This window comes from Ipomoea triloba, chromosome 4 (genome assembly GCF_003576645.1).
Source record: "Ipomoea triloba cultivar NCNSP0323 chromosome 4, ASM357664v1".
Lineage (NCBI taxonomy): Eukaryota > Viridiplantae > Streptophyta > Magnoliopsida > Solanales > Convolvulaceae > Ipomoea > Ipomoea triloba.
Window position 1 is genome coordinate 20,757,383 of NC_044919.1, and position 72,089 is coordinate 20,829,471.

The 72,089-nt window shown below is 36.5% G+C and overlaps 4 protein-coding genes and 1 long non-coding RNA gene across 16 annotated transcripts; 2 read left to right on the forward strand and 3 right to left on the reverse strand.

Moving 5' to 3' along the window:
- Nucleotides 1–8,052: 8,052 nt before the first annotated feature.
- Nucleotides 8,053–10,403, reverse strand: LOC116015963. The gene is made up of 3 exons (XM_031256130.1): nt 9,927–10,403; nt 9,501–9,695; nt 8,053–9,159 (listed from the first exon to the last, which is right to left on the reverse strand). The coding sequence occupies exons 1-3, from the start codon at nt 10,401–10,403 to the stop codon at nt 8,053–8,055; spliced, it is 1,779 nt and encodes a 592-aa protein (XP_031111990.1).
- Nucleotides 10,404–11,221: 818 nt separating this feature from the next.
- LOC116015000 lies at nt 11,222–14,002 on the forward strand. The gene is made up of 3 exons (XM_031254986.1): nt 11,222–11,457; nt 11,573–11,691; nt 13,556–14,002. Exons 1-3 carry the CDS (start codon nt 11,309–11,311, stop codon nt 13,561–13,563), a joined length of 276 nt encoding a protein of 91 aa, XP_031110846.1. The 5' UTR covers nt 11,222–11,308; the 3' UTR covers nt 13,564–14,002.
- An 11,324-nt stretch (nt 14,003–25,326) lies between these two features.
- On the reverse strand, nt 25,327–36,690 carry LOC116015047. 8 transcript variants are annotated; one of them, XM_031255042.1, is made up of 15 exons: nt 36,312–36,690; nt 34,835–34,934; nt 34,712–34,731; nt 33,398–33,493; nt 33,196–33,282; nt 32,123–32,169; nt 30,278–30,335; nt 29,921–30,034; nt 29,394–29,513; nt 28,287–28,398; nt 27,499–27,596; nt 27,190–27,279; nt 26,788–26,999; nt 25,580–25,686; nt 25,327–25,469 (listed from the first exon to the last, which is right to left on the reverse strand). In XM_031255042.1, exons 4-14 carry the CDS (start codon nt 33,477–33,479, stop codon nt 25,675–25,677), a joined length of 1,032 nt encoding a protein of 343 aa, XP_031110902.1. In that variant the 5' UTR covers nt 33,480–33,493; nt 34,712–34,731; nt 34,835–34,934; nt 36,312–36,690; the 3' UTR covers nt 25,327–25,469; nt 25,580–25,674. The 8 variants fall into 8 exon arrangements, with proteins under 8 accessions (XP_031110902.1, XP_031110896.1, XP_031110898.1 ...); XM_031255036.1 differs by having other exon boundaries at nt 33,196–33,324; XM_031255038.1 differs by having other exon boundaries at nt 33,196–33,324; nt 34,829–34,934.
- Nucleotides 36,691–39,535: 2,845 nt separating this feature from the next.
- Nucleotides 39,536–41,598, reverse strand: LOC116017797. 2 transcript variants are annotated; one of them, XR_004097967.1, is made up of 5 exons: nt 41,459–41,598; nt 41,310–41,363; nt 41,075–41,183; nt 39,956–40,005; nt 39,536–39,620 (listed from the first exon to the last, which is right to left on the reverse strand). It is a non-coding gene; the product is annotated as an uncharacterized LOC116017797 (long non-coding RNA). The 2 variants fall into 2 exon arrangements; XR_004097966.1 differs by having other exon boundaries at nt 41,075–41,598.
- A 5,974-nt stretch (nt 41,599–47,572) lies between these two features.
- Nucleotides 47,573–53,578, forward strand: LOC116015386. Of its 4 annotated transcripts, none has more exons than XM_031255433.1 (4): nt 47,573–47,794; nt 47,940–48,023; nt 48,965–49,030; nt 50,327–53,578. In XM_031255433.1, the coding sequence occupies exon 4, from the start codon at nt 52,495–52,497 to the stop codon at nt 53,422–53,424; it is 930 nt and encodes a 309-aa protein (XP_031111293.1). In that variant the 5' UTR covers nt 47,573–47,794; nt 47,940–48,023; nt 48,965–49,030; nt 50,327–52,494; the 3' UTR covers nt 53,425–53,578. The 4 variants fall into 4 exon arrangements, with proteins under 4 accessions (XP_031111293.1, XP_031111294.1, XP_031111290.1 ...); XM_031255434.1 differs by having other exon boundaries at nt 50,632–53,578; XM_031255430.1 differs by lacking the exon at nt 47,940–48,023.
- Nucleotides 53,579–72,089: the final 18,511 nt, after the last annotated feature.

Below are 72,089 nucleotides of genomic sequence, written 5' to 3' on the forward strand. Positions count from 1 at the left end.
GGGGCGCATCCATTATACTGGGAACAAATGGAGCGGTCATCCTCACCTCAGGTTCTGGTGAATGTTCTCTTGCTTCTACCCTTCTCTCTAGCTCTTCTATATGTTTTGAAGTTTTTCCACCACTTCCTTCTGCATGTTTGGGGTTTGCTTGAGTGCCGTGGACTGACACGAAGTTGGCCCCCGATACTCACCCATCCTTTCCATTTGGTGCGACTACTCACCTTGGTGTGGACCCTTGGTCCTTTTGGTCTTCGATTGTGCCCACAACCTTGGCTGGATAGCAACCCTTTCACCCCACAGTCCCATGGCAGGCATAGAAATGGTCGACTGACGAGTTACACCATGATATAGACGCTTGGTCCTCTGTTCTGCGCGGATGCCTGGGGCAGTTGAGCTTGAGATTGCACCTCCACCTCTGGAGGAGGCGGTGGCGGTGGTGGAGCCTGGCCTTGCATCCCTGCTACTAGTTGGGCCATCGTCGCTGCCGCTTGTTGAATGACCTGCGCCGCCGCTTGGAAGTCCGTGGCTTGGATAGGAGCAGCATTCACTAGGAAGGGAGCGCGGCCCCCATCGTGGTTGTTGTTGAGTTGGCTACGAAGATCACCCTCGCGGCGATCTCCCACACGATTACTGTTGAGCTGCTCACGAAGATCACCCGAGGCGTGACCATTGTTCACTTGATGAGAACTATGAGAGCTGTTGGATCCAGATCGCGCCATTGATAGCAATGAGATGAGCTAGGTGTTTGTGATGTGTGAAGTTTGCCTGAGATCTGATCTCAGCTCTCAATGAAAGCACCAATGACAGTAAATATGTTACCGGTCTATATTTGAGTATTATTGAAGTATGATAGTACAATGAGTAGTCAATACAGTAGACAAGTGAGCAACAACGGTTTTGGTACCGCAACGTAGATCTGTGTATTAGTGAGAGTGAGTGAGTACAGTATGTTAGTGTCGTGTATCATCAACGAAGTGTCCCCCCATTCTCTAACGAGGCTCCTCTTTTATATCCTCAAGTGCCAACGACTCTTTGCCAGTAAGTAACGGATGTGTAATGCTATACTAAGTGCTGCTAATGATGATAAGGAGTAACTCATCTTCAATTTCCTCTTCAATGTGTCATCTTTGCGTAACGGGTGACCGCTTGTTGCCTTCGGGTCAGTGCTGATGATTCGGGTCGGGTGCTGCATGCCCAATTATCCTGTCATATGAAAATAATGGAATGTAAATGAAGTAGAGGAGGATTACCAAACTTGAATCTCCGAGCGGAGTACGAGCTGACGTACTCTTGTACACACCCTCGTACGTCCGCAACTTTCGCGACGAATTCCCCTCCACGAGCGTGGATTGGGTTGTGAGACTTTCTTATTTCTGTCAACGACTTGTCCACGTTCGTGGGCAGCTTCGTGGATGGGTATCTCCACTACACTTCGCCCGGGATGCTCCGTTTTAAGTCCATATGTCATCCTTTAAGCTCCAAACCTGCATAGACACTCAAATGTGCCTCTTTTGAGGGTTTTGCAACACATTAGCACATTTCTAAGCATTTCCAACATTAATCAACCACAAAGGATCACAATTAAGCACAATACAACCCCTTAATGACCCATAAAAGGATTTATCTTTAGCAGTTATCATTGGCCTAGCCGAAGAAGTCAGGCGAGAAATAGTGAAAGTCTTGTAGAAACATCGAGTAGTCTTTGCATGGGGACCCGAAGATATGCCAGGAGTAGACCAAGCCATTATTTCGCATAGGTTGGCAGTTGATCCGGACCACAAGCCGGTAGTACAGAAGAAGAGGATATCTCTACTGATCGAAGGGAATTCGTTAAGACTGAGGTGGAAACATTGTTGGCAGCTGGGCATATACGTGAGGTAAAATATCCCATGTAGTTGGCTAACGTAGTCCTAGTCCCAAAACCGCCCGCTTGGCTTATGTGTGTAGATTCTACAAACCTGAATAAGGCCTATCCAAAGGATCCATTCCCACTGCCACGAATTGATCAACTCATGGACGAGACTGGCGATTGTGCTTTGTTGAGTTTTATGGATGCCTTTCGGGGTTACCACCAGATATTCATGCATCACTCGAACGAAGAGAAAATTGTGTTCATTACTTCAAACGAGGTATATTGCTATCGAGTCATGACCTTTGGCTTGAAGAATGCGGGGGCCACTTATACTCGGATAGTCGCTCGGTTATTTTGAGACCTATTGGGAAAATCAATGGCGACTTATGTCGATTATATGCTTGTTAGAAGTAAAGAAGACGAAGATCATGCAGCAGACCTGTCGACGACGTTCCGAGTAATGGAAAAGGTATAATTTAAGGTTGAATCCTAAAAACTGCGCTTTCGTTGTGCAAGGAGGAAAATTCCTAAGGTATATGGTGACGTGAAAAGGGATTGAGTCGAACCCTGAAAAGGTGAAAGCCATCGTAGACATGCAGCCACCCGAAACATTGAAATAATTACAGTGATTAACAGGACGACTTGCCACACTCAGTTGGTTCTTATCTAAATCCGTAGATAGAGCATTGCCCTTCTTTGAGGCCGTGAAAAAAAGGGAGGGGTTCTAATGGATCGAAGAGTGCCCGCATGCGTTTGAGGAGTTGAAGAAATATTTTCTCACCCCACCCCTACTTTCAACACCAAAGGATGGAGAAGGCCTTTACCTATACTTGGCCGCCTCGCAAAAGGCAGTCAGCTCTGTGTTGATAAGGGAAGACAACCGAATCCAGCACTCAGTTTATTATGTAAGCCGCGCGCTGAAAGCTTCTGAGGTTCGCTACACACCCTTGGAAAAGGTTGTGTATACTCTACTGATTACGGCTCGAAAATTTGTTCCCTATTTCCAGGTTCACCCCATTAAGGTTCTAACTGATCAACCCTTGTCGGCTGTGTTGTGAAACCCGAATACCTCCGACCGATTGGTCAAGTGGGTCGTGGAGCTTACGCAATACGGAATTGAATATCACCCTTGCCCGTATATCAAAGGATAGGAAACTTCATTGTAGAATACACAGCTTAAAGTGCCGAAAGACCCCAAGTACTCTTGAAGAAGGGGATTGGTGGGAAATACATGCAGAATGTGTGATAAGTCAACAGCATTGTGGTGTTCAATCATGCATGGTCATGTTGACAACGCTTGAAGGTTTTCGATTATATTACGCCCAGGAATATGGGTTCAAGGCCTCAAATAATGAAGCTGAGTATGAGGCTGTGCTAGGGGGACTTCGCTTGGCCAAAGCGTTGCAAGTCTGCAGAGTCCGCATCAAGACTGATTCTCGGCTGGTGGTAAGACAGGTCACGGGGATATGTGAAGCTAAAAATGAAAGGTTCCATCAGTATAAGGAAGTTACTAAGGGACTCTTGAGAGAATTGGAGGCGTATATGTTGGAGTATGTGCCGAGGGCTGATTATTTGAAGTTTAGTGTGAGATGAAAAGTGTAAACGGAGATGGAATCTCCAAGTGTCGTTCTCTAAGGATGACAAATTGGAGTCAATCGAATACAATACTTTCTGAGGGACAATTCAACAAGAGATAGCTAGGTGCAAGGAGGTAAATGAAAGCATTTGAAATCAAGAAAGAATGAAAGTAAATAAAGGTATGTACAAAGCAATTAAAAGGATGGAGTTGGATACAATCGCTAGGTCTTATGCATGACTTGGGCTAAGGTAGATGGAATAGGGTGCAAACAATGTCTAACTTAAAGAAGTTCAAGGCACAAACACCAAACTACGTCATCGAACATGTTGTCTACTACTTCTTCCGAGCCTAGTCCTTTCGAACTTAGGGCAGGAATGTGGATGGGCAAGACTACATGAAGGCACGATTTCTCGCTACAACCACTCTCTCAACCTCCTTACTTATTTACCGGTCAGTAAGCAAGGATCTCTTCATCAACATCATCCACACATAAGCATTGAAACACAATTTGCAAGCAATTCCTCTATTTGTCAATTTCAAGTTCAATCATGCATAGTCACTAGTTAATGGAGTCCAACTTCTAGAGGAAATTAGCCATTACTTATAGCAAAATTGAAATACACAAAGCAAGGTAAACGAATTTGCAAAAGGAGAATTGAAACTAGAAATTGCAATGAAGAGTAAATTGTTACCAAATATTGAAATCAACTTGAAGTATTCCACTAAACAATCGTGGATCTTGCCTCTCCTCCTTAAGAGAAAACCTAGCTAATCTTCTTGAAAGTTGGGAATTGATTGAATCCCGCCACTGCCCCTCTTTTATAAGTGCACTGAGGTTTGAACCCATAACCTCCCATTTAGGAGAGGTCACTTCATGCCGCTTGACCACAAGATCTTTGGCATGTTGATCACTTAATTTATGCATAATTTAGTAATGATAACATTGGTCTTATTTAAGACATAAGGAATAAGGTTCTTTCGGATTCTACCTTATTATTAGGAAAGTATTACTTTTACTCCCTCTCACAAAATGTTGATGTTGATATTTTCATTGGAACCCACATGATGAAGATAACTAATCATTAATTGCCACATTAGGGAGTAAAACTGTAAAAGTGAAGGAGTAGAAATATGAAGTACATGTAGTAGAACTCTTATTATTATTGTCTGAATTCTTATTAACTATGATGCATAGAAGGGAGTGGACGATATGTCAGGCCTGTAACCGCCATGATTCAGTTAGTAAAGTTTGATGAGGTTGTGACTTCTACATTTTCATATTAAGTGAGCTCAAATTAAGGATTGAAAAATGTAAAGTCATGCTTATATGAATCAAGTGAGAGATTGTTAGAAATAATTTATTCCTAACGTTGATTCATATAATAAAGGTGTTACGCTTATATGAATCAAGTGGGAGATTGTTATAAATAATTTCTTCTAATATTGATTCATATGATAAAGACTGTAATTCCATAAAGTACTCACGATGATGATTAGTGATGTATAAAGGCGTAATTACTTCTGAAATTTCCTCCCTCTTATTATGTTAAAATATAAGGGTTAAAAGATGTATGTTAGAAAATGTTATGGGTAACCCAATGCGGTGACTCAAGTAAGTTTAATCTTTATTTTGTTTTAATTAAAAATCCATGATCATGAACATTGTTTAATTGATTGATTTGATTTACATGTGATAGAATGTTAATTGTGGTTCTGCATTCAAACAAAGGGTGTGATTAACATTTTGATTTTTTGAGTGCATTAGTAATCTGTTATTTGTGCATGTCTCACTCATTTGATTTTTTTTTTTTTGATAAAGAGAAGAGGGGGATACCCAGAAGAAAACGCGAAAATTACGAGATGTCACCCGCCCTACTGACGGGGATTCTCCTAAGGAAACTAGCACCACACTGATCTTCCTGCAAAATATCTCTCAACTCCGAGGGAGCTTCCACCATCTCCAAAAGAGTTCTCTGTTTGGTGAGCGCTTGACGTGCTAAAGCATCGGCGACTCTATTTTGCTCTCTGTAAACGTGACAGAACTCCACCGTCGTGAAAGTTTTTCTCATCTCAATACAGCGTCGCAAAATGTTATTGGAAATACCCAAGCAAGTCCTCTTTCCTTGCAGCTGCTCAATCGTAGTCAAGGAATCACACTCGACAATGAGATTATGAACCCTCATGCAAGCAGCCAGACAAAGCCCTTGGAACACACCCCAGGCCTCTGCCTCTCCAATGGAGCAGCAGCCAATATTATTCATGAAGCCGCCTTTCCATGTTCCCGTAGTATCACGTAGGACCCCGCCACAGCTCGCGCTACCATCTACCGTGGAGACGCTCCCGTCCACGTTAATTTTCATCCAATCCGAATCCGGCTTCTTCCAAGCGATGATAGTTTCCACTGAACTTTGCGCAAAACCACCAGGGCTACCCGTCGCTGCAAACGCGTTGATTATCTCCACCTCCTACCACCGAATCCATTGAATCTTCTAGTCAATAGTGATGATGCGACCGTTAAAGACGTTGTCATTTCGCCACTTCCAAATCTACCAAAGCCTTATAGCGAACCTAGCAGGCCAATTGACACCGAAGCCCGATCTCTGGTCCCCTTCTAGATTAGTCAGCAACCAATCGTTCCAATCCAAGGTATGGAGTTTGGAGCGGACCCGGCTGCTACAAGCTGCATCCCAGATGCCTTTGGACTCGCTACAGGAACGAAATAAATGATCGCAATCCTCCTGAACCCCTGCATAGCAAACACACCAATCGTTAGTTGTGAGATGACGTCTACGACGTTCAACATTAGTTAAGATTTTCCCATGCAAAAGCAACCAAATAAAAATACAAATCCTGTTGGGGACTTTAAAATCCCAGATCCTTTTCCACTTGGACTGGGTGACATCCTGGTCTGAATCCGAAATAGCGGCATAGGCCGAACGCACTGAAAATCTGCCATTATCTTCCAGCGCCCAGGCGCAGATGTCGGATTCACGTTCCTCATCAGCAAGCATGATACTGACCATCTTCTTCAGTACGTCCATTGGAAGAAGATCCTGCACACGCTCCCACATCCATCCGCGTCCCTCTTCCCAGTACTCAGCGACATTTGCATAAAGCTCAGGCAAGCTTAAAGGGACTTTGATGAACTGATAAAGCGGTTTGCGACCAATCCACTTATCCAACCAAAACCGCGTACTCCTTCCATTCCTAACCAGTCTGACCCTACCATCTTCGATAATGGGGAAAGCTTCCATAATGCCTTTCCATGCATGTGACACATTCCTAGGAACGTGACACTCCGCCAACCTTTCACTACAAGTCTTATACTTTGTCAGCAAAGTTCGGGCCCACAAACTATCCTTCTCCTGGATGAGACGCCACCCAAGCTTGGCCATGCATGCCCGGTTCATAACTTGCAACCGTCGAATACCCATACCCCCTGCAGCCTTATCCCTCGTAACCGTATCCCAGTTGACAAGATTAATCTTTCTAGTAGTGTTTGGGCCCTGATTACCCCAAATAAACTGTATGGTTTTCTTCTCTATTGCCATACACACACCTTTTGGTAAGACTGCCGTTTGCATGGTATAGGTAGGAATAGCATTTAAGACCGCTTTGGCAAGAGTAACCCTACCCGCCATTGACAACATTTTCGTTCTCCATCCCTCGAGCCTCCCAGTGACCCGGTCTAGGAGAGCATTGAAGCTTTGGCATGTAACCCGACCATGAATGGACGGAACACCAAGATACCTGCCTAAGTTATTAGTTCTTGTAACTTCAAGACGCTCCGCGATGTCCGCAGCAACGCGAGGATCCGTATTTTTGGAGAAAAAAACCTGGGACTTATCATAGCTGATCTTCTGCCCGGAGGCCGCACAAAAACGCTCCAGACAGAGACGAATATGTTCCACTTGGTCGGCCGTAGCTTCAGTAAAAAGGACCATATCATCCGCAAAACAAAGATGGGATATAATGGGACCGTTGGAGTCCATTCGAACACCTTTCCAATCGCCAGAACTCACTTTATGAGAAATCATTTGACTAAGTTTATCCATGCAGAGGACAAAAATTGCAGGAGATATCGCATCCCCTTGCCTTATTCCTCTCTGCGGTCTGAAAGACTGTAACCGCTCTCCATTCCAAATAATGGACATGCAGGGAGTTCGAATGCAATGCATAATCAACCGGATCCATTGGTCGCTAAACCAGCATCCCTAAAGACCATTTCGATAAAGTCCCAAGACAGCCTGTCGTACGCTTTTTCCAAATCAAGCTTGATTGCCATGTAACTTGTTTTACCTTTTTTTGTGTGCATGGTGTGCATAATTTCTTGATAAACAAGAATATTGTCGGAAATCTGCCTTACTGGCACAAAAGAACTCTAAAAAGGCCCCACCAGTTTGGGAAGCACTGCTTTTAGTCTATTAGTAATAGTCTTGGTAATAAGTTTATAACTTACATTGTAGAGACTAATAGGCCTGAATTGCTTAATAGTCTCCGGCGAATTAACCTTTGGAATGAGAACCAAGAGGTTGTCGTTCACACCATCTGGGAGAACACCCGTGTTTAGAGCATCTTTGAGAAGATTGTAGAGGCTGTGACCGACAACCCCCCACATGCGCTAATAGAACGCCGCATGGAAGCCATCGGGCCCAGGGGCCTTAAACGGTGCCATGCTCGTAAGAGCATTGTGAACTTCTGCCATAGAAACATCTTTGTTAAAATCACTCCACTCCTCCGGTATAAGACGTGGGTAGGCGCCATCTAAACGGTGATATGGATAAACACTCGCCTCCGCAGCGAACAAAGTCATATAGAAGTTGCGGACATGGTCCTTAAGATTATTCCCATCCATAATCCAGTCCCCTGTTCCATCGCGCAAGCTCGCGATCGAATTTTGGGAATTCTGGATAGTAGTCACAGCATGATAATAAGCAGTGTTCCGGTCTCCGGAAACAATCCACTCCTCCCGGGATCGTTGGAACCAAAGGAGTTCCTCCTGGTAGAGGACCTCATGATATTTCTCCGCCAACTTTTTCTCCAGTTCCGAAAGACCAGCGTGAAAACCAGAGGCAATACGACGTTGCACCCCATGCAAACGTGCTAGCAAGGACCTTTTCCGACGAAGAATGTTGCCGAAAATGTCTCTGTTCCAGCGATCTAAAGTAGCCGTCATCCTGGTGATGTTGTAATGGAGAGAGCAATTTCTCCGCCACGTGTTCTCCACCACTTCAGAAAAACCTTTGTCGGTAAACCATGTCGCTTGAAACTTAAAGGAAGGTCTGACCCGGTTAGAAATCACGTCCTCCCTCCGAATCAAAATAGGAGCATGGTCGGACGAAATTCTCGGGAGATGAACGACACTAGCATTGGGAAAACGTTGGCGCCATTCAATATTACACAGAGCCCTATCCAAACGGGCACCCTTAGCAGTCACAGAAGAATTCCCTTTAATCCAAGTCAGCCTCGGTCCACTAAACCCCAAATCAATAAGACCTTCATCATGAATCCAGCTCACAAAATCCGAGCTTCGTTGCACAGTCAACGAGCTATAATTCGAAGTTTCCTCTTGGCAAACAACCGCATTGAAATCAACCGCCAACATCCAAGGCCCTGCGAAACCCAACTTAGAAAGAGAAAGCTCCGCCCAAAGCCTCCTACGTAAATGGTGCGAAGGACTACCATAAACAACCGAGTAGAACCACGGCTCCTGTCCCTCCTCCGTAACCTATAGCAAAACAAATTGAGGGTGAGTAAACTCCACCGAGACATGAACAGAATTATTCCAAAAGACCCATATGCCGCCACTAAAGCCAACGGCCTCTACCCGGACCTAGTCCGAGAAACCCAGTTTCGTGCAGATGACGTTGGCTTGAGAACTCGAAACTTTCAGTTCCACGAGACCCAGTAAGACAGGCTTATGGGTTTGAATAAGATTCTTAAGGACATGGATGAATTCACGACAACCCGCGCCTTGACAATTCCAGGTAATGTAATTCATAAACAAACACAAACAAAGGAGACCAAGCACAAAACACGGGAAAACAAAAAAAAAAATCAAACGCCAACGGGAGGGCCACCCAGCCCTGCCTCCGCCAACGAAGTCGCCTGCTGCTCCTCAATTTCCATCACCACATCCCCCTCGTCATCATGCCGCACTGGAGGGTCACCATGGTGCTCCGGGATTAGCGTCATAGAATCTACAGGAATTTCCTTTGGAGTTCTCTCGGTGGAAACTCTGGTCGAACTAACAACCTTCCCTCCCTATTCACCCCGAATGACAACGTGTTCATCTTCTTCAGCCGCACGACGGGCCATCGAACTCGATGGTGTGCTATCTGGAGTACTCTCCTTCACGGCTGGTTGCGCTAAATCCCCACTCGAGTTATCGTTTGCTATTTGCTTCTCACTAACTATGACATTAGCCCTCCTTGGCCTTCCTCTGTTTTCAGCCTATGGTGAGATTTGGCTGCCCGAGTGCTCTTCATTACCTACAGCAGCATCAGCTCGTAGCTCCTCCTCAGCATGATCAGCGGAACCATTGTCATTCCCCAGGGGAGCAAACCGTGAACCACCAGCACGCAAACCTCCGTCAGTACTCCCGAGTTGTCTTGTTGACCCTCCCGCCGCAACTTGTCGACCTTGCCCCGCCGGTTTCCCATTCTGTCGCCTCTCCCTTCTTTGGGCTATCATCCAAGGGCCATAGGGTCTAGCAGTAATACCCCCGGTCCCCATTGTAGTCGGAGCACGCGCTGACTGTTGACCCATCAAATCCCGCCCCTGTTCGTTTCCCTCATGATCAGCCTCTTCTGGATCCTTTTGTGGCACCGTAGGACAACAGTCTTGCCTATGCCCGTAAAGTCCGCATGAGAAACAGACCAAGTGCATCCCCTCATAAGCAACAAGCCAAACCTTCTCTTCTAGGGTGAATCGAGATATGAGCGGTTGTGTGATATCCACTTCCACACACATCCTCGCAAATTTTCACTCATTTGATATTTGGAGACTTACTATTAATTTCCTTCCGCACTTTTGACTTTGTATTGTGTTTAGACTTTAAACATTAAAGTGATGAAGTTTTTTTAATTGTTTTTTATGTTAGTAGAATTTTAGTTCAATTTGAACTTGTGGTTTTGTGGATTGTTATATTTAGACTTTTCAAGTGTATTTCTTTATTTATGTTTTATTTGGAATTTTGTAAATTTTAGAATAGTGTGTTTTTGTTATGTTTTTCAGTAATCGATATAATCGACTAAAATCGATGGTTGATTTTTTTGTTGGTTATATCATTTACTTTAATTAGTTATGAAAATAAAAAAGTTTGGTAAGTTATTCAGTTGTCCTGGTTAGGACCAAATACCCAAATATTGAGAGCCTTGTGTGGTCACCTTGACTAGGGTCAACCTTGCTTGTGTCCTTATCAAAGGACAAAGATGCCACCAATGATTTAGTAGTTTTTTTTTTTTCTTTACCCTTTAATTTTGACAATGATGCGAAAAAAAAGTTAATTTTAAATCTAAATTTACAACAAAAAATAAATGAAATTAAAATACACATAAATTGACACATAGTGATGACATGAAGTTAATTTATTTTGTTGAATTCATATATTACTCTAAAATTTCTTTAGATTTAAAAAAATAAAGTTACAAGTTATTTCTGATGAATTTTGGCGAACTAGAGCCTAGTGGGAGATCAAAAATCAAAATTGAGCAGTTTTCAAAAAAAAAAAATGAGCAAGGCTTCACAAACGACCCCTGCTCTTGCGCTACACCAGATGACCTTAAGCCCAAGTCTAAAGGCTAAAACCCTCGCCTCTCAGTCAGAATACCGTGTTGAAGGAATCAAGACAGGATAGAGTTGATTTCGCAACAGCTATGGCTTGGCGTGGCTCGCTTTCCAGATCACTGCTCTCCACTGTCCGGACCTCCACCTCCCGCTCTTCTCCACCACTCGCTCGCCTCCGTCCGCCACCAATTACCGCCTCGCGTGCTCAATCCCGCCGCTTTTCCTTCACTGACCCCAGGTCCACTCACTCTTCTAATCTCTTATATTGAAGTAGAGCAGAATCTAACTTTTACATTTCGCGATTCATTTCTATGTTTTTTTATTTTTTATTTTTTTTTACCTTTGATTATCAGGACATTGGGAGGACTAGCGGCCGCGCAGTCATTGATGCCGCTGCATAGCATGGCGGCGGGATCTCGGTTGACGTCGCATTTGAAGGTTGACGTGCGTGCTTGTTGCGAGCTGTCTCACGGTACCTTTCGCCGTACTTGTCAGGATCGCTAGTAGTTTCTTTGTGAGTCTTATTCTGTTTTTAGGATAGGCAATGGATTCTATGTCAATATGCTGATTTTTTAAAATGGATACGGCTTTCTAACTATTGAAAAAATAATTCTGATTAACACTGCATAAATGGAACTATGGACTCTTTTCCTTCTGGGGTGGGGGTTGTGTAGTTGGATGTTTGGAGCTTTTGTATTTTGGTTGATAAGAAGGAATTGGGATCATTGGGATTGATAGGGTGGAGTGGAGAGGATGGGTGATGACAGCAGCGCTTTCAAACATCCAAAGGCGGACTGTGATGCTGCATTATAGGTTTCTGCTTTTGTTCTCTCTCTTGCTGGCATAATATACATGTGTTCTTTGCTATCAATGTCTAACCAATGGAATGGAAGATTACTTTTACAAATTTTTACTTTTTGCATGATCTATACAGCTGCCTCACATTTATTATATACCCATGCCAATTGCCATGGATCTCTATAAATTACGTATCTGTTTCAAGTCAATTAAGTACATGATTATTTTTACTAGCTTGATGAAATTCAAATAGGATCAAGTCCTCTGCATCTTGGCACATGGCAGGTCATGTGTTGAGATCTTGGATATTTTAGTAGCTCATTTCTATTTGCAAATTGCAAGCTGAGCACTCTGCATCTTACCCATTTAACTTTCACAAAAAGTGGGTGCACAGGTTGAGATGTTGTATATTTTTTTTTTTTTGCTCTGTCTGGGTAACAGCACTTAAGATAACAAATTAGAGGGACAATCTTATTGTTGTTGGAGTATGATAAAAGAAGCTTGAATGCCAAAACAATTCATTTTAACTCTCTCAAAGGTTCAAAATTTGCATATATGGTTAATTCTGTCTCAATTTTTATCTGACAGTTGCAATAGCTTACAACTTCCTTAGACAAGTATATTAGATGTGTGCTAGTTGAGAATGATAACAATCCTGCTAGCTTTGAACTTTTAAATAACTGTCTTTTGCAGTTGGGAGTAGTATCTAGTGTGATCGGACTGCTTAAGTCTCAGAATAAAAGTAGAGTGAAACGCACTTTGTTGACTGTGATCCATCTTTAAATGGATTTGAAGATCAGATTTTATTGTTAAAGATCCTAAAATAAAATTTTTCATACAAATTACTGATTAGAGGGGTAAAAAGGGAAAAATTGTGCATATTAACTACTGACCATGATGCTGAATTTCTTAGTTATTTTTAGTGTGACCTATTCTTACTGATAGAGAGTGAGGGTGTGTTTGGTTCGCACATGGGAATCGGAATGGGAATCAAATACTTGGTAATGGTAATGGATTTTGGTGAAAGTATTTTGCATGTTTGGTAGTAGGGTGGAATTGGAATGATTACCAATATTGCTTTTTGGTTATGTATGATCTTATAATGGAAATAAAGGTTTTAAAAATACAAGAACAAAAAATCAAGACAATTTATTCTAATATAAAGACATCCAAAGCACCAATATGAACAAAAATAAATAAAAACAAAAATCTAAAAGCACTAATCCAAACTTAAAAATCAAATTACCAATTAAGAGGGGGAATAATGGAATGAAATCCTTATTTTATTAGGGAATGGGTTTTCTAATTAAGGGGTAATCAAATCTCATAGTAGTGTTCTAGAAACCTGTCAACCAAACAATAACAATGACTTTGATTCTCATTCCCTAAACCTATGAACCAAACACACCCTGAGTATTTTCTCTATGGACTCGTGTGATCAATGAATTCTATATCTTCAAACTTGGACTTGCAATATGAAGAGTTGCCTGTATATGCTTTCTTGCAGTTACATTCAACATGCATTTGTATCCTTGCAGGTACTTGAGCAACTTTTCTTGTGGGGAAATGAGGTGCTAGAGCTTTGGGCTTGCCTTGCCCGTTGCTTACTACATCTTATTGGACTATGCTTTTGGATGCAGAAAATAATAGTACTACAACATATACTATGTTTCCAAGTAGAGACTAACATTCTTTCTCAGATCGTTGTCATTTTATGGATGAAGTTTGAGCTATGATTGTGGACAAATGCTTTTAGATCTATGGACATTCCTTCTTGACTTATAATCTGGAGTTATGCCCATAATGTTCCCAATTTGGATTTTACCCATTCAGCAGTTCTGGTGTCACATGTTGATGTTGAACATTAAGGGTTCATTTGATTTATGTCTTTATGTTGCTCCAAATTGTGGAGTTGCTTTCAACAGGACCCTGGAGTGCAATAAGTAATAGGCTTATTGAGTTCATGGAAATCTGGTTGAATCTCATACTGATATGCCTGTCTTTTACCTATTATGCGCTTGAATTGAAACATACCAAACTTATGCCCCATTTCTCTCATAAGTAGCAATTAAGAAGGTACATCCATCTACTTATTAATTAGCTGTTAGGAAAAAGACATGGTGCTGAACAGAAAAATTAAATTACACAAAATTATGACTTCTTGTTTTTTTTTTTTTTGTGACAAGGGAAATCTATATCTATTATTTGATGTTGTGTATTAAATAAATTATATTCGCAAATCACATTAAAAAAAAACTAAACTAATCTAAGAAAATCTTGTACGGTGAACTCGATAAAAAAGGGTCTGATTCAAATAAGAATTATGTTTCACCCATACATCTAGACAAGATTATGCTCTACCCACTCAGCAACTCCAAAACACTTTATAAGATTAAGATTTTATGTAATTGTAAAAAGTAGAATCTTTATAAAGGAGAACCAAGTGCCCAAACTATTGAAAGTTAAATAATAAATCAATGATATTGCATGGAGTAAGAATAGATAGATATAAGAGGGGAATAAGGTGATGGAAGTGTTCCTTCCTCTGGGACAAATGATTTAGTAGCCACTTGCAAGCTGTCCAATGTCCATATTGTGTGGATAGTCATATGTAAAGCCATCCCATGAAATGAAAGGTCCAATGAACACAAACCACTTGGCTTTTTTCTTTTGATGCCCCTTTCACCTGTCCCATGATTTATACCTCCTTTTGTTATTAAGTTTTGTAGTTTGATGCAGGCAAACAACATCACTATGGAATAATTTGTGTAGTATGACAGTATCGATCTGCAGCTTAATTAATATTCACAGCTTCAAAACCTTGTCGAACAAATATCAGAAACATGAACATGGAGGTCAAAGACTTAGAATGAGTACAAAGGCTGCTGATGCACTTATGCTGTTCAAATACACTGCCACCCAGCCACCACAAGGCAAGAATATAATGCAGTGAAGCCCCAGGCCCAACCACATAGATAGTCATGTTATTTTCATCACCCCACCACTTGAATTCAGAAGAAACTGCCTGCCTGCCTGCCCAGTCGTTATACCGTGGACCATGGATCATGGCTGATACTGCAGTTGTGTTGAACAGATACTCCAGTTGTGTTGAAAGGGAACTGCAGTTGCGCGGAACATAGGCCATGTCATCCGTTTGGAACTGCAGTTGTGTTGAACGGATGAACGGTCTCTGTTCCGCGCAACTGCAATTTCCTTTCAACACAACTGCAGTATCAGCCATGATCATGGTCCACAATATAATTTGCGCTCCCTGCCACCACGCATTCCAACATATACATTCTTCACTGAAGCTTATCAATCACTCATTCTTTCAAAAAGGAAACTAACAAATCTTTCTTATTTTATTATACTTCATTCATTGTTCATACCTACTTGATATGAAAGGTTATGAACTTCACAGTTCAAACCAACCATGGGGAAAATATGATAGAGTACACAGGAAAAATGATTTGCCAATCTCAGTAGAGTAATTAAAAAGAGGTGGAGTTGTTGAGTCAGCACACAAGACTGTGTTACCTTTGTTCTTCTGAGAGAGGTGGCTATTCCCGGCCCTTGCCTGCTAAATTTCAAATCATATAAAGATGAACTTCACCGTACCCCAAAAAAAAAAAAAAAAAACAGTCAATATTCATCCATTCAAATGCCATAAACTTGTAATGGGCCAAACTCTAATCATGAAGATGCACTGTACAAAGAGATGCAACTATGTCTATGAAAGGAAATATATACAAACTGTTGCATGCATTATGATTAAAGTATAGAGTAGAATCATACTAATATTTCAACCTGTCTATTCTTTTCACTCCAAATTAAAAGTGAATAGAAAATGCTACTATAAGTGGGGAATCCAAGTATGAGAGTGAAAAATGACATAAGCATTGTCCCCTCAAACACCAAGCACAGTCAGTCATTAGGTGATGAGAGAGAGAGAGATATATTTAAGTCAACATTTCAATTCCTCCAACTAGATATCATTCTTATTCTTTTGCTCTCTTATCTTGAGCAAAGTTAAAGGCCTAGGGATTATCATATCCCAAGCTAAGGTCCTCTCATCTCCCTCCTCCCTCTATTGAAAATTAAGGAGGAAAATTAAAGGAAATTTCCAGCAGAATGAGAAGTGATGAGGGGTCAGTAGGAGAATGGTTGAGTTTAGGCCTGGGAGAAGGTGAAGGTGAAGGTGAAGGTGTGCCCCCGCCTTCTTCTTCTTCTTCTTCAAGTCCTAATTAATAAGGTATTTTCATGTAATTTCTGTATGTGAAAGTTTTACAGCTCACAAGCATTAGGTGGGCACCAGAATGCTCACAAGAGGGAAAGAGGTGCATTGTTCAAGTCTGGGAGGATGATGACAATGCCATTCCATAATCCTCCTATGTTCAGATCTTTGGGTGTTATGCCTCATTCAGTTCAGCATAAACCAAGCAAGCTTAAGGGTACAAGTATAACAACCGCAAGGCTAATACTACAAGCTTCTCTATGTCAGCGCTGCCGCCTGATCCAATGGACAGACTCAATGTGGCCGGCCAGGAAGTTTTTGGTTCAATCCACAACACCACTCATCAAATCCATATAAGCTTCACCTAAATCTGAAGCTGTAAGCCTGCATGTATGTAACTATTACATACTATTCTCTTCATCCATCTCATCTACTTACCTTCTACTGCAGTCCACGGAACTTCAACCTGAAATTCCACTTACTTTTAAGAGAAGCAAAAAAAATCTTAGAATGCCAAGGACAACTTTAAATGTTTTAAGCTAGCTTTTGTACTAGGTAGTAAAGCCTAAATGCAGTGTCTATTTTGTATTGCTGATAACCTAAAACACTTATCAAGCATCCTAATCCTCTGCCAAGCCTGGGCACAACCTCATTCAATTGCAATTTTTGTGATCAAATTGCAACTACTATTTCAAACTTCAAACCCTCAAACCCCTTTTCTCTTTGTGCGGTGGTGGTTCACATCACTCATGAAATCAGTGCTTCATCAATTTTAGCAGATTCCACATACAAGCCCACTAAAGACCAAACTTCTTTGGCATTTCACACGTTCCTGCATACTTCTACCCATCTACTTAATTACTAAATTCTCTTTTAAAATATGTGAGGAAATGCAGAGTGCTATCAAGTTCAAAAGCTGACTATTAACGTTTAACAGTAGCTAATGCGTTAAGACTTTAGTTATATATCACAAATGTAAATTGTGCATTTCATATGTAAAGCATATATGTGCCCAATTGCCCATACTGACTCTTTCATCATTCATTCTGTTAAGCGTTTCAAAGATGGCTGCTGTAAAACTTTTTTTTTTCTCTTTTTTGCAAATGGCATCCTGGTTTTTAGACTTCTAGCAAGTATTCTTCCCATAAAATATAAAGGTTTAATAGCACATAATACTCTAAAAACAAATAATACTCCAACCATAACACATACAACCAAAACAAACAAAATTAAATAATAATAATAATGGCCGCCTAGTTAGCCAACCGCATAGAAGGCCAATTTCCCATTTTTCCCATCATCCTATGGACACCTAGCGCCTAGGCCGATTTTTACAACATTGGTCCACACATTGAGATCGCATTATCAAAGGAAGAAATTTGTCAATGAAATTTATGGATGCACTCAACTAAGCTTTTATCCGCATGGGCCAACCCAGAAAGAAAAGCTTGGACGCCACCAATACCGTACCATGTTAGAAACTAAAATTGGGCAAAACCACTCAATTGGGTTATTATCTACATGGGCCAAACTGTAAAGAATAAAGTCACATGTGAAAATTAGCTAAGGTATGGAGCCAAGGTTTTAGCTAAGGGCTAAGGCTTAAGCTAAGGAATTAAAGAATTGTGTCAGGAAGTAGATTTGCATTAAATGTTTGCAGGAATTGTAAATCTCAATGCACACAATTCTAGGTACAAATCTAATGCTAATATTCACTTGGGTTTGCTATAAATAGGCAACCCATCTTCATTGTAAATCATCCCATCTCAGATAGAAATTTGTAGCATAGCAAAGTATCTTTAGAGAGAGATAGAGAGTTATATTTGTAACTCCTGTTGTAATATCCTTTTGCCAATACAGAAAATGCTTCTTCAAATTGCCTTATTGTGTGTATGATTTATTCTAAATATTACACTAGAAATATTCTCATTATTTCCAACCCAAGTTGCTATTGTAATTAGGTGTTGTGAACCCATATCGATCCTAACAAGTGGTATCAAAGCCCCAGGTTGGTTCATAGATATATTGTTCATGATTTGATTCAAGAACACCACTTACAATGGCATCAAAGTATGAGATTGAAAAGTTCAATGGGAACAATTTCTCATTATGGAAAATGAGAATGAAAGCAGTTCTCATGAAAGATAACTGCATAGAAGTAATTGGAGAAAGACCAGGCGATTTCACTGACGATGCCAAGTGGACAGAAATGGATGGCAATGCTATTGCCAATCTTCGATCACTTAGCACTTGCTGATGAAGTACTGTCAAGTGTGGCAGAAAAAGGTACATACAGCAAAAGAGATATGGGATACTCTCATAAAGTTGTATGAGGCCAAATCACTACACAACAAGATCTTCTTGAAGAGGAAGCTATACACTCTCAGGATGATGGAGACATTCTCAGTAACTGAGCACATCAACACTCTCAACACTCTATTTTCACAACTCTCAACGTTGAGTTATAAAATAGAAGTGAATGAACGTACTGAAATTTTACTCCGAAGTCTACCGGATTTATATGATCAAGCCGGCGCAAAAAAGAAGAAGATAAAGTTGGCTTATTGTGTGTATGATTTATTCTGCTATTTGTAATTAGGTGTTGTGAACCCATATCGATCCTAACACAAACCACACTAAAAGATTTATTCCAACCAATTAGCTAGTCTAACTCATGACCTTATAAACTTAAATGTTCTCTCTTATATTTTCAATGTGGGCTCTTAACAGAGATGAACATATAAAATCAGAAAGGACATTACATTATGCGCAGGCACTGAATAGACAATAACAGGATAAGAAAATTATATCACTTGTGTGAATTCCTTAGATTGTTCATTGCACAACCACTTAGACTACATATCATAGCTTACATGGTATCTGAAATATTGATTTCTTCAGTTCTCTGCAGAATAACCGGAAGCCTTTCACTGATGATGATTGGATGACTATATGCAGCAGAATCAATAGGTAATCCTTTCTGCAGAAATTAATTAGACCAACAAGAGATAAATGTTAGAAGCAAACTTCAAAGTTAAGCAAGTACAAACTCTCAACTGAAAAATGGAATGGAGACATAAATGCAATTAAAAGTTTAAAACCAAAACTAAAACAAAAGCAAAGTTCATTCATCGCACTCTGTTATACAAATTTTAACTGAATAAATCCTTACAGCCTAATTATTATGGCTGAAATGCAAACAAACACACCCTACAGTACAATGGAAAGTGTTGAATGAATAAGTGGGTGCCTTAGATTGTTAGAGAACATTAGGGCCACCCAGAGGGAGAGAAATAAGTTACAGAATAAGGTTTCTCTACAGCAGCTTTCACGAAGAATAAGTGATTTTCCATGCTCCACAAAAGCACAATGCATACGGGTACGTACCCCATCAACTCTAAGCTGTTAGATACCCAATTAGTCAGTCAATAGGAATAGACGCGGCAAAATTTCAATCAATCAATTCTTAATTGTGAACTTGTTTGGACAGACTAACTCACCCAAAAACGCAGCAGAAGGAAACCAACCACTAGGCATGACTCACTGGACAATTACAGGGTGTATTACTTTCATGAACTTTTAAATACTTTTAAAGTGATGGATTTTAATTTACTTTTATAGAGTTTTTGTAAACTTTCCTAGAATCTTTTAAATTTTTATAAACTTTGTAAGAGTTTATAAATATCCATAGTATAAACATTTATAGACTTTTAAAAACTTTTTTCATATTAAAAAGTTTACAAAAGTCATTAAAACTCTAAATTGAATACACCCTCACAAACATTCCATAACTTCTATTAATATATTATCTATAAATTAGTGCATTGTAAAAAAAATAAATAAATAAATACTGATGTCACAACAATAGAGTATATTATTCATAACGAAAATATAATCAATTTTTATAAATATAACTAATAAAAATATCTCTTGAACTAATGAAACAAGTAATGCTGAGTAATATAATTATCAAAATGTTTAGAATGAAAAAGTACAAATTTTGCTTCAAAAAAAAAGTACGGATTAAAATATTCATCATGTTAGTACAATTATCTTTGATTGGCATTGATTTCCTCTTCTCCACAGTTAACTTGCTTAAACCTCCACTACTATCACGCCATCCATTTTTTATGGCATCAACCATGAGTTGTAATAACTCGTTACTCTCCTGAGGTGCCATAATGCATAATTTCCATTAACTTTATTTTTACTTTTACTCTTTTCTTGATGAGTATCTCCCATTTATAATTACTATAAAATAAATAAAGAATCTCTTAAAAAAATTCAACTTAATACAAATAATATATATATATATATATATAAATTAATAATTAATAAACATACAATTATATAAAATTATAAACATATTAATTAAATAAAATTTAAAAATTATAAATTAAAAAATTTGCAACAAAAAATTTGATTGAACATAAAAAAAAATATTTATGAAAGATTTGAAACATACCTTAAAATTGATGAAAAATTTGCCTAGTTTAGATAGAGGAAAAAAAGTCGGTAGAGAATGTTGAAAAGTTTGGGGTTGGAGGGTTGGATTTCATCTATTTATATTAATGAAGAGAAAATCTATAGAAATCCTATTCTGACAGAGTTTGTGAAAGTCAGTAACTTTTTGAATACCAGTAGACTTTTAATAACTCTATAAAAGTCTGAATCGAATACCTATATACTTTTAAAGAGTTTTGAAAAGTTTGAATTGAATACAAGTAGACTTTTAAAGAGTTTATAAAAGTCTAAATTGAATACCACCAAACTTTTAAAGTTAATAAAAGTATTTAAAAGTTCATGAAAGTCGTGATTGAATACACCCCCATAAAGATCAGTCCATCATTGACACTAAGGTAGAAAATCAAAGTCAATGTTTAAGTGCTATTCCACTATCAGCTAATTCATCTTCATATAAGACATGCAATCTGTTAAAAGTTGGAACAAACATTACTTGTGCTGTCCACAAGGTATTGAATCATCGGATGATAGAGTTGCTACCTCATAAAAGGAGAATAGGTTCCCTTAATGCAAATTTTGTCCTCCCACAGCTGCTTTTGTTCAAAGTTCCTCTTTCATGCTGTTCACAGCAACAGCTAGCAAATATAAATCAAACTCAAGGAAAAACTAAAAACTAATGAGCTCATCAAAATCTCTATAAGGCAATAATGGAAGAGGTTACTCGATCTGAGAACAACCTTAAATATGGAATAATTAATCTTATAAATAAATCCACAATATAACATAACAGGATAACGGATCATTAATCAATTACTAAATTCTTATATATGCAATAAAGGGGCTGTACATACCTGAGAATTTATTTCACTTCCACAGTATGGTGTTGTGAAGGTTTACTGCAGGAATCAAGGAAAAGAATGATCGAATTGTTGATTTGAGCTAAATTCATGTCAACTTTCAAACAGCCAGAAGTCAACAGTGAATTTGCTGGAAGTCTGAAAGTATGTATCTAATAGCAATATCCTATGTTTTTCTACTTAAGCATTATACTCCAATGAGGCCTTTGGATGTAATGACGGTATAAGCTTGGAATTGCATGAGATTATAAGATTAGATAAAAGATGGAAGTGAATGGGACACGGTTATTAGGTTGAGAGAAATAGTGGGATTATGCACTAAATTTCAAAATAATAAAACATAACAAAGCTAGGTTGGGGAGTGAGGAGGTGAATATGTTAAGAGGTAGTATGTAGGGAGGGATTGAATCTCCCACAAGATGCCAGGCATTTAAGCAAAAAAGGGACTTGGTGGGATTGGACTCTAAATGGTGAATTTGTGAAAATATAATGAACTGTGCTGATTTAACACAAGAGGATGAGACTCTTTCACTGAAAATGCTAATGCTACGTACTTCTTAGTGACTTGGATGGAGTGTTAGAATGGAATTTCATTTTCAATCTCGATTCGATCATTTAGAAAGAAGTGAAAGAGAAACTGAATTTCCATTTTGCAGCTGCTGGAACTAACTTCATCCACATGTTTAAGAAGCAGTGCAGATCACAGAATTCTCCCCAACTGGGATAGATGTTTCAAGTCTTTCTTCCCATCTCTGCTATTAGTCTCAGGAAAAAATCCTATGTTTCATCCGTTATAAAACAGAGGCTCTCCCTTCCTTTAAAGTTTAAACCAGAGCTCAACAAATTAAGAATTGAAAGACTTTGCAGTGTGTTTTCTAAAAGCTGCAGTTTGCCACCAATTTAGGGGCATTACTTTGCTTCAGCTGTGCATTCTTTTCAAAAGTTTCCTTTGCTTCTTTCACTTGAGCATTTGGAATTGTTATAGGGCCGTAAGAAATCCTTTTCCTTCTTCGAGTGCTATTGTAGTTGAATGTTGTGTCAATTTTTTATTTAAAGTAACATTTTTTTTTTCTTTATAGAGAAAAAAATTCTCTTTATAAAAAGTTAATTAATTACTCATAAAATTAGTAAATACAGTAAAATCATAAGGTTAAAAATAAAATTAAAATTTTAAAAACAAAATAAAATAATGAATACAAGAATAATCATGTAAAAGAAGAACCTAAGAAATGTTTAATCGTTCTTGTGAAGACCAATTAAAAACAGGAGCTTTTATTGGAAAATGGCAAAAGTTTAAGCATAGAAAGGAAGAAATAAAACAATAGTCATGTTATTTCAAAAAAAAAAAAAAAACAATAGTCATGTATGTCAAAATTTATAAATGAGTTAATATCCAATTTAGTATTTAGTCCTAAATGTTTTTTATGCTTAATTAAATTCTGGATTTTGATGATTTTACCTAATTGAATTGTTAATTATTAGAATCAATAGTTAAGTAAAAAAAAAAAACTAATATAGTCAAGGACTAAACGGGATAAAATTACTATAATCAATTATTAAATTGGATAAAATCACTATAACCAAGCACTAAATTGGATATTGCAACCCATTTGGTTCGCGCAGAAAATATTTGAAGGAAATGGAATTGAAATTCCAAGGAAAAATATTACTAGGAAAGATTGATTCTGTTATTTGGTTGATGAAAAAATTATTGAAAATATTGATTTCATTGGTTGAGGCTTAATGGTAAGTAATAATGAATATTACGACCAAAATACCACTACACAATGATAATGATAATAAAAATAATACTCCGAATAATTGACAACTATCATGTAGTGTGATGACATAACATAAAACACCATGAACCAAACAACATAAAACACCATTTTCCTTAACTTTTAAGAAAACTTTTTCCTTGAAAAATGTTTTCCATCCAACCAAACACTCCCTCTTAGTAAATAGAAAATTATCAAGTTATCCTAACAAATGACTCAATTAGGTAAAATTATTGAAAATAATGACCTAATTAAGCACAAAAAGACGTTTATAATTAAATAAAAAAAAACAGTATAATCAATAACTAAATTGGGTATTAATGTTGTTTGGTGAATTAATGTTGAAAATGCTGCAAATGAAGTCTTTATCTTGTGTGAACTGGAAGGAAATAGAATATGGTTTTGAATAAAAGCACTAAGCCATTTCCACCAAACAACCCAACCCAATCCAATATAACTGATGAATAATTCCTTCCTTCAAAGTAGCTGATTTGATAGGATAGGCCATCACTAATTGAAAAATACTGAAGAAGATTGAAGATTGAAGAATATACAACCAAAATGCCAACACTATCACCCGCAATAGTTCCTATCACCAGCTTGTTACTTTGGCCCTGTTTGGTAAATGACTGTTAGCTAATTGGGTTGACTGTTTGAGTTAGAAAGTATAATTTGTTGATAACATTAACTGATTGTAGAAAGTTGTTTGATAGATTAGCTGTTAGCTGATAGTTGTTTGGTATAATTTCTTTTCTCAAAAAGTTAATTGAAAAGGCTGCTTTGAATAGCCTTTTGAATTAGCATTTTAGAGTTACAAAAAGATTATTAACCAAACAACTAATAGTGGCCAAATAAGCCAAAATTGGCTGATAGGCTGATTATTAACCAAACAGGGCCTTTTTCCCCACCCCAACACAACAAGATGAAGAACCAAGTGCAAAACAAGCAACTTTTTCAGGAAATTGTACTAGTCTTTGTCATGATATTTCTTACGAATTTTATATATTTTTTAAAAGGGAAAAGGGTCAGATACACCCATGAACTTTATATAAAAAGTCAATTAGGCCCTTGAACTTTTAAAAGTTGCAATTAAACCTATCAACTTGTTATTTTCAAGCATTTAGACCCAACAACAGGTTAATTACCTGTAATAGCAGGTAAGTTGTTGATGTGGCAATTGTTTCAAATAAATAATAAAAAATAAATTTATATAATTTTTTAAAAAGAAGAAGATGGCAGCCATGGCCGTCCATCTTCTTCTTCATTTTTTTTCCCCTAAACTCTCACATTTTTGGTTTGCCATTCCTCTCTGTCTATCCCTCTCACTCATTCAAAGCCGTTTTTGCATTTCCGGCCTTTTGGTTTATTCCCCCAAAATCAAAATTTTGAGAATACTCTTTAATTGCCCCAAGTGTGTTTCTTCCCTTCCCTTTAATTCATATTCAAAAGCTCGCTTGTTCTTTTTCTCTTGGTAAGGAGTCGGAGGGCAAGAAATGGGTTACGCCGGAATCGCTATCCGGGCTCCTCTGAAACCGATATCAACAAAGCGGCCGCCTCCTATAGTAATGCAGGAGAGTGAAGAGTCATTGTCGGAGAATGGATTCTCAACGACTCCGACGGCCCTGGCTGCCATGGGGAACTAATTTTAAAAATAAATAAATAAAGAGGATGGCAGCCATGGCTGCCATCTTTAAAAAAAAAAAAAAATTATTATTAAAGGTGGCAGCTGCCGTCTTCTTCTTCTTCTTTTTGGTTAATATTAATTTATTTGGAAAAAAAAATGTCATATGAGCAGCTTACCTGCTATTACAGGTAATTAACCTGCTGTTGGGTCTAAATGCTTGAAAATAACAAGTTGATAGGTTTAATTGCAACTTTTAAAAGCTCGAGGGCCTAATTGACTTCTTATATAAAGTTCAGGGATGCATTTGACCCTTTTCCCTTTTTAAAATAATAATAATAATAATAATAATAAATAAGGATGACGCAAAATAGCTGCAAGTTGACAGTTCTTTGTACATTATGTCTCTGTCGAAAGGCAAAAATGACAGCAATTCAGTACCATCACCCAATCATGCAGGGTATTTTCTGCACAGAGAAAATATGTATGTACATCCTACTGAAAAAGGAATAGCAAGCGCATCAGTAAGGTGGTCAAATAAGAAAGTTCAAGAGTTTCATTACAAAAGACCCAGTGCTTTATACAGGAATGATGGAACACATACATACCTGACAAAACTAGGCAGATAAATGCCACATACGCTTCCTTCATCTAATAAAAAATATTCTCACTTCTGTACAACTGCAAAAAAATTTTCAACTCCTTAGGTGCTTTCCTGCAAGAGCATGGAAAGCCTAAGTTTAATTGCAAGCTCATATGTTATGTTATGTTATAAATCATAACTTATAATAGTGCAAACACAAGTGTACGTTTTAGTTGCATGATAGCTCCATAACCGCAAAAGAGACAGATATATGTTTAAATTTCATGCCTAAGAAACAAATCTAGCTAGCTCCCAAAGTGAATGAGACAAGTTAGGGTGTGTTTGGTTGACAGGTTTAGCTATCAGGAATGGGTATCAAAGTCATTGTTATTGTTTGGTTGATAGATTTTTAGAACACTACTATGGGTTTTTATTACCTCCTTAATTGCAAAACCCATTCCCTAATAAAATAAGGGTTTCATCCCTTCCTCCTCAGCTGCTTCCCCAACTATTAATAATCATTCCCATTCGACCCTACTACCAAACATGCAATACTTTCACCAAAACCCATTACACCATTACCAAGTATTTGATACCCATTCCGATTCCGATTCCCATGTGCGAACCAAACACATCCTTAGTTTTTCAATTGGATGCAAGAAAAATACCCTTCACAGGCTTTAACTACACTAATAAATCTAACTGAAAGCTTTCTACCTTATTTCTGCCCAAGTAGTAGGTAGTTAGTTTACAGGTAACTTAGAAACTATGCTCAGAATCTGGCAATCTACCATAGTTATGCAAACAACAAACTCATTGACATAAGAATTTGGCACCAGGAATGTCTTATTTATAAAATAATTTTTTTAAAAAACAATTATCATGTTTTGGTACAGATTTCTGGAATAAAACCTCATTTTAACAAATATAGTAATAAGTTGTAGTATCATCCTAACTAACTCACCTAAAAGCTATCACAGCAAAAGTGAAACGGGATCCAAAATTCCAAATAAACTAAATTTCCTTGGTAAAACTTTTCATGATTCAAAGAATACATAAACTCCTAAGGCGGAGAGCCAGAATTGTGGCCCAATGTAATATTACAAGCTATTTCATAACAAGTGATTGAGATCATGTTTACAAGTCAGGGTTCCAGAACTTGCCATATACATTCAACAAGTACACAAAAAGGTATAACTAACCAGAGGAAATAGAAATAGATTAGTTGCAAACCTTTTCCAGCTGGATATCAGGTAGCCCTTTGTGAAAGTTGGTGGGACATAATTTTTGTGAGGGCAATTCAGTTTTCTGTAATGCTTTAGAACTAACACAGTCACTGCTGCTATCCATACTTGATGCCCCAAAATACAGATGGTTGAGTGCTGATCTAAGACGCTGATTTCTTAGAGAATAATAGATTTTAGTTGCAACTGGATGTGGAACATCTGAATAGTGTTTGCAGAATTTCAGTTTCACAAAAACATATAAATAATGGAAAGTTTAATGGGTACGCTAGTCTCCAGAGTTGACATATGCATCTGGCTGAAAGATTTCATGTCTTTAAAGTAAATGCAGATTTTGTTTCCTGATACAGGTCAATCCATTCCAACCATAGATATTAGATACACAGGTTACCTGTGATAGCGTGAGCTTTTGCAGGCATTTGAACCCCAACAACACAATTGCAAATTTGCTCATTTTTTGTACCGGACCTTGCCTCTTCACCTTTATCATTATATATAAGAGAAGGTACATGTTAGTCAAGCTCTTATAAACAGAAAATTCCAAGAGATTGTACAATATGAACAATATTAAGATTATATCCAACCAAGGTAATATATGAAATCTTGAGAGTTGAGATAGCCAAGAATTATAGGATCATGTTTTTCTGCAATATGAAATCTAGAGAGTAAGTATGAAGAACTGATCTACACTGTGTCTTACAAGGAATTGTCTCTAGTGTAGTGGTACTACAAAGACCATAAGTTACAACACTTGCTGCTTCAAAATTATCCAATAGCTGTGCACTCCCAGTGGCTGGCCTAAAAGGATAAAGAATGGCATTACACTTTCGAAAATCATATCTGTGAGCCTAATAACCACTATTCTGTCGGAAATAACTGACACATGCACAGTAAAACTTCCCATCTGCATTTGTAAATTTTAAATGAAGTAATCATTTAGTTTACAAGAATTAATAGTAATGATTAATGTATTCATATGAGTATTCATGGAGAAGTGCTGTATGTCTATGACATGCATAAAATGGGTCAGTGGGATGAGATCACGAGGCCCCAGGCATCATGAAGGGCACTGGGAAAGATGTCACTACCTTACCTGTTACCTCTATTTTCAAAAAGGTTGTTTGATGTATAAATTAAGTAAAAAATAATCAATATTTTAAAAATTTCCCCAAAGCTCACATATCTGCACAAGCAATTGAGAATTGATTTCTTACTGAATTAACATTTTCACAGAACCAGTTCTCAGTTCTCTATAAACAGCCAATCCCTCGTGCTGAAGAAACTGTTTTCAAATAGCTATAATATCTTAAGAAAGAAAATAAATGAGAAGAACACAAATAACTATATACATGCAAACCAGCACATGCATGCATAAGATTTAAACACACACATACAATCTATATGACAGAAGGGTCAAAAACCAGGAAAATGCAGTGCTCTTCTAGGCCATTGACTGATGGATAGTTACAACCAGAGGTGAATGCCTACATCTTGGATCGTTTTGTTTGACGTGATTTTGCACCTTTTATGCAATCTATAGTTGCAGTACTGACAGCAGAACCATCTGTCAGAACAGCTCCATCCAAGTGCGGTGAACTTCCTGCAATAAAATAATATACTTATATACAGAGTGTTGAAATGTGAGAAGCAATGAAATTACTGTTTAAAATTCAAGATTTTTCACTCCAAAAATCAAGGGGCAGATCTTCCAGTGTTAAGATGGGCCAAACAGATAGGAATAGAAAAATCCAGCAATTCAGAAACTGCACCTGGCAGGGTAGCTCATTTATTTTTAAATTAAACCTATTAGAATCCAGGTATTTGTTATTGACCTTTTGTTAGTGCAAGGGAATGGTATAGCCCCCTCTAAAACTTCTATCTCTTGCTCCCTTTTTCTAAAGATTCTTTCCACCCCCGATCCCCACTAGTGTTATGTGCTCACATCACGGGCAAGAAAACATAAGGAAAAAAGAACAAAGCATAATAGTTGGAAAAGGAAAAGAAGAAAACATTGCGTTTGCTCGAGAGTTGAGACCCAAAACTCCCTTAGACCCTTTTTTGGGTTCGAATTTCTGCCTGTTCTATTATTCTAAATAACACACCCTTTTATAGGGTTGATTACAAAGATTGCTAAATTAAGAATGATTAATTATTTGGTAGTTTCCAAATAATTAAACTTCCTAAAGTAATTCAAAAACTAAGAGTAATAAGTTAAATAACTATTCAATAGTTTCTAAATAACTATTCTGTAATTTCTAAATAACTATTTAGTAGTTTCTTAATATCCAAACTATGTAATGTAACTGTAATAAATTAAGACTTCCTATCATGGCCCCAACATGTATCATAGAGCCATAAATTTTTGTCATCAGGCAGGCACGCAAACACTCAATTTCTATTGAATTTCAAGTTGTCCAGCACTAAATTGCAGCCCCAGTTCATAATGCAATAGTCAAGACAGTGAGTTTTAGCATAAAAAAATGTTAAGACAAGTAAAAGAAAGTATGACTGTGAACCAAAAATGTTAATGGGAAGTATCATTAAGCCAAATGAAATGAATGAGAAGGAAATTCTAATAAAGTATAGGAGTGATACTTTTTGCTTCAGCAAGGATAGTTGAGGGAACCTTCTCCTCCATATTGGAATCTAATGCAGAAAAATAGGCATCACCAAATGATTGTGGCTTTTCATTCTCCCTGACAGCCACAGCTTGGTCTTCGGAAATTAAGGATTAAAATCAAGTGAGAACAATAGTTATCTGATGTAACAAATAGTACATACTTTTCATGACTTAAAATGAGATCTGCAATAAGCTTTTAACAGTTTTTGTTGATAAGATGAATTTCCATCTTAATAAATTACAAAATATTTTAGAGCCTAGTCTAAATTGTACCATTGTTCATCAATGTTATGGAATATATATTTAATATATGGAATCTCTATAGATTAGGCAGTCTTATGGATTTAGGTAGGTAGACATATGGAAACTTGTTTCCTATTCGTAGTCTTCTAGCACCTATTTATAGGCTTTGTATTCTCTTTTCTATATGACAGTACAAGACATCATATTCAGAAATCCTCTCTTTACTTTAGTAACAATCAAAAAGGGGTAGAAAGGATACTTGAATACGTGTTGAGTGACTTTCTCCTCTGTTTCCTTGGGGGTTTCTTCTGCCTTGTGCCGCCATCAAGCTCTGGAATAATTTCATCCACAGAATTTAATGACTTGCAGATCTCTGAAAGAAAGATAAAAGCAATAGTTTTAAGCAAAGAGGCTCTAGAATTAAAAACTAGAACTAAACTTTATTTTATTTAATTTCATTATGAAAGCTACACACAAAATCCAAATTTAAGAGAAACTTTTCAACTTTTCCACATAAAACAAATATCAACAAGTGAATGTTTGTAAACAGAATCTAGCTAAATAAAAGAAAAGCACAGGCACAAAAATAAGTTACTACAAAGGGAAAGGAAGGAACCTGCATGAGCAACATATTGGCTGACCTTTATAGGCTTCTTACAAGAATTGCAACAAACCTTGAAATACATATTCAAATAATCAATCATGCACAAACATGAGAAGCATATGAAATATCATGGAAGTTATATTACAAAGTTTAGCCAGTGTATCAGTCTATCAAGTTATAAATTGATAAAACTTCTATACATCGAGTATATGAAGAGTTGTCACTGCTATTAGCCTATGACTAGAGCTTCACTTTGACAGATGTTCAATGTTCATTCATTCAACTTCTAAATATTATGTTCTGATTGGTAGAAATTTGGTATCTTAGAGAAGATGTTGCAGGAGCCATGTAGAAGCTGAATACTATGTTATGGCCGGCCTTGGCAACATGTGAACTTATATGGCTAAAAGTACTTACTCCAAGAACTATGTACAATGCCGTGTGGCAAATGAAGTCCATGTGCAATAACCAAGCAACAGTGCACATTGTCTTAAATCCATCCTTTCTTGATAGACCAAACATATAGAAACTGATTGTTGTTTCATCCAAGAGAAGATCTTATCTGGATGCATTGCTAATAGCTTTTCAATTTAGCTAATTAACTTCAAGACATCCTTACAAAATGACTTAGAGACCCTTGCATTGACTATTCTTGTAACAAGATTGGCGAATATATGATCTACATGTTCAACCTTGATATGGTGTGTTGGATTGTATTAGTTATACTAGCCATTTTTATGCACAATGTGAGAAAGTTTAAGCCCAATATTAAAATCATAATCCTGTTAAAATTATTGAAGAAAAAAATAAAAATATTTATCAATAAAAAACTATTTTAAAATGTTACTTTTAACCATCAAAGTCATACTTGTGAAAATCCTATATTTTGGAGAAAATATACAATTTGGTGAATAAAAAATTAACTATTACCATATTATTTTTGTTTATAATGGAAAAAAAAGGGGTAAGTAATTCAAATATGAGAGCTAATATTTGTGGAATGAAATTAATAAAATGACTAATAAATATGATATGATTAACTAGATTGTCATAATATTTGCTTTAATAAATGCTCCTTAACTATTACTCCATACTATTTAAATTTTAACAGGAGTTTAACGGAGTTATAATGGAAATACGGAATGAGGGAAATTATGTCCAGCTAAAATGTATTTAAGCGCAATGTACAGATCTCTTAGCACTAAAAAAGGGTCAAAACCATGAATATAACCTAGATTCACACAAATAACACTTTTAAATATTAGTTGTATACTACATCATTACTTAGGTCATTATTTTGTAGCTTTAGATGCTGAACATTTCTACTACAAATTCCAGTACATAGAGCTCTGCTTCTCTCAGCCTTTTTTCACAAACTATGGGTTTTCTCATACTCTAGTTAAACAAGAAACAATAATACTGGAACATGGTAAACTCAAATCAATCCATACAAGGAAGGCAAAGTGCGCAAGATCATACATGAAAAGGAATCTCTCTCTTTTCTCCTTTTTAATAATGAACAAAGAGAATGGTCGAATAGACAAGGCCAAAGCAATAAATCCAAGGAAAATGAAGGAAAAAGGGTGGGAGATCATATAAGAAACAGAACCTCTCTCTTTTCTCCTTTTTAATAATGAAGGAAAATAATGTCCAAGTGATCAAGGCCAAAGCCATAAATCCAAAGAACCTGAGGACTAGAGGTTAGATGCTGGCACCACAATGCCAAAAAGAATAAAAAACAAAAAAAAAAAAGAAATACAAAAACAAAAACAAAAGATCAACATGAAATATATGGGATGGACATTTTATAACACAGTTTGTTGATAGAAGTAAAAAGTGCACGTCTACAACCCTTACCAAATGTAAAGGATCTGTCATTGGCCTCAAGCCAAATACATGCATATCTGCCAAACCAACAGAATTCAAAATATTAAAATAAATAAATACACAAATAAATAGTAATGGGAGTAGATACATAAACTCAACACTGGATTTTATATATTTTACTTGTCTTTCAGACTTCAACAAAGTTCAAGACTGGAGGAAATTACTGTAATAGTTTTCATATTGAACTGAGAAAATTAACTGAATAGGACTTCAGAGAGTATGCAAACCCTCTAAAGGCATCAATTTGCACAAATCTCATGCTTCATGGAAAATGTTTTTTTTTTATTCTTTATACGCAGTTCTCTATTTTCAAAAAAGGGCATGGTTCAGATAAATCATATATATGTATGTATGTATATGTATATATATATATATATATATATATATATAAACTCAGGACCAATTATAGCCATCAATCTGGGATGATCAACAGGTGTAAAATAAGGGAAAAGCAGGGTGGCATTTTGGTAAATATTTCAACCTTAAAGTGCACCATGCAGCAACTACAAGTGCAATTGCTGATAACAATGCACTGTACTGTTACATATCAGAGATTGCACTTGTTGCACAATGAACTTTTAAAATCCCAATTTTGGGTGCACGTTTACGTATCAACAGTTGAAATTGTAGTTGTTGCTCATTGCATGTTCATAGTTTTCACAGGAAGCATGGTTACTTGATTATGTGTGTGTGTGTGTGTGTGTGTGTGTGTGTGTGTGTGTGTGTGTGTGTGTGTGTATATATATATATATATATATATATAGAGAGAGAGAGAGAGAGAGAGATTTATGTTACTTGATTATGTTTACTCCTAAGAGAACCATATAGATTTTATTGTGAAGATTATAGTTTCTAAGCTAGAATTGCTTTATTTTGTTCCTTAGATTTGCATATTAATGGGAAATATATGAAGAATGAAAATTAGTCAAAAACACAACATATAAACTTGTAGCCAAATCAAGATCCAAATTAAAACCTACATTTGCTTATCCATTCTTGCCTAGTTGCCTCAAACTAGCAAAATAGCTTGACAACAAGATTACCTTCTTCATCAATCAAATTTGCTTCATCTGCCTCCTTTAGTTCTGTGCAAATATATTGAGCAGCTAACTTATGGCGACCAACATCCTCTGCCAAGCCAGGAAAAGTCAGAAAAATGAAAGGTGGAAAACCTGCAGAGTAAGGTAGCCTAGTGGGATAGGATTTAATTTACAAGATAGATCAAATTTCTAACATAATGGTTACCTGAAATAGTCTGTGGGATACGTCCAGCTGCCAGAAACCTGGCCATGACTGCCATTCTCCCAGTTCCAAGCGCACATACCATCAAATTGTAATAATCTGTAAGGCAATGTACTGGTGTAATCTTAATTATTGCTAAGATTATCAATAATTTTGCAAGAAAAGAAAACAGAAGAAATAGCATGGAGAATGAATATAACAATGACACTTCCAACAGGGTTTCATCATCACTCCCATGAATCCTGCAGCTATTTTTATATTTTGGCATGATTGTTGGTTTCTAATATTATATGGTATTGTATTTACAGGATAAAGCTTATCATCAAAACTCCAATTAAAGTGCTTCAACTAAATGTCACACTTAGTGATCAAAACCATGTTACAAATTTACAAAAATAAAAGTAAAAAAATTTATGTGCCAAAGCTTCAATTCAATTTTCATGAGATGATTCCAATACATAAAACCTTTGCTTGTTACACACATGCTACTATCCCCCACATAAGTTTAATATATTAGTAGGAATGCAAAAAGATAGTCAAAAGATGCAGGCAAACATATGAAAATTGCAAAATTTAAACTTCCTTTTGGAGTTCCAATTACTTTCTTTGGATAATTATTGTATATAATTTGAGATCAATAATCTTTAAGGAATATTTAGTATTGAAATTCTGAAAACTCTATGCATTATGTAAAGAATTGGACAAAAAGAAAGAAGACAAAGGAATGAGTGAGAATAATTGTCTCCCAACCTATGTCTTTATTACTGTACGATAAGCAACCTATAATTACAAATCCTACAACCGGGGGATTTATATGATCCCAAACTGATACAAAATTACCTAAACATTTATCTTACAATATTCAACACTACTTCTCAAGCTGGATCTTACATGTCATAAACTCCTAGTGTGTTACATATGTATTCTACCAATCTACCATTGAGCAACTAAGGGACTTGGTGAGAAGATGTGCAAGTTGATTATCTGTAGCAACAAATGTTGTGACAATTTCTCCTGATGCAACCTTCACCAAAGTGATTTAGGAGCACCATTTCACAGGATTTCATGACTTATGATACCAGTTTTAAACAAACAAAACATTTATTTTCCAAAACTATTCATGTAGATATGGGAGTACTTTTGACACTTTTTTTAACTCATTCAAAATTAAGAAATTATCTCAGGTTTCTCTAAATCTTTCCCAAGCAATCATATGCAATGCTTTTCTAGGTAACCATATTTCTTTAACAAGCCAATTGTTTTTAAGAAAACTTGAGCCAGCCATGATTTGAAAAACGTAAGTGTAATAGACTGTACTTTTGGTGTGGGGGGCATGCCTGTAGACAAAAAAAGAATCTGCATTAGAGTAAGCACACTCCAGGGAAAGAGGAACCCTTAGCAAAAGAGAACTAATGAAACAAAGTGGTTGTTTACCCATACCACTACTTTTCTGTGCATAAATTGTACCAACTTTGGACCCTTCACATTATATATTGCTTTTGGCCATGAACATCCATGGCATCCTAAGTCACAAGTCCTTCTTGACTAGTCATAAGAACAACAAATTAATATTTTGTATGCACACTTACAAGTGGAAATGAATGAGAGAAAAATGAAAAAAACAATTAGAAGTATGCTCATCAGTGGAGGTATCAAACTTCAAACATGTTTGTTGGGTTACATTTGGGCAGGTTAAACTTAGTTGAAGAAAAATTAAGAGGGCTTAGTATACACATAACTAAAGATAGAAAGCTTGTCGGTTGCTTTAATTTTGAGTGGGGTTGACGAAAGAAGGGTAGTCCAAAAACAGGCTAAGAGAAAAGTAGGTCAAAAGGGGTGGGAACATGGTTAGCTAGTTTTAACCTAGTTCCAAATTTAATATTTTCATTCACATTTTATTATTTGTGACTAAAGATATAGAGCTAAAATATTATAAATGAAACAATGAGATATAACAATTTATATTTACAGAATTTTGCAAATTAGAAGTCTACAACTAATCATTTATGAAAAAATCTTCAAGCTCAACAATACCACAAATCTCAATAAGTCCGCCAATATTCACCAAATAAATTTGCACAGAAAACCCAACAACAGCAACACCCACACTGATACAAAATAAAAGTGAGATTCGAAGCTAAAGTCTTATCTTAGACAAGGGACTCTATATACCAACTCAATAAGATGGGTGTTGGAAGGAAACAACATAGACTACTAATAATAAGAAGATTTTTTAGTTATTTAATTGGGGGGCAGAGAGACATTAAGAGGCTAGAACTAACAATCACTCTAAAACTTGAAATATTTATGCATGGGAATGAGTTCATAATCCCACAATCACAATCTGGCCTGGATCCAAGGCAAATGGTTTAATCATGATATTTGGGGTGCCAACCTAGCTAATGACAACAATCAATTCCAAGACATCCTAATCTTAAACCTCACCAGCAAACATGGGATTGTGAGCCAGAAATACATTTGCAATCTGAAGGTTAAACTGTAGACTATAGCTAACCAGTATTTACCCTCTGTTTATGTGCCTATAATCACTAAAGAGAGTGGCACTAATGTTAGCTTCCATGTCACCTGCTTTTAACCTTTGCTTCTCAACATGGTTTGACCCTTCATTAAACTAAAGCAATTTCAACCCCCCTACTTCACCCGGCATAGTTACAATGTTACCAAAACACACAGGCAAACAGCATAATGCAGCACAAAAGACACAATACTTACTGTAATTGACTATAACATCGTGCATTTATTCAATACACCACAAGAACTCAGAATAATATTTCATGTCAGCATGAAACTTGAAAATGCATGTGAGTACAACCTCATTTTCACACACATGAAGGTGGAAAACAATAGAAAAAACAATGAATCAAGAAACCCATTGATTGGTAAGCAGTCACATTACCGAAACCCAATTACGACGACGACGACCGCGAGGAAATCCGAGAAATTCCTAAAAACGCCCGGAGCAGGAGAAGTGGAAAAGATCGAATTGGAGAGGAATTTGAGGAGTTGGAGAGAGAAGTATGCATCAAAGAAATGGAAGTGAATTGAGAGGCGAAGAAGAAGTGCAATGTCGATGATCCTCACATCACCTCAGAGAGAAGAATGAGAAGAAATTTGGAATTTTCTTAAACTGGGATTGAGAGAGCAGTTGGCGTGGGATAGCAAGATCGGAAGCCAATAGGAGAGGCGCGTTTGGATGCGCGTATTTTTTCGGACGTCTTACTTTCTTTCTTTTGCTGACACGTTGGATCTGGTTTGCTACTTGCCTACTTGCGACTTGCGAGCCCTTCCTTCAATCTTCAAACTTCAAATTTCCAAGCCTTTCCTATTACGAACTTATGAGTATTTGTAAGAAAAAGAATCATATTCGCCCCCAAGTTAAATTGAATAATACAATTAGGTTTCTCAAATAAAAAAAAAAAAAAAAGTTTCATTTATATCACGATTCACCTAAACGTAAAATTGTTTAATTAAGCTTCAATTAGGCTTATGACATTGTTGCCGGTACCTCAGACTCTATTGAGGCAGCCAAATGGAACGCCATATGGAAACTAAAGATCCCTGATCATATCAAAATGTTCCTATGGCTCGTTAGACACGGCAGACTAATGACAAATAGTAACAGAGCCAAAAGAGGACTTACCCCGAACGATAAGTGCTAGCACTGCACAAGTGAGGTCGAAGATATAGACCATGCCTTACGTTATTGCATCACAACAGATGAAGTTTGGAGGATCATTCTCCCTGACTTCCATGTCAAGAACAGATTGCAGCCGCTAACACACTAGCTGGACGAAGGAATTAGAACTCGTGGCAGGTCGAACAGCCCATGCAGCAATGCGATAATATTTGCAGTCACTGCATGGTGGGTGTTGAAATGGAGAAACGAAACCACCTTCAATGACCTCCACCAACCACTACATGCTAAGATTGCTTGGATAAAGGCAAAGGTGGAAGAAATTGACAGTGCGTTTAATAAGAATAATCACCTTCAAGCCACGGATACCCACTATAACTGGAGTATGATGTCCTGGACCTGTCCAGGGGAGGGATTTGTCAAAGTCAATGTTGATGGAGCGATTGATCTATCTTCAAACAGAGCTGGTTGCGGGGGAGCGATCAGAGATTCCACTAGCCGGTGGAAAGGAGGTTTTATCCATAACATCGACACATGTTCTATCCTGCATGCAGAATCCTAGGCGCTACTCAGAGGGTTGCAAATAGCGAGATCACTTGGGCTCAGGAGAATAATCCTCGAAAGTGACTCCAATGAAGCTGTCCGATGCCTATCAACCCCCCATAATGATCCGAATGGAGCTTCCAACATTATCCAGGCATGCAAGCAAGAGATTCGCCACTTTGATCAGGTAATCCTCTCAGTTGTGGCTCGAGAACATAACACGGTTGCTGACTTCCTAGCTAAGCTCGCCAAACAAGCCCCCTAGGACTGCATGCACTGTCTCACCTCCGAATGGAGCAAGAATGCTGCTGGAAGAGGACGTCGCCGGCCTCTCACATTGGCGTCTTGTTGCTAGTTAACTGTTTCTGATAATACTTTGTTACCATTGGGTTCCCCCTACCAGTTATAAATAAAAAAAGTTTAAATTAAATATCTAGTAGGTGAATTTTTTCCAGCTTGACATGTGTCTTTTTAAATATTTTTTATTTTTGTTTTTTAAATTTTATTTATTTATTTATTAAGTTTAAAATTTTTTAAAAGAGTACAACCACCGACCTTCAATCGTGGCTACCGCGAGAATAGCTATAGTTGTCCATGAAGGAGGTAGCCATTGGTTGTCTTCGCTAGACAGTCGATGGTTGTACTCTTTCTTCTTCTTTTTTTTTTTTTAAAAAAATAATAAATAAAAAAGTTTTCTTAAAAATAAAAATAAAAAATATTTAAAAATGACATGTATCAAGCTTGGAAGAATTGACCTCTTAAACAGGTTGATTTGGAATGATTTTTTTTTTTACTTAGAGGATCTAATTGTACTATCCGATTGACTTTGAAGTCAATTTGACCCTTTTCCTATTTTTAAAATGAGTTATATACTATGGAGTATATCTCTTTTTTTTTGTTAACTCTATTTTTTTTCTTTCAATTGATATAATATGTGATTACGTATTGATTGACCCAAAAAAAATAGTTACATCCTTTCACACAGGATAGATCAACTCGTTCTTTAAGGCCGAACTGATTGATCTTCATGGCCTGCTGTTCTCGCTGTAAGTTGGTTGGACTTTCTCTTATGCTTGCAAACGATGCCTCGTTGTCTAATTGAGCTTTTAACATCCTTTCCTCAAATTCAACGTTTCGATACAGCGCACGAGGATGAGAGTCATGTTTTTTCTTCTTTTTAGAGCTTTTTCTGACTCGGCGAATGGCCTTTTTGAGAGAATTGAATTGAGTCTAGTAATCCTTTGCCATTTCTTTAATAGTAGAAAGAATAGAATTCAAGTCAAAAGATTGTAAAGGGTTAGGGGAACTTATCTCTTCATTAGCTCGTGTCCCTTGTGCACTATTGTCTTGGTTTGCACCTCGAGATGCTTCTAGGTTATCATCTCGGGCTAAACTCGGATGTGCTTGGACATTCACTTCAACAATGGCACTAGTACAAAACAGGGAATTCGCGTCTGTTGTTTGGAGCTATTGGCGTCTGTTTTACAACAGGTGCATATGAACAGGACACTGATAGTCATGACTTTAGGCGTCTGTTGTTTACAGTTGCTAATTCTTGACTATTGGCGTTTGTTCTTTGCTAACAACTGACGCCTGTTCATATAAGAATTGTTCTAAATTTTCGTAGTTTTAGGCATCTGTTCCTAAACAAGAAACAAACGCCTATTGCTTTTTGTAAAATTTTTTATTTAATTTTGTTCACCACTACTACAGTCAAATCAATCATCTACAATATTATCCTTCAAAACACTTATACTACGCAATCCACAATATTCATTAACACAATTTATATTCCACAATTCACAATATAACTCAAATTACATCACAATTTGAAATATAAATCCACACTACAATCCAAACTAAACTACAATAATCTAAACTAATACATATAATCCAACCATTAATATCTAAATACTCTATCACGACAGACACACTTATACACATTCATTATAAAAAAAAAATAATTGGCTCATGTTTCACGAATCTCATCAATTTCTTCTATGGAATATGTCATAGTGTCCGAAAAACCTACAAATGAATTAACAAGCAGAACTCCAATTTAAAAGCATCAAATTGAAAAAGAGAATCCATCCCACATAGCTGTTATTTATCAAGAACATGGGGTTTTTTTTTTTTTAATTCACTGTTATAAAAATAAAGAGTATTTGGGGGGGGGGGGGTTGGAGCTGTAACAACATTTATGAAGTATCATATTTAAAAGAAAAAAAAAGTGAAGAATATGCCAAAAGATGCAAGAAAGAAGAGACTCCCATCTATATATTGATTATCAACTCTGAATTAAGGACATAATTTCATAAGAAGATCGTAAAGAAAGCAAAGGAAAGAGGAGTAAAAACACCTACTCATTTTGAAAATTAGAATCATCCTGCCATCTCTGTTTATATGAAGAATTCTGCAAAGAGAAAAATGAAATGAACACTAGGTAACCTCAAAAGACAAACAACAGATTTTTCAAATAGCAGTTACTTGTGTGTGGAATAATGTTATCAAACTCCAAAAACTTTACATTTTTCTTCTTTTTAGGTATAGTAGCAATGAAAAAAAAACCAACCACATAAGAATTACAAGTAGCGTATTAGCTGAGAATATTTCGGCATTCTAATTCTCTGCAATTTGCTTAGAAATTGGCCTAAGAAGTTGTACATCATAGTCAAAAACAAAATATAAACGTTCAAATATGTGCTAAACTTCACAACACAGCCAAATAAAATCCTAAGGAAGATCTAAATAAATTTGCTTTTAGAATAAGTTTCTTAAATAAAATAGTTTCTCTTCTTCATTCTCTCCCAAGCCTATGTACCTGAATCCATATATATATATATATATAAACAAGTTGGGTAATTTAGTTCTTTTTGTGAATTAAAGAGGCAACACGAACCTCAGGTGCACTCATTTTAAAAGCACATTTCTTTTCAGGAGGTAGAGCTGCAAACTTTGGATGAATGGAATCTGCAGGACTTGGGAAAAAGATAAGTAATATGGTCTAGTAAATTGTTAAATTTGGGGATGATTTCATTAGGATTTTTCATTATTCAATCTTAATTTTAGTGAACCATTGTTTCGATATAGAGTTGTGATACACAGCAGCCAGCTACATGTTAAGCAGTTAGATTAATATTTTGACAGCACACATTGTTAAAAATAATGGAATACACAACAGCCACCTATGGCTAGTTTGCCATTTTCAATTCTTTGTTCTCTACTTTTTCTTCCATTATATTATATTCTATAGTCTCCGCTAGATAAAAATCCAATCGCTAGTTAAAAACTCATCTAAACAGGACTCGAGATACACTAAAGCTTTTATTCAGTGCTTATTCCTACATTAACCAACAAACAGTGGCACTTATGAGAAAATCAAATACTAAGATCAAACTCAAGTAAAAAATCATGGCAAGTAGAAACATAAAAAAACTGAAAATAATATATGGCATTTGTATTCATATAAGAAAGATGATTACCAAAGTTGACCTTAGCCTAATTAAACCCATATGCATGCAATTCTGAGAGTACTGTGTTTCACCCATCTTTCACAAGCTTGTTTTCCTGTCACTTTTCCTGGAATTTGTTCTAAAAAGAAATAACATCACTTATGTATGATCTCCTGTAGATGTTTAATGAGACTCAAAAGAGAATGGAGCTAAACCTAAAATCAGGAAGAAGCATATAACATAAAAAAGAGATAATCACTCTTACACCTAAAAGACACGAAAGTAATCAACAACAACAGCTATTTGTTCATTATTCAACCTGGTCATAAAATAGCAGCTAAGTTTAAACCTTCGAATTTGTAGAAAATTGCGACACAATGATTAAATTTACAGTTTCCCATGTCGCACCATTACCTTCTAGCTTTTAGATCACAAACGCAACAATTTCTTGATTTGTAGACGTTTCACCATCTTTTGTAATCTCTTCACCAGAATGTAAGTTGCCTGGGATATCAAATGCCATACTCAAACTGGATTTTAATCCTTTTTTTTTCTTTTGCAGATTTCATTTGATTAAGCATACAAAAAAAGTAAGAAAAACGAAAAAAAGATACTTGATTCTTGCTCGCGCAGTACGTCTGTAACACCCCGTATTTTCCTACCACTATTTTAAATATAAATATTTAAAATAAAGGCCTACTTTCTTATTATTAATTATGATAGTATAAATGTTATATATATAATTATTTTTCTATGGGCTAGAGATAAATTATTTATATAAATTACTATTTTAAGATCAAAGCACACTAGCCCAAAACCTATATGATATTTATTATAGGGCTATGGACCCAATGAATTACCCTAAGTATATCATAATTAATCTTGACCCAACTAATCTAGCCCAATGGCTTAACCTTGCTATAAATAGCCCAACCCATAAATAGTAACCCTACCCTATTTGGAAATTCCACGTAAATATATATAGTATATATATTTAGTTACAATTTCGCAGCCATTCCATCTGTTTCTCCATTCCTCTTCGTCTCTCTCTCGATCAAGAGCAACCAGCATACAATGGAGAGCTCCGGCTAGCTAAGTTGAGTGACGGTGGTCCCTTCTTCCCGTCGACGACAACCTCAAACACTGGTGACCTTGGTTCCCTCGTACGACGTCTTCAGGCAGCTACAATGGTTGGCAAGCAAAGCACGGCAACTAGCAACAGCGACGGACGTGGCTCGACAGTCTCCTTCCGGCGGCGAGAATCGTGCAGCAGCGACGTTCTTCGACGGCGGCGACGGGATCGTGGCCGGCGACCTCCATGGCAGCAACCGACGTACTCTGTTCTCCGGTGATCACCTTGCCTCGACGAAAGCCGCGACGGTTGTGACGGCAGTAGTCACGTGGCGTGAACGGTTCCCCGGAGGAGCTTGGTAGCAGTGGCTCTCCTTTCCTGGCATCTTTGGTGATGGAGTCTCGGCGGCGGCACCACCCCTCCTCCCTGCTCCTGGCGAGCGACGGGCAGCAATGGCGGCAAGACCCTCTCTGATGTGGAGGCGGCGTTTAATGGTAGCGGAAGAGCTTGGCGGTGCACCCTCCTCCGTTCCGCGTTAGTGGTAGTACCTCCATAGTCCACTTCGGCGTTCGTCGTTCCTAGCAGAGTAGAGCACCCGAATGTCCGTCTTCTTCGGCTTGTGGCGTCACCGACGGTGCGTAGCTGTGATGGTGGTTGACGGTGGACGGGTGTCGAACCAGCAGAAACGTCGGCACGCTTTCTCTCCTTTCCGACGATGGTGGCCAGGAGTTGTGTGAAGGATAGTAGTCGGTGGTTGCGGAACATAGCAAAAGGAGATGAACTGGTCTGGTGGTATGGTGTTTGGGTGGTGAGCTGGAGGGCGAGGGTTTAAATCCAGTATTAGCAAACGGATTAAGGTTCATAAGTTATGACTTGCTTGAGATGAGCTTAGAGTTGGCTTGGTTTGAAGTGTGCTACAAGAGGTAACCGTCATGTCCACTAAAACCTATTTTACACTCTTGATCTATGAATATTATTTGGTGTATTGGAATCCTGTGGAAATCTTTGCTGCTTAGCATATTCTTTGTTGGTCTGTGAGTTATTTTGATGGATTTATGAACTTGTGTTCTTGATCCTTTGCATCTTGATGTTTATGGACATTTGTTGGTACGGATTCCATGTTTATTTGGCTTCTGGGAGATGTAATCTGGACAATCTGATCATATTTTTGTATTCTGGAATGAATATTGCGTATTCTGTCTGTTCTGGTCTGGGCATGGTTTGGAGTTGCTCTTGCGGTAAGGTTAGGCGGTATAATGTGTCCCGCCTAAGTGGTCCGCAAGAACAACGGGGGAATGGAGTGGCGAAAGGAGGCGTACCGCTGGGCGGCCCCGTCCCTTCTTGCAGAAGAGGATGGCGGACCGGCGTGCTCCGCTGGAGAGTTCCGTCTGTTGGGGCAGGGAATGTGGCGGTGCAGAGTGTTCCGCCAAGGTGTACCGCTAGTGTATTCTTGGTTCTGTTTCCAGTGAGTTGTTTTGTGATCTGTTGTCTGGTTGTTTCACCTTTGGTTCTGGATTTTGTTGGGGTATTTTGTTGAGTATTTTACCATGATTCTGGAGTATTTATTCATATCTCTTGGTCCATTATGTGAGTCTATTGGTTGGTTGAATCCTTGATTATATTCTCCGAGAGTTGGTTGTGTTCATAATCTGAGATGAACACTGTGAGTGGTTTGTTCTTGGGTTGAGTCTAAGATTAGATAGGGAGTGGTGGATCTTTGAGTATCTTTTGGGTTGTTGAGGGTGAACTAACTGTGGGCATCATTTGTCTCTGTGGAACTAACGGTAGACCACATAGGGTAGCCACGAGCCTCAATCCCCGCCTTTCCTTTTCTTTTACAAAACCATTTTCAACCTTCCAACTTCCTTACAAAATGAATCCTACCCTTAGCCATTCCCGTAACTCTTCCTATTCAACTTCCTAAATGCCAACACATATTCGTTCCAATTTGTCATCCTAGAGAGACACGACACTCGGGGAGTCTTGACTCTTCGTTTTACCACATTCCATACCACCTACATCCACCTCACCCTAGACAAACAATCCTGTCAAAATGGCGCCGTTGCCGGGGATGGCAAACGGTTCTTGAATTGTGTTGACATTTTTGAAGTAGATTTGAAAGAGTTCTTGAATTGCTTTCTTTCTTTTTTTTTTGTTTGTTTTATTTTCTTAATTTTGTTTATTTGATTGAGAAAGTGAGCATACTATCTTTGAATATCTTGCTACTCACTTGCAACTACTTCTAGTTGCAAATTATTTGTTGTTTGTTAAGCTTTTGCACATGAAATTTTCTTTATCAAATCAATTGAAGCTTACAAATGAGTGCTTACACCTATCCCCATGGTTACCCATACCATGGAAGACCATATACAACAAATATTCCACCCCAAACCTATGAACCTTACCCATATTATTATCCAAGTCCTTATACCCACCACCACAATATATCTACTCTCCTTACCCGAATACTTTCCCTTATCCGAACTACATACAATACCCTTATGATACCCCCTCTATGCTTACCTATGAAAGAATTGAGAAACCTACATACCAAAATGGAGAGGAATCCCTTAGTTTTATAGCTAAGAGTATTAACAACCGACTTATTCAAGTCATGAAGGAGATTAATCCTAGTTGTGAACCGGCATTAAAGGCCACAATTTCTTCAATTGTTAAACCTCCATTTCATTATAACCTTCCATCAAATTATAATCCTGAGAGAAATTGGTATTCTCATTCTTACACTAATCCTAGCTATTCACCCCCACCACAACAAAACGATAGATATTTCTATGAAACACCACCTTTTGCTCAAAATTTTACCCAACCTATACCATCTTATGAGTACCTTCTGTGAACAAGAAAATATGAAAAGTATATATATTTGAATTTCAAAAGGTGCGCGGGTACAAAATCTCTATTAAGGAAATCCTCTGATTCTTCACTTGGTTGACTTGACTTGAAACTTTGACTGAAGGGCCTCCGGAACGCGGCTTTGTGCTTCAATGAAGGGCTTTGTTGCTTGATCTTCGTTGAAGGGCGTCCGGACTCAAATTGGCTTGATCTTCAGTCCACTTGATTTAGCTTGCTTGAACACTTGAATATTTGATCTTCAATCAACTTTAGATTGCTTGATTGTCAATCTACTTAGCTTGATTTCTTGGATATTTGATCTTCAATCTTCTTTCGCTTGCTTGATTTCTTCAATTCACTTAGCTTGATTTCTTGGATATTTGATCTTTAATCTTCTTTAGCTTGCTTGATCGTCAATCCACGTAGCTTGATTTGATTTCTTCAATCCCGCTTAGCTTGGCTTGATTTCTCCAATCCAGAGTTTCTCCAGGTTCTTCAATTCCTCAAGTGTGTGATCTTTGGAATGAATGAAGGGCTCTATTTATAGGGGTGAGAATGTGACTCTTTCGATGGGCTTCAAACTCTTCAATATTATCCTTATATTATCAATTAATATTTAGGATAATATAAGTATTTATCTAGAATGTATCTAGCCACCATTGCTTCCAAATTCATAATCTTATCACATATTCAAATTAAATAATTAATTTAAATATATAAATATCTTATCACATACTTAAATTAAATAATTAATTTAAATATATAAATATTTTCTGACGGGCCAATTATGGATCAGTCCATCTTTATAATTTGAGTCCATCGGCCATTAATTATATTCAATTTGGGCAATTGAGCCAATTTAATTAGTCCAAATAAATCAATAATCAACCCAATTATATCAGAATGAAACCCAAAACATATGAATAAGCCCATTTGTTGGCTTCAAATTTTCCGTGTCTACAAATTGCCCCCTCGAGACTTGCCGGGACATGCTGCTTGATGTGCTTGGAGCGAGTAAGTCTCGAAATTAACTTGTAAATTTGTCACTTGCTTGGATTAACCTTTATCTAAAATTTCACTTTATCTATCCACGAACAAAGAATTTCAAGTTTTGATTACCAACATCATTTAGGCTTCAAATAACCAATTTTGAATATGATTAATCCTACCATAACTCTTTATGGCAATTTAAGATTAATCGAACAAGAATTCCATTTGAACTGTGAATCCTGAACGTCCGAATCCCATCAAAACTTGATTCCCAAACAAACTCTAAATATCAAATAACTCTGAATTCCAATCAAACCTTGAATTCAAATCCAAATCAAAATTTGAATCCTAATTCAACTCATGTTATGCTGTCAAGAAACACCTATAAATAAGGCATCCGATTATCACAAATTATCAGCGGTGGATCAAAGAAGGATTGAGCACAAAAGAAACCAAGAACCACCTCCAAGATTGGCTTTGGTATAAGGTAATTTACTTATTTTTTCCTTTAAATTTTCCCTTTTGCCTCTACTCTAGACTGCTCCTCATACGATGCTGTGAACCGTCTCTGCACTACCGGAGGCTCGCTTCTTGCTTTGCACGGCTCGCCGGCAGAGATGATAGGGCAAACGAAAATTTGCACGGGACCTAAGCGCATAAATCCTTGCTCAACGAGCCTAAGGAAAATTTGCCAAGGAACCCAGGCGCATGAATTCTTGCCCTCGTGATTCCCTTCTGCTTCCGTCCGGAATTTGCGGCTTTTTTCCTTGTCGGTGGAAATATCGACGTTATTCTTAACCAGTGTTGTCCTTGAGTTTAAAATGTAAATCTTTCATTATTTTCCATTGTGAGATCATGCCCCTTTAAATCAAAAATGTTTTACTTAAATGTTTTTCTCTACTTATTCCCATTTCGGTTTGACTTCCTATTCTCAAATGGTTTTAGCTTCGAGGACGAAGCTTCTTTCAAGGTGGGTGGATTGTAACACCTCGATATTTTAAATAATTCTTATTTCAATAAAATATTCTTGAGAATAAACTTTATCTATTTAATTAATTATTTATTTTCTTTCAATCCTAAATATTTTAACTCGAATACTTTCAAAAACAAATTATTCTTGCTTCAAAGTTCAAATAAATTATTTTATACCTCATAATATTATTACCCAAAATCATTATTCTAAACTCCTATTTTATTAAGCTTTTACAATGAAATTATATATGTAATTTAACTTCCTACATTAAATTTTTGTCGAGGATAATTAAATATTTTAAACTCTTTATTATAAATGATTTGGTAAGAAATATTTATATATTTATTTATGGTTTTAAAAGTTCTATTCAAAGGATAAATTTATTTATCAAAATTTTGTCTTAAAAGTCTATCTGAGACGAACCTGTGATCCTTATATTATTGTTGTGAGCCTAAGTTTGAACTCAAAACTATTCATGACCCAATCTACTAGCCCAAATTATTTAATCTCCTAAGCCTAATTAGTTTTTTTAGCCCAATTTACTCAAGCCCAAGACAAAATTTAACCTAGGTATATATATATGAATTTGTACATTGTTTCCTTCTTGAATGTTCATTACCAAAGCCTAAACTAGCAGCCCTAGTCTCCCTTCTCGCTTCTCCCTATCGCGTCTCTCTCTCCCTTTGCGTTTTATTGGCCGGCGAACCACCATGAACTCCGGCGGCGAACAGAGGGACGGAGCGGCAGACCGGAGACCGTGGCTCCTGTCTTTCCGGCGAGAGCAGAGTCAAGGAATTGCGTGAGTGGTTACCATTAAAGGGAAGAAGCAATTCTGTAGAAAAGATTGAATTTTGAAAATTAGGTAATTGTTTAGAGCTTCGCTGTTTTAGTTATTAAGCTTTAATTCTTGGATTATCTTTCTAAGTATTTTGTGATTAAAATTTATTTATTTATTCTTTAAATTCTTAATGGCTTTGAGACAATGGTGTCAAATATATGTATGCTAGTTTGAACAACTATTGATGATTATGAAGAAGATGGATTACAGTGGCAAGTAGCATATTAAGGATGAACTAATAATGGATTAAGAGGTAATGACCTTGCTTATGGTTTAATTATTGTGAATTAGTGTTAATGATGATTAGGATTTGTGAGTATTAGTAATTATGGATTATGATTTAATAATTAATGATGGATTAACAGTGGAGTTAAGGAAGTAATCAAGCTCTAGTTATAGTGATTAAGTGCTAATGATAGTTATTAAGGTTTAATGGTTGGTTTAATAGATTAAAGGGGGATTATGATTTAATAATGAAGATTAGTGATGCGAATATGATGATTTAATGGTGTTGATGATGGTGGAAGTTGTTGAAGAATATCATGACTAAAGAATAACTATCTATTATTAGTTAATGATGGATTACAAGATTAGTAGTTACTAATGAGTATAGTTAATGTTTAAGAGTGATTAAGGTTAATTGTTGGATTATGGGTGACTAAATATTGATTTCGGATTGTGACGGATTATTATGAGGTGGTTGTTGATGATGCTTGAATATTATACATGGGTCATGAACTAATGAGGAATGGATTATGATTTAATGGAACTTGATTATGAATTGAAAAATATTAAAAGATGATTACTAGCTAATGAGGGTGATTAGTTAAATAATGGTTACTTGATAATAGTTATGGACTAATGATAAAGCTTAATAGTGATTAAAGGTCATTTATGGATTTATTATTAATGATGAAGGTTATGGACTATGGATAGAATTAATGACTTAAATAAAATTTATTAAAGTTAGTAATGATTTTTGGATAGTTATGGGTTATTATTGGAGGTACGAGGATTATTATTGACGGTGGAGAAAGGTGTTGGAATTCTTGTTAATAAAAGATGAAGAAGATTGGACTAATGGAGTATTGATGGGTTAAGATAATTGTTATGAGACTACTATGATGGAATGGGTTCGCCTGGCTATTAATATTAGTAGTAATAGTTAATGAATAAAGATTGGTTGGTTCGCAGGTTTCCTATTGAAGTGGTTAGCTTGAGAGTTGAGCCTAAGATCGGTTGTTAGAGCTTGAGCTTGAGGTAAGTTTCTATGTCCGTCAAAACTACTTTGCCTTATCTTGTTTGTTCTAATCTATGAAGTTTATGTATATGTGTATCTAAATGTTGTTTGTGTTTGGTGTTATTAATGCCTCAAACCTTGGATACATGTGTGTATATACATTATTATTATTATTATATATGCCTGAGATGGGCCATTATTATTATTAAGCCTGAGATAGGCCATTATTATTATTATATATGCCTGAGATGAGCCATTATTATTATTAAGCCTGAGATGGGCCATTACTATTATTAAGCCTGAGATGGGCCATTACTATTATTAAGCCTGAGATGGGCCATTATTATTATATATGCCTGAGATGGGCCATTACTAATATTAAGCCTGAGATGGGCCATTATTATTAATATATATGCCTGAGATGGGCCATTATTATTATTATATATGCCTGAGATGGGCTATTATTATTATTAAGCCTGAGATGGGCCATTACTATCATTAAGCCTGAGATGGACTATTATTATTACGGCAAATTATTGTGTGGACCATGGTCCACACAGCTATGTGGACCATAATCAAATGTACATTTTTAATGTACCAAATGTACATTATTTTTGTACTGAATGTACATTATTTTTATGCTATAAATATAATGTACATTCAGTACACAAATAATGTACATCCTCTGAATATAATGTACATTATTTTTATACTGAATGTACATTATTTTTATATTGAATGTGCATTATTTAATAGTATGGTCCACACAGCTGTGTGGACCATGGTCCACACAATAATGATTGTATTATTACTAAGCTTGAGATGAGCTACTATTATCATATAAACTTTAAATGAGTTACTATTGTTATATAAGCTTGTTGATGAGACTTTTGTTATGCTTTGTTTTCTTCTTGTGTCTATACTTATGTATATATTGAGTTATTGAAGTTATCATATGCTTGAGAATTGTTCTTGTGGAGTTATGCCTTTTACTAGAGTCGAATTTGTTTACCATACGAAATAAATGATTGTATGAGGAGAAGTTTGCTCTTAAATGAAGTTCTTGCATTAGTTTAATGTTGGCTTATGTATATTGCACTTTGATTTGACACTTCACAAGTGTTCTACTCTCTACAAACGATTTACTCCTTTCCTATATTTATATTCCAAGTCTCATAGTATTCGTTTTAAAACTATCTTTTAAAAGTATATTATTTCCAGACTAAATGTAAATATTTTACGGGGCAAAATGAACCTTACTTAGCATTTTATGCTAATTTTGTTTGTTTGTGTTTTCCAAACCTTAATGTTTTCAGGATTTGATAAAAGTGACTCGTTTTGAGAGCGCGATGTAGAGCTAGGTGCCATTGGAGTTGTCTCTTGGTTTAAACGGATTAGTTTAGAATCCAAATTGTTGTATCATAGTTGATTTTAATCTAGATAGAAAATTGTTGTAATATGGATTGTGGTTAGAAAGCTTTGTAGCATGTGCGTTTGGGTTTAGTTGGTTGCCCAAGCGTGGCATAACATCCCATTTGTTTAGAGTTTGAATTCGCTTCCGCATTTATTTTCAATATGGTTAGTAAGGAGGATTGATTATTTATGTTTAATCCTGTATTAGAAATTTGGGGGTGTTACAGAGAGTGAGGACGAGGATCACATTGAAATAGTGTGGGAAGATGAAAAACCCACACAAGGTAAGACTCTCACTCCAACTCTTATCGAAAGTTCTTATAACGGTTGTGAGGATGATTCCTTTATACTTCATGATAATTTTGATAAATGTTATAAAGTTCCTTTTTGCTCATGGGAGTATGATTCCTTGCAATTATGTGATGATAATTAGGGGAGTGAGGATGATGAAAAATCTTTTTATTCTTGTGAAAGCGAGTTCTATGATTATGATGACCCTACTGGGGAGGATAGAGAATTATTAGGGATCATAGAAGTAAAAAGGGAACAAGGGGAAAGGATTGTCACCATTGACAATCCAAAAGAACAAGAGTGGAAAGAGAACGCTTTAGATGCGATAGACGGTGGAGAAAGTGTTCATTGGGAGACCTTTAAGGACAAATTTTTAGGGGATGGAACATGTGATGAGAAGGGAGAAGAAGGGCACACTACCCTTAAACATCTTAGGATAGTGCCCTGTGCTTATTTATTAATAAACTATGTTTTCCCCTTCCTTGCTTTTGAATTCAAGGATATTCCCCACCTCCGGGCATACCTTGAAGCCAAGGTTCATGGGACGCTTGGTCGGGTCCCTAAATCGGTGTGCCTCGAAGGATAGGACATACCACGTCTGGCCGGAGACATTAAACCATGGCGCATTTGGGAGGCAGTCCCAATGTTATCTTATATTTCATTAAGTTTTTTCTTATTATTGATAGTATACTCTTCTTTTTTCGTTGTTTCAATAATGTTTCTATAATCTCGGTTGAGCTAACAAGTACAGATCATCCATCCGAGAGTCATTAATTGCCCACAATCGATCAACAAACACCGTCATTTCACAAAAGAAGGGAGAAAGATCAAGGTAAAAATTTTGCACATCACGTCTTCCACGCCTGCCACCACGCGTGTGAGCAGGCGTGGAACAAATCCAGTAAGCTGCCATGCCTGCCACCACGCGTGTGAGCAGGCGTGGGAACAAACCAGTGAGCTGCCACGCCCACCACCACGCGTGGTGACGTGCGTGGACGGGCACCAGATTTTTCGTGGAAATTTCGCGCGAAGTAGTTTAAAACCCTTCCCCACCCCATTTCTTCACCACCACGAGCTAATATCACTCTCAAGCTGAAAACACACAACTCCAAAGCATTTCCTTCCAAGTTTTTTCAACTTCTCTTGATCTTCCTAAGTCATTTCTAAGGTAAGAACATATCTTCTTTTGCTATTACTTGCTTGTATAAAGAGCTTATTCTCCTTGAAGCATATATCCATGGGTTTTTCTTGTTTAAATTTTTCTTGAGATATATTGCTAGGAAATGACTTATTAGACTTGTAATAGGCCTACATTGCTTTTATTTAGTAGAAATTCCATGTTTTACCATATCTTTGTGACTAGATCTTAAAATTCTATGATTTGGGCATTTTCTTGTCATGATGAGATCCATGATGATATAGTGGCATGGTTGGTAAAGTTTGCAACTTTCCTACTCATTAGGTACCACATTGTTATATCCAACATGTTATTTGGTCCAATTTGAACTTTTATATTTTCTCCATTTTTCAACCTCATGCTAGTCTTGAGGAAGAAGATGAAGTTGACCATTTTGTTGACTTTTTGAGTATGGATTGATTATAGAGTGTAATGAGCTGATCATTGTATGAGTATGATAAAATTGTTGATAAAATGCTAAGAAGATGTTACATGCAATGAGATTATTTGGTCTTTTCTTTATGTGCAATATTGTTCGAGCTTATATTAAAAGTGGAGAATATTTTCCTTGTATGGTGTTTCGCTTGACTATGCTATAGGAAAATGTCTTCCCCAACTTCATTTGCGCAACAAGTGGCTCAAAGAATCCATAAAGGAAAAGCACCTGAGGATGAAAGCAGCAGGAAGAACACGAGAACTGAATACATTGAGGTGCCAACTGGGAATCAAATTCTGTTAATGACGCCGGCTATGCTGAGTCGGTATAAGCAATTGCTGAACTTCCCAATAGTGCAATGGAAGTACGTTGACTTGACTGTTCTAGAAGAATTTGAATGCAAGTACGGGCTTGAAAGATTGATCCAAGAGCCCTATTGGAATCATTTGTTGAGTTTGAGACAAGATACCTTCATTCCTCTGGTCCACGAGTTTATTGCAAGTTTACATGTCGAAGGAGTGACCGGAGACCTCTATAGCCCGACAATCAAGTTCCGGCTCTTTAACCAAGATCACCACATTTCGGCTAATAACTTGGGAGTTCTCTTGGGATTCTATGAAGAAGGCGACCAGTCGAAGCACTGGTATAGGAGGCTAAAACATGATTTCGGAGATAGAGACACCCCAAGGAAATATTGGGCGATGATTGCAAAGCCGGGCATTGATTGGGTTGGGTCCAGAGTGAGAGTCTTTCACATCGTGAGGGAAGACTTGAGAGTTTTATGGAAGGTAATCGCGCATTCTTGGGAAGGAAGACCGGAGGCTTATGATCGAGTCTCCAAGACAGAGTTGTTTATGTTGTGGAGTATGGATACGGGTAGCTCCGTAAATATGAGCTTGATATGCAAGAATTGGCTCATTGCCCAGCAGCAGGAGTCAACAAGGGCAATCTTTATAGGCCCTTTGGTAACCCGACTGTGCGTTGCTTTGGGTCACCAAATGAAGATGCATTGGTTTGAGCATAGATTGCAGGGGGCACACATCGTTCCCTTATTAGGACGTCGCAAGGCTAAATCTAAGACATCTAGCGTGAACTAGGGAGGATGACAAGATGGCGAGTGATCATTCCGACACGCCAATGACATCTCCAGGATTCTCACCTTCACCGATGTGATTTCTTTCCCCATCTCCCCCTACAATCATTATTGTGTGGACCATGGTCCACATAGCTGTGTGGACCATACTATCAAATAATGCACATTCAATATAAAAATAATGTACATTCAGTATAAAAATAATGTACACTATATTTAGGGGATGTACATTATTTGTGTACTGAATGTACATTATTTTTGTAGTATAAATATAATGTACATTCAGTACAAAAATAATGTACATTTAGTACATTAAAAATGTACATTTTATTATGGTCCACACAGCTGTGTGGACCATGGTCCACACAATAATTTGTCCTCCCCCTGAGATGTATTCACCTCTGGACTCATCGATGTATTCTCCACCACCTCGCGAGACTGCACCGCCCGTACCTCCACCACAAGTTGATGAACAAACTTCCCAGTCTGCAAGCTTTAACATTCCAAGCTGGTTCATCCCAGTCACAGATTGGAGATCTCTCCAGAACTTCCAATATCAGTTGCACTTAGAACAAATGCAGAAGCTGGAGGAAATTGCAAGAGAAATCAAGACCAACAAGAAGATGTGAAGAGAGTGGGGCGCACAAGAAAGAAAAATGATGATGAATTTGTGCTTGATGTTTCAAAACTATGATTGTGGACAATCCTTTTATTTTTGTTTTTGTTTTTGTTTTTGATCATATTCCTATTTATATTTTGTTTTGCACGTTTCGTCTAGCCAAAGACGTTAAACGTGGAGCTCGTGGGAGGCAACCCACGCATAAGAAGAAGAAGAGACCACTCCACCTTCATCCAGAGAACCAATTTTTGAAAGGTAGAATCTAAATTCTTCATTCATTTCTTTATCTTTATTCTAACCCAATTTTGAAGGGCAAGAAAGGATTGTACATGCTTTTAATGGGGATGCGCTTTGTGAGTATTTCTTTTATCCACTTTGCAAAATAGATGCCCTGTTTGACTTATGATAGCTATACATTGTTTTGATTCACGTATGATGAGCTGCATGACATTGTTATGTCGGATGTGATTTCATTAAAATTTGAATTGTTCTAGCCCGAAACACTTTTAAGTGTGGAAAAGGAGCTTTTGTAGATACCCTTTAAACCCTATTCCTTTTTCCACCGATCCTCATGGCAACATCGAGGACGATGTTCACTTTTAAGTGTGGAAAGGATATATGTTTCTTGAAATAGTTGATTGACTGAGTGATAAGGTATAGGAACTAGAGGGCGTGTTATTACCAATACTATCTATAGGAGGGCTCCTAACCTTGTGCCAAATACGAATGTTTTAAATATGCTTTGGAAGTTACACTTTACACCAATTTGCAAAACTTGACCCAAAATTGAAATTTTTTTGTGTGCTTGCATGTTCTTCACCTTGTATTTTGTTCGGACCTTAGTCAAGGATCTCTCGAAGTGGGAGTGTGTACCCCCTGAGTTTTAGAAAGATAAAAATTGTGAAGCCCGGAAATTGAACTAATCTTAGCAGGACATGGGGCAAAAGGAGAGCCTTAGAGTGAGCTTTGAGTGAAAAAAAATCCCTACTCCCTAGAAAAAGGCATGAGGGGTTGATATGGTGAAGAGTAAAAAGGCAAAGGCCACTCTTAGAGATAAAACCAGAGGTGAGCCATCTTGCCAGGATACGGGGTAACCATTGCACCATCTTCGAAAAAGCATGGGGCTCCATGTGAAGTCGGTTATCCCAAAGAGATCCTGGAAGATGAGAAGAATTGAGAGGAGGAGAGCCGCCTCGCTAGGATTCAGGCACCCATTGCACTGTCTTCGAAAAAGCATGGGGCTCCATGTGAAATCGGGTCGCCCGATGACGTTATCCTAGGATGTGAGAAAATAGAGTGATCGCCCAAGCCATGGCGATGAGCGGTCCATGTCCCTGCCCTCACTTATTTTTACGAAAAGGGGCTTTGGCGTTTTGGTTGGAAATTGGCTAGGGGGTGCACATCGTTCCCACTAGTCGGATCGGCTGGAGGCCCCTAGAAAATGCAAGGTGAAACCCTTTTGTTATTTGCATGCTTGAAAGGTGTGAATAAAACTTTTTATGTTATATCCATCTCTTGAGACCTTCACTTCCTTAGCATATTTCTTACATTTGGTCGGCATGAGTTTAGTAGTCTTGGTAGATAGTGTAGGGGATTTCACTCACTTCATTCTAAATGCCCGCACACCACTTGATTGATCAACCGATGAGAGTGCATACTATTCTTGGTGCTTATATGATTAGAGTTTAGAAAAGTATGTTTAAGTGTGGAAACTTTGATAAGCACCAAGAATAGTACATAAAAAGGGTCTAAAATTGGATAAGATATAAAGTTCTACCACCCGATTATAACAATTTCATGCATTTTAAGCTCGGATGTGATCAAAATCTTCTAACATTGATTTTAGGAAAAGTTTTGAAGTATTTTACAGTTCGGAAAGGCATTTGAAGCAAAACAAAGCAAAAGGCAAACGAAGCCGCAAAGCAGAATCTTCCCACGTAGCCCAACACGCGTGTGGAGGGGCGTGGAACATTTCCAGTAGCCTTCCACGCCCTCCACCACGTGTGGTGGCATGCGTGGTCGGGCCACAAAGGGCCACTTCGGGAGTTTTGTCTTTTTGTCACCTATATAAACCCCTTTTTCCCAAAACCTAAGGGAGGCAGCCATAGAATAGATTAGATCTGAAATTTCTTAGGGTTTTCTCCCCTCTTGGGGGAAAATTCCTTCCCTTTTAGATTAGATTCAAGAGCAAGATAGAGGATTGAAATTTTCAAGAACAAGATGTAAAGGATCCATTCTTATGGGTGGTAACTCTTCTCTTCAAAGTCTTAATTTAATGCTTGTTTTCTTTGAGATTTTCATTTCTTCTTCTTGTTTCTTTATTATGTTAGAGTAGATTAGAAAGGGGATTGGTGGCCCCGAAGCTAAACTATGTGGTTGATTTGATATGAAATTGTTTGTAGAAATGTGAGCTCTTTGAATGTTGGATGATAAACTTGTGTGGTTGATGTTCTTTAAGCTTTGTGCCTAAGTGTGACCACATTAGGTAGCAAACCCAGAGAAAGTGAGTGTGTGCGCGATAGCGGCCACTCACGAGTCCAACTCACCCACATCTCCGCCCTTAGTCCGAAAGGATGAGGTCTGAGAGGAGTGGTAGACAAGGTGTTCGATGAAATGCCCCAACCGAATGAGGATGTGGGAGTCCAAAGTGTGACGCCACTTGGTAAAGTGCCATAAACTCCCTAGTCAAATCCACGTCACTTGCTTACGAAACCATGAGACGGTAGACCACATAGGGTAGCCACGAGCCTCAATCCCCGCCTTTCCTTTTCTTTTACAAAACCATTTTCAACCTTCCAACTTCCTTACAAAATGAATCCTACCCTTAGCCATTCCCGTAACTCTTCCTATTCAACTTCCTAAATGCCAACATATATTCGTTCCAATTTGTCATCCTGGAGAGACGACACTCGGGGAGTCTTGACTCTTCGTTTTACCACATTCCATACCACCTACATCCACCTCACCCTAGACAAACAATCCTGTCATCTATCTAAAGAAAAATGGAGTTTTCCCCCAAGAGGGGAGAAAACCTAAAGGAACTTCAGATCTAAATCTATTTTCTAGCTGCTAGGTCTCCTCAACTTTCTGAAAAAGGGGTTTAAATAGGCAACACGAAGCCAAAAATCCCGAAATGGCCCTTGTGGCCAGACCACGCCAGCACCATGCATGGTTGGGGGTGTGGACAGCTACTGGAATTGATCCACGCCACCCACACGTGTGTTGGCTGCGTGGATGGTTCCTGCTTGATGGATTCCTTGCTTTTTGCTCTGTTTTGGCCTTGAATCCCTTTTCGATCTGTGGATATAACTTCAAAACTTCTTCTAAAGTTATGTTAGATGTTTTTGATCACATCTGAGTTAAAAATGCACGAAATTGTTATAAATGGGTGGCAAACTTCCTATTCTATCCTACTTTTGACCCTTAACTTATACTATTCTTGGTGCTTATCACCTCGAATGATCGTTCTTTGTCATTCGGCATTGATAAACTTCAAGAGGCAAATCCTTCCATGATTCAACCTTTGATAACCTCTTGGTTTTTGTCTGATGGTCTTCAAGTCTTCAGTTTTTAGTTTTCACGATTCGTCCTTGGTTCATAGACAATGAGAGCTATTAGCTAAAGAATGACGAGTTGATTCCCACAAATGCATGATTTGCTATTGTACTGAATAACGATTCGTCTATCGATTCGTTCTATGTGACGACTCGTCTTGACAGATGAAATTAGGGGTCTAAACTCCTAGCTTTGGTAATATCAAAATCTAAGTACAAAGGATTCCTAACATATACAAAGCTACAATTCTCATTGGGGCACTGGCCTCGAGAAATGTAGACATGCCACAAGTTGCCTGTCCAAATGAACAATGCAAGCCCACAACCCACTATTGTATGCTAGAGTTAACACCGCTAAGAATCAAACACTGTCCTAGGGGTTTATAAGGAAAGCTTTGGACCAACCAACTAGAAGGGATTTCGTGTTTTTTTGTCTTGTCCATTGCAGACCGTGCTCCCTCCTTTTATACTATCATACGCTTCACATGTACTGTCTGCGTGTACCCCATCCATGCAAGTCAGTCTTCACCAACCATGTGTCCGACGACGCTCAACACCCCCACTGCCTAACACACACACAACTGCACGCCACAACCACCCGCGCACCAAGCCACTCAACCAGGACACGACAGGGCGCACCCGCGGCGCCCAGAACACGCCCGGGCCGCTAGTACTCGCCGTGAGCTGCCGCATCCACGTTCACTATCACCAGGTCAATGGCGGGCAATGCTATGAACGCGGGCTCCCCGCCAAGCAAACATGGCATGCCAGGGAGTCTCACTTGCCGGGAGCCATAGCACCACCCGGCGCCCCCTCACCGACGGATGCCGGCGATTACCCCCTTCTAGACCTCCTCCGCAAGTCACCCAAAACCCGTTAGTGGGCCGAAGCCCAATCCCAATATCCCCATCATATACCCTATCAACATATTAACTTTTCCATTCAATCAAGGTAAATACTATTCAATAAAGCATATAAAAAAATAAAAATAAAATAAAATAACAAATAACACTAATTATTCTGTGGACCCGTGTCCACTTTGCAAGGTAAACTTTGCTCCAAAATACACAATTTACATACTGAATGTTCACAATTTATATACTGAATATTCACAACTAAATGTTCACACTTTACATAATAAATTTTGATAATTTGAATTATGAACATTCAGTATGTAAATTGTGACGGCTAAAGATGGACCTGGGTCCATGGTATAACTCTCGCTACTCTTCTAACCAAGGCATTAAACTCGAAATAGTAAGACATAGACTAAGAAAGTATATACTTTTTGATGAAGCAAGTAATGAGGAGGCCCATGACACAAATTAAAACAATTCAAGCCTTTTCCTATCAAAGAGTTCTAAAGATGAAGACTTGTATAGTAACTAAATATATAAAACAAAAGATTACATTTATAAATAAAACAAATGGCTTGGGCATCTTAACGTTTAAATTTATAGTAATGGTATGCATACACATACTATATTATTATAATTTACCGTGTTTATTTTATGTTATATGTTTTATATAGTGATCCTAAATAAATATGTTATGGATCACATTTGAATGTTTCACTTTTAATTTGTACCAACAAACAAAATTTACTTTAAAAATCTTCTATTTATTTTGTGTTTATAAGTTTAAGAATGTAACCGAGAGAACTGTCAAACCAATAAGAGTGATTAATCAATTGATTTACATTTTAAAAAAGTCAGTTTGATTAATTGCAACTGTATGGGTAAGGGACCAATGGGAACAGTATGATTAAAATAGTTAGATTATTCTAATCTATTTGTTCTCTTAAAATACACCCTTAAATAAAAAATACAACGCCTAATCATTCTAAAAAAAATTAAAAGCATAAAAGGTAAATTAGAAAAAGTAAAAAAAATTAGTGTTTAAATTATTAAATTAATTATTTTAAAATGATTTTAATAAGGTATGAGAAATAAAATGAAATGATGGAGGATTAAACAAAAATAAAGCTATGATTTAAGTTCTGCCGTTAAGAAATGTTGATGGAATATAATAGGGATATATTTAATTAATTTTTTGACTTTGAACACATCTTTTAATCATGACGTGGGACTGATCTGGGGGACATGAACACGTTGACTCAATAGCCTGAACTTAACACTGAAAATGGTTTGCCACTCTAGTCATTATCAACACTTTTTGAGGATTAATTTCCACCTGGTACAATATTTAATTTGGTCGTGGTTTAGGTATATAATGGAGCATATTGGCACACACTTTAGGCATCTTCTTACCAAGGCAAACCGACATCCATATAATTACCGTTTGTCTTTTACACCGTAATTTTTAAACATCCTAGGTCTTATGTCAATATGTTACAATGTCAAATATGGACAATGACAATTAGATTTAATGGGTTTTCCCCCAAATAAATTTATTTTTTATTGAGTTGAATACTTTTATTGAGCTTAAATGCCTATTATTGATATTGTAGTTAAAAAATGGTGTAACATGAAAGAGCTACTTAGTGTCAAAAAGGAATCTAAAACAAAAAGCGTTCAAAATTGGAATCATTTACTAACATTCGGTGCTTCGGTGCCACCATAGCAAAGGGTTCGTCTTCTTAGGGGTGAGCAATGTTTTGATCTTACGTTAATTTTACAAGTTGTGACTTGTGAGATAGTATTTAAATTCAAAAGGTTCTCTCACCTAATCGGTACATTTTTTTGTGGATGACTTCTTCAATTAAGTTTTAGCTACCTATCACAATGTCTATATCATAGTATTATAAATTTTGTATTTAAGATCAAGGTTGCAAAAATCGCTAGGCGCTCTTCGGGCGTCCAGAGGACGTCTAGGTGCCGATTAATATAGCACCTAGACGCCTGTTTTTTTTTTTTTGAATTGTTTATTTAAAAAAATTAAGACTTAGTAATTATAAACTATTTAATACTTTAATAGTTAGTACTAAAATATTAAATACTAACATAAAGATTTAAAGAATCAAAACACAACACAAAGTCACAACTCACAAAGTATTAATATTAAGTGCCTAATTTTGATTTTTTATTAAATTTTTTGGATTTGCGACCGATTTGAACAATTTAGAGTTATTTTACTAAAAATGACATTAGTTTGAGCAAAATAATCAATTTAATAAAACACGAAAAAATAGCTAACCGATGGCCTAGACGCCCACCTTGTCCGCCGCGACCTAGTCGGCGCCTAGGCGGCCGACTGCCTAGAACGGAGACTTTTTCGAAATTCTAGGCAGTCGGCCACCGCCTAGCGCCTAGGCGCAATTTTTGTAACGATGTCTAAGATACAACACGTTTGGTTCACATAATGGATTTTGATTGAATAGGAATGTTATATGGAACAGTACAGTGTGTCATGTATGTGTATTCTTGCTATAAATTGTAATTTACATGATAAAATTTTAGGTGGAAAGAGTCTAAAAAGTAATTAAATATTCACTAGACGATTACAGAAGATAAAATTGTTAAAATGTTGGCATGTGTTTAACATTTAATTAATATCAAAGGGTTAATTCCAATTTCGATTCCTTGAGTTTACTTTTTTTTTTTTTAATTACTTTTAGTTATCAAATTTAAAATCAACCAAATTGTGTATTTCACAATTGAAAATGTCACTTTTTATTTCCAATAATAGAGTGAACCAAAATTAGTTGATTTAAAATTCGATGACCATAAACACAATAGTTAAAGGGACCTAAGCTAGGACTGACTTTAATATCACAGAGTCAACAAATGTATAATAATTTTTGTCGAACCATTATTAGATTTTTTTTTATTATTATAACTGACTCTATTACAATGAAGTATCTGTCTGTGGTGTTAATGGACCACAAGGTCCTTGGCAACCATTATTAGATGTTAATCAATTTAAATTTACGTGTTTAATTTGGTTTATCTAATAAATTTTTAGACAATTGCCATGTGGATTAAACAAATGATATGTGAGTGAATTATCACTACTACAAAATTGATCATATAAGCATCACTTTACACTACACCAGTTTAAACAGGTGTAGTGTATTCCCAAAAATAAATTAAAAATAAACTTTACGTGGCCCCCACAAGGAGTAGGTGTCGCGTAAAGTAAATTAATATTTTATTAATTCACCTTACGCGGCACCCGTTCCTAGGCAAAAATAAATTAAAAATAAACTTTACGTGGCCCCCACAAGGAGTAGGTGCCGCGTAAAGTAAATTAATATTTTATTAATTCACCTTACGCGGCACCCGTTCCTAGAGGTGCCGCGTAAAGCGGACCAAAAAACGGTCCAAATTGCAGATCTGCGCAAAACAGATCTGCGCAACACCAAAACCATTTTCGACCATTTCCGCGTAACGCCTTCGCCTCACACCACCAGCCACCGCCTTCGCCACACCGTAACGCAACCACGCCGTCCACTTGGAGTCGGAGTCGCCACCAACCGTCGACTCTAGATCTACTGCCGACAACATTGTTGCCTCCGCCGCGTTTGAGGAGCGCTGCTGCCGCCGCCGTCAACTCCCAGAGCTGCCGCCGCCGCAGCTCTTCCTCCGCCGCCTCTCGCCGTCCATTGCCGACTCTCCTCGTCCGACGCCGACGACACTCTGGCAAAGTAGACGCCGACGACACTCTCCTCGCCCATTACGGTAAGTTTTCATTTTTTATTTTAATTTTTATTTCGTAATTCATTTATTTGGTATTTATTTATTTATTTCAAATTTTTGTTTATTTATTTGATTTATTTTATTTTATTTGTGATTTTTTATTTGTAATTTATTTATTTGAACTTTGTGAATATTAATGTTTGATTTTTTATAGAATTTTTTGAATTTTATTATTATTTGAATATATATGGTGAATTTTTGAATTTTATTATTATTGTGAATGACAAAAATAATTAATAGTTAATAATCTTTAATTATGTTGACAAAAATAATTAATAGTTAATAATCTTGACAAAAATAATTTATCAATTTATTTTGAATTTGTTGTTATTGTGCTATATTTATTTTGAATTTTAAAAAAAATTGTTAAAATAAATTGTTTATTGTCAAACAATTTAAAATAATATTATTTCTAAGTATATTACATAAATTAGTATTAATTAACCAAATGACTATTAATAATATTAATTTTGAGAAAGATAGAACTACTTGAATGTAAAATTTTACATTTATATATGATTGTACAATATATTTTGTGAAATTAGTAGTTAGGTATGTACTTGATTANTCTAAGATACAACACGTTTGGTTCACATAATGGATTTTGATTGAATAGGAATGTTATATGGAACAGTACAGTGTGTCATGTATGTGTATTCTTGCTATAAATTGTAATTTACATGATAAAATTTTAGGTGGAAAGAGTCTAAAAAGTAATTAAATATTCACTAGACGATTACAGAAGATAAAATTGTTAAAATGTTGGCATGTGTTTAACATTTAATTAATATCAAAGGGTTAATTCCAATTTCGATTCCTTGAGTTTACTTTTTTTTTTTTTAATTACTTTTAGTTATCAAATTTAAAATCAACCAAATTGTGTATTTCACAATTGAAAATGTCACTTTTTATTTCCAATAATAGAGTGAACCAAAATTAGTTGATTTAAAATTCGATGACCATAAACACAATAGTTAAAGGGACCTAAGCTAGGACTGACTTTAATATCACAGAGTCAACAAATGTATAATAATTTTTGTCGAACCATTATTAGATTTTTTTTTATTATTATAACTGACTCTATTACAATGAAGTATCTGTCTGTGGTGTTAATGGACCACAAGGTCCTTGGCAACCATTATTAGATGTTAATCAATTTAAATTTACGTGTTTAATTTGGTTTATCTAATAAATTTTTAGACAATTGCCATGTGGATTAAACAAATGATATGTGAGTGAATTATCACTACTACAAAATTGATCATATAAGCATCACTTTACACTACACCAGTTTAAACAGGTGTAGTGTATTCCCAAAAATAAATTAAAAATAAACTTTACGTGGCCCCCACAAGGAGTAGGTGTCGCGTAAAGTAAATTAATATTTTATTAATTCACCTTACGCGGCACCCGTTCCTAGGCAAAAATAAATTAAAAATAAACTTTACGTGGCCCCCACAAGGAGTAGGTGCCGCGTAAAGTAAATTAATATTTTATTAATTCACCTTACGCGGCACCCGTTCCTAGAGGTGCCGCGTAAAGCGGACCAAAAAACGGTCCAAATTGCAGATCTGCGCAAAACAGATCTGCGCAACACCAAAACCATTTTCGACCATTTCCGCGTAACGCCTTCGCCTCACACCACCAGCCACCGCCTTCGCCACACCGTAACGCAACCACGCCGTCCACTTGGAGTCGGAGTCGCCACCAACCGTCGACTCTAGATCTACTGCCGACAACATTGTTGCCTCCGCCGCGTTTGAGGAGCGCTGCTGCCGCCGCCGTCAACTCCCAGAGCTGCCGCCGCCGCAGCTCTTCCTCCGCCGCCTCTCGCCGTCCATTGCCGACTCTCCTCGTCCGACGCCGACGACACTCTGGCAAAGTAGACGCCGACGACACTCTCCTCGCCCATTACGGTAAGTTTTCATTTTTTATTTTAATTTTTATTTCGTAATTCATTTATTTGGTATTTATTTATTTATTTCAAATTTTTGTTTATTTATTTGATTTATTTTATTTTATTTGTGATTTTTTATTTGTAATTTATTTATTTGAACTTTGTGAATATTAATGTTTGATTTTTTATAGAATTTTTTGAATTTTATTATTATTTGAATATATATGGTGAATTTTTGAATTTTATTATTATTGTGAATGACAAAAATAATTAATAGTTAATAATCTTTAATTATGTTGACAAAAATAATTAATAGTTAATAATCTTGACAAAAATAATTTATCAATTTATTTTGAATTTGTTGTTATTGTGCTATATTTATTTTGAATTTTAAAAAAAATTGTTAAAATAAATTGTTTATTGTCAAACAATTTAAAATAATATTATTTCTAAGTATATTACATAAATTAGTATTAATTAACCAAATGACTATTAATAATATTAATTTTGAGAAAGATAGAACTACTTGAATGTAAAATTTTACATTTATATATGATTGTACAATATATTTTGTGAAATTAGTAGTTAGGTATGTACTTTGTACAATATATTTTGTGAAATTAGTAGTTAGGTATGTACTTGATTAAATAGGTATTTAGAGACATTAATTATTTGATTATTAGTTAGGTATATATTTTGATAAATTAGAGACTTGATTATTAGTTAGGTATATATTTCTATGAATTAGGTACTTGATTAAATATGTATTTAGAGATATTAATAATTTGATGAATTAGCTAGATTGAATTTGATGAGTTAAGTATTTTGATGAATTAGATTGATTTGAATTAGTTAGTTTAGGGTTTTGATGAATTAGATTGATTTGGATTAGTTAGTTATAAACTAGGTATATATCGTTTCTAAATGCATCCATAATCAAGTATCCATATCTGATCTTCATAGTATTGTCAATTGACAGATATGGATCAGAGTTGGATGCATGAGAAATGCATGAGACACATAAGGATCAACAATTCATATTCGCACCGTATCATCAAGAGTAAGTCATTTATTATACTATTTTCTATAATTCAATAACTTTATTTGAAGTGTTTTATAATATATTTGTAAATGTAGAAATCATTGGTTGTTGATCGTGATTTGCATCAACTTAAAAACGGTGTATGTATTTTGAAATGTGGGCGCACTCTTGAAGTCAAACCTAGTATGAATATGTAAGTAAAAACTTTATTATTAATATATGTATATCAAATGTTATTATGTTATTTATAAATTGATATAAGTGTTTATTATATTATTAATATAGGGCATTTCGATCCGTTCCAATAAATGGACGGAGTCTTAGAAGTATGACTTGGAAGGAATGCAAGGTATAAAGTTAAAATTAAAGTTTTATTATATATATATGATACTAACCTTAGTGTTTTCTTATTGTTTTAATATGCTATATATTAACATGAACTAATATATATCTATATTTTGTAGTTTCCACAACAACCCGGAGGTTTTGAATGTGGATACTACACAATGCGATTCATGTATGATATCGTTACCAAGTGTTCAATGCTTGATCGTTTAGATACGGTAAGAAATTTAAATAGAGCTATATATATATGTGTAGTTAAACTATAATTTATAAATTAATATGTTGACTAATAACCCTAATTAATTTGTTTTGAAGGCATTGGAAGATACCACATACTCTATGAATGAAATAGAAGAAGTTCGAGAGTTGTGGGCAAAATATTTTCTAGAAGAGTGCGTTTAGACTTTATTTCATTTTATAAACATGATTATCTCTATTGTATATTGTGATGCATGTTGTTTTTTATTATTAATTGTGAAAGATATTGTGAATTGTGGTGATGTTTGCATGTGCTGGTGGATGGTGATGTTTGTGTTGGTTTTAAATAGTATGTGTTGGTTTAAAATTAAATATTTGTGTTTGTTTGAAAATTGTTATTTGTGAATAGATAATATATATAGGTTTATAAATTTTGATGTTGAGTTGGATGATTTGGAAAATTCTGAGCAGGTTTTAAATACAAAAAATTGGATTATTTGCAATTTAAATTAAAAAATTAAAAAAAAANTTATATATGATTGTACAATATATTTTGTGAAATTAGTAGTTAGGTATGTACTTGATTAAATAGGTATTTAGAGACATTAATTATTTGATTATTAGTTAGGTATATATTTTGATAAATTAGAGACTTGATTATTAGTTAGGTATATATTTCTATGAATTAGGTACTTGATTAAATATGTATTTAGAGATATTAATAATTTGATGAATTAGCTAGATTGAATTTGATGAGTTAAGTATTTTGATGAATTAGATTGATTTGAATTAGTTAGTTTAGGGTTTTGATGAATTAGATTGATTTGGATTAGTTAGTTATAAACTAGGTATATATCGTTTCTAAATGCATCCATAATCAAGTATCCATATCTGATCTTCATAGTATTGTCAATTGACAGATATGGATCAGAGTTGGATGCATGAGAAATGCATGAGACACATAAGGATCAACAATTCATATTCGCACCGTATCATCAAGAGTAAGTCATTTATTATACTATTTTCTATAATTCAATAACTTTATTTGAAGTGTTTTATAATATATTTGTAAATGTAGAAATCATTGGTTGTTGATCGTGATTTGCATCAACTTAAAAACGGTGTATGTATTTTGAAATGTGGGCGCACTCTTGAAGTCAAACCTAGTATGAATATGTAAGTAAAAACTTTATTATTAATATATGTATATCAAATGTTATTATGTTATTTATAAATTGATATAAGTGTTTATTATATTATTAATATAGGGCATTTCGATCCGTTCCAATAAATGGACGGAGTCTTAGAAGTATGACTTGGAAGGAATGCAAGGTATAAAGTTAAAATTAAAGTTTTATTATATATATATGATACTAACCTTAGTGTTTTCTTATTGTTTTAATATGCTATATATTAACATGAACTAATATATATCTATATTTTGTAGTTTCCACAACAACCCGGAGGTTTTGAATGTGGATACTACACAATGCGATTCATGTATGATATCGTTACCAAGTGTTCAATGCTTGATCGTTTAGATACGGTAAGAAATTTAAATAGAGCTATATATATATGTGTAGTTAAACTATAATTTATAAATTAATATGTTGACTAATAACCCTAATTAATTTGTTTTGAAGGCATTGGAAGATACCACATACTCTATGAATGAAATAGAAGAAGTTCGAGAGTTGTGGGCAAAATATTTTCTAGAAGAGTGCGTTTAGACTTTATTTCATTTTATAAACATGATTATCTCTATTGTATATTGTGATGCATGTTGTTTTTTATTATTAATTGTGAAAGATATTGTGAATTGTGGTGATGTTTGCATGTGCTGGTGGATGGTGATGTTTGTGTTGGTTTTAAATAGTATGTGTTGGTTTAAAATTAAATATTTGTGTTTGTTTGAAAATTGTTATTTGTGAATAGATAATATATATAGGTTTATAAATTTTGATGTTGAGTTGGATGATTTGGAAAATTCTGAGCAGGTTTTAAATACAAAAAATTGGATTATTTGCAATTTAAATTAAAAAATTAAAAAAAAAAAAGGTTTACGCGGCACCTGCACCGCACCTGCTAGTGTAGGTGCAGCGTAAAGTATTAAAAAAAAAACAAAAAAAAAAACTTTCCGCGGCACTTGTAGCGGAGAAGGTGCCGCGGAAAGTATTTATTTAAAAAAAAATTAAATTTTTTCCGCGGCACCCGCTACAAGTGTCGCGGAAAGCCTTACCTTTTAGCGTCAGTAGCATAGGCTACACCTGTAGAGGTATAGCGAAAACACTTTTACAGGTGTAGCCTATGACCTTTTTTGTACTAGTGTATGGTATCCAAATGTAGGTGTTTTTGTGATCAAATACTAGAGAATTAATACAATGTTGGTCTATATAAAATTTTTTTTTAAAAAATACAATGTTGGTTTTAGTGTTGCAATAGACTTGCATGAATCATTGTTAATTCCTCAAATTAATACTTTGAAATAAAATGAAGTTGACTGATTGCAACGTATAAAAGAAAAACAAAAACGATACACTTGTGAGTATTCAGAGTAAGATTGCGTATGTATGTAATTATTCATCTTTGAAATAAATGAATAAATAAATAAATAAATAAATAAATAAATAAATATATATATATATATATATATATATATATATATATATATATATATATATATATATATATATATATATATATATATATATATATATATATATATATATATATTAGAAGTTAACCCGAAACAAATCGACCCGGAGGAGCAGACCAAGAAGAACTCAGGTGGACTTGGGGTCCCAGGGTGTAGCCCCGTGCTCAACCCAAGCTGAGCCCAGCTTGGGCCTCGGCCTAGGCCTCCACCTAGGCCCCAAGTCGCGTCTAGCCTGGGACTCGGCCTAGGCCCTAAGCCGTGCTAGACTTGGGCCTCGGCTAGGGGCCTCGGTTTTGGCCCCGCGCACAGATCCGTGCAAGGTCAAGGTTGTTAAAACAGATTCCTCCTTTTTAGGGGACGGTTAGGGGGTTCTCAATTATAAATAGTGGCATAATTGTCTTGTTGAGACATCGTCTTCATTTCTATTGTCTAATCATTCATTGTAATTGCGTTACACATTTATTATAATCATCTTACAACAATAGCTTTCTTTATAGAATCCTTGCATGCGGACTGACAGTATAGTAAGATGTGGGATGAGAATCCTCGAACTTATGCTCAAGCTATTCAGAGAGCAAATCAGTTCGCTGACACAAAGGAGGCAGTCAAGCAGAAGAAAAAGCTGTCAAGTTTGACGTCTAAGTGCCTTCGGCTAGAGAACTCGATCTTGTAGTAGTCGGTCGGAGGGATGACAGTTAGACGAGTGACTACTCACCGAGTACATGACAAGCTAGGGCCAAGTGTTTATCACCACCCCCGCGTAGCCTGTACACGAGGTCCGAGAATAGTTACCACCACAGCGCAAGGGGAAAATCCAAAAGTCTTAGATCCAAATACAACTCCTTATTATCGATATCATCGAAACAACTCACACACAACGGAAGACTGCGAGGTTTTGAAAGCTTAGCTCGAGAAGCTCATTCAGCGCGACCGCCCAACCAATCAGTGGTGACGTCTAGGCTCACTGTGGCACCGCGATAATGCACCTCGACTGGCTAATAAAGCGACGAAAAAGGGCAAGCAACCTTCTGTTGAGAAAGAAAGTGATAGGGACTAGAAGCATAAGCCAGTCATTAACATGGTTATAGGCAGTCTAAAGGGGGGAGACACGATTGGCACCCGAAAGGCTTGGGCTAGAGAATTGTATGTGGGGGCAATTGTCACCCAAGTGTACGATTGAAAGAAGGCTTACCGAGAACCCATTATTTTCACTAATGATGGCCTTCCTCGAGGCCCGACTCCCCACCGAGATGCATTGGTTATTGTGATAGATGTCCAAGGAATGGTAGTTAGGAGAATCTTAGTCGATAGAAGCAATAGCGTGAATGTCTTATACTTGGCAACTTATAAGAAGCTAGGACTACCCATGGAGAGACTACGCCAAGTTAGGACCTCGTAGGCTGGGTTCGCTGGTGATTCAATTGATGTTGAGGGATCTACGTTATTGATAGTCAAGCTAGGAACCTGGCCTCATGTGAGGAATATAGACATGGAATTTGTTGCGGTCGGTCTGGAATATGCACATAACGTGATCCCCGGCTGACCAGGCCTAGAGGATCTGGGCGCCATGATTTCTATTGAGCACTTATGCATGAAGTTCTGCACACCAAATGGTGTCAGCATTGTGTGATGTGATCATAAGATGGCTAGAAGTTGTTATTTATAGGCCAGTTGAAAGGTAGGAGATAAAGACCTACGGATAAATACTATTGCCCACCAGGCCAAGGGGAAAGCAGTTGAGTGCCTAGAGCTAGTAATTGAGCTAGAAGAGATCACAACCTTGATTGGTGTTGGTCCCAAAAGAGGTAAGGAAAAGTCTAAAGGGGGGTGAATAGACTTTTCTCCCCATTCGAATTGCTAAGCCAAATAAAAAATCAAATCAAAACACTTAACAGATTGTTAGTGTCTTGTACGCAGTAGAATAATAAAGAATGTGAAGTGTGTGTTTCACGTGAATCAAGCAAGCATAAAGTAAATAATGCAAGTAAATAAAGACACAAGAATTTATAGTGGTTTGGAGATGTATGTAATCCTCCTACTCCACTTTCTCCTATCTCCAAGAGGAATCCACTATATCCACCACTCATTGGTTACAAGATACAATGAATTTTCCACGATATAGTGTTTTGACCACCAAGCCCACACTAATCGTGCCCTTCCATAATTTAGTGTTTTGATCAGCAAGCTCATACTAAATTACACCCCGTGATCTATGTTTTGGTCACCAAGCCCACACTAATCACGCCCCAACTAGTGCTTTGATCACCAAGCCCACAGTAGATGCACCAGGATTTCACACTCCTTTGTGACAATCCCCTTTCTACACTTCGGTAGAGAAACCTCTTGTTTCCAAAAACAAGATTTGTTTTCTTTCAACTTTGAGACTCTTCAGTAGATGCTTCAATGTAGATCAAGTCTCTCTTTGATTAAGATTAGCACTTCTAGATTTTCACTTGCAAATTTAGCACTTGTTCGCTTAATTTCGTTTTTTCCGAATTGTTGTCTTTGCTGCTTCGAATCTTCATCCTTTTATAGGCAATTGAGAGTTTGTCCATTGGAAAAAGACGCTCCCGAATTGTTCTCTTTGTCAGCTAGATTCATAGCCTTTTAAGTCTATAGATAGACTTTAATATTTTTAATGTCTAGACTTAATATTTTTAATATTATGTGAGACATTAAAAATATTCTGACTATTGCACTGAGCTCCATGTCCATAATTGATCTTCAATAATGGTCGTTGATGCTCACGCCATTTTGATGAAATGATCTCCTCTCCAAATATTGCTCCATCCTACTTTCCAATCCTACTTTCCAAATTTGTCTTGCTCTTCAAACTTCAGCCATTTGAAATAATCTCTATGTCAATTCAGATTTCATCTTATGGAATCTCATCCCATTGTAAACTTCATCCCATGAATCATTGAATCTCTTCTCTCCTTAGGAGATTTTGAAGTTTATAAAATGTAATTTGTGGGATTTGATCATTACCCTTGTCAATCCGAGATTTGGCTGATTAACCACTCCATCTATACGAATCTTTAGATAATTAATTATTCTCCTTGATGTAATCCCTTCCTTAATCTTCATGCAAGCCTTCAATCACATCATCTTCTCCAATATTGCATTGTCGTGATGTTCTTCAAGCCTTGTATCTTCATGACTTTGATTATCTCCATATTGCTTTCTTTGAGATGGTTTATTGAAATTATTTTCCTTTGATTTTTCCTTTTGATCTTAACCACGCCTAACACTAAGAAATAAAAGTTTGGGGGTCTAATATTTTTCAGTACATTTTGACATATCAAAATTTATTACAATTTATTCCTAACAATTTCCCCAATTTTGATAATGCCAAAAAACTATACTCAATCAAATGGCTTTAAGTCCTTTTTGAAAAATATTTTTATCTTTTATTTTGACAAAGCCATGTTGAGTTTAACAAGGTTTATTGTTGGTCCCGATTAGATGTGAAAAGTCTAGAGGGGGGGGGGGTGAATAGACTTTTCTAACAAATTAAACCTTTATAACACTTCAACAAAAACAATTCCAAGTGAATAAATTCAACTTGAAATGCACAACGGAATATTTGAACGGTAAAGTGCTATAAAATAAATATGCGTAAAACTAAAAAGATAAATCGCATGCAATACGTTAGAATGCTTTGAAATAGTTCAAAGAATAAGTATGCAAAGTTTGAAGC

Bases quoted from the DNA above. Each gene is read 5' to 3' on its own strand.
- LOC116015000 (XM_031254986.1), top strand. From the start codon at position 11,309: ATGGCTTGGCGTGGCTCGCTTTCCAGATCACTGCTCTCCACTGTCCGG. The intron at 11,458-11,572 runs GTCCACTCACTC...TTTGATTATCAG, and splicing joins TTTTCCTTCACTGACCCCAG to GACATTGGGAGGACTAGCGG.
- LOC116015963 (XM_031256130.1), bottom strand. From the start codon at position 10,403: ATGTGTGTGGAAGTGGATATCACACAACCGCTCATATCTCGATTCACC. The intron at 9,696-9,926 runs GTAGGTAATGAA...CGGGGTGAATAG, and splicing joins AGCTACGAGCTGATGCTGCT to GGAGGGAAGGTTGTTAGTTC. The intron at 9,160-9,500 runs GTTGGCGTTTGA...GTTTTGCTATAG, and splicing joins CAGGGCTGGGTGGCCCTCCC to GTTACGGAGGAGGGACAGGA.
- LOC116015047 (XM_031255039.1), bottom strand. From the start codon at position 33,479: ATGGTATGTGCGCTTGGAACTGGGAGAATGGCAGTCATGGCCAGGTTT. The intron at 33,325-33,397 runs GTAACCATTATG...CTTACTCTGCAG, and splicing joins TATCCCACAGACTATTTCAG to GTTTTCCACCTTTCATTTTT. The intron at 27,280-27,498 runs GTAAGACACAGT...ATAATGATAAAG, and splicing joins TACACTAGAGACAATTCCTT to GTGAAGAGGCAAGGTCCGGT.
- LOC116015386 (XM_031255433.1), top strand. From the start codon at position 52,495: ATGTCTTCCCCAACTTCATTTGCGCAACAAGTGGCTCAAAGAATCCAT.